This window comes from Salvia miltiorrhiza, chromosome 7 (assembly GCF_028751815.1).
Source record: "Salvia miltiorrhiza cultivar Shanhuang (shh) chromosome 7, IMPLAD_Smil_shh, whole genome shotgun sequence".
Classification (NCBI taxonomy): domain Eukaryota; kingdom Viridiplantae; phylum Streptophyta; class Magnoliopsida; order Lamiales; family Lamiaceae; genus Salvia; species Salvia miltiorrhiza.
The window spans coordinates 43,062,976-43,131,602 of NC_080393.1; the positions used below are offsets into that span (position 1 = coordinate 43,062,976).

At 39.0% G+C, this 68,627-nt stretch overlaps 4 protein-coding genes across 7 annotated transcripts; 3 read left to right on the forward strand and 1 right to left on the reverse strand.

Moving 5' to 3' along the window:
- Positions 1 to 20,488: 20,488 nt before the first annotated feature.
- Positions 20,489 to 21,895, reverse strand: LOC130994249 (uncharacterized). The gene is made up of 2 exons (XM_057919287.1): positions 21,425 to 21,895; positions 20,489 to 21,352 (listed from the first exon to the last, which is right to left on the reverse strand). Exons 1-2 carry the CDS (start codon positions 21,893 to 21,895, stop codon positions 20,489 to 20,491), a joined length of 1,335 nt encoding a protein of 444 aa, XP_057775270.1.
- Positions 21,896 to 31,129: 9,234 nt separating this feature from the next.
- Positions 31,130 to 33,905, forward strand: LOC130994562 (probable calcium-binding protein CML18). 4 transcript variants are annotated; one of them, XR_009091792.1, is made up of 3 exons: positions 31,130 to 32,140; positions 32,454 to 32,637; positions 33,597 to 33,905. XR_009091792.1 is itself a non-coding variant. In XM_057919606.1 (2 exons), exon 1 carries the CDS (start codon positions 31,625 to 31,627, stop codon positions 32,117 to 32,119), a length of 495 nt encoding a protein of 164 aa, XP_057775589.1. In that variant the 5' UTR covers positions 31,130 to 31,624; the 3' UTR covers positions 32,120 to 32,140; positions 32,454 to 33,905. The 4 variants fall into 4 exon arrangements, 2 of the variants coding, with proteins under 2 accessions (XP_057775589.1, XP_057775590.1); XR_009091793.1 differs by having other exon boundaries at positions 32,454 to 32,559; XM_057919606.1 differs by having other exon boundaries at positions 32,454 to 33,905.
- Positions 33,906 to 42,463: 8,558 nt separating this feature from the next.
- On the forward strand, positions 42,464 to 43,609 carry LOC130994250 (uncharacterized). Its single transcript, XM_057919288.1, has one exon. The coding sequence runs from the start codon at positions 42,464 to 42,466 to the stop codon at positions 43,607 to 43,609; it is 1,146 nt and encodes a 381-aa protein (XP_057775271.1).
- Positions 43,610 to 45,226: 1,617 nt separating this feature from the next.
- Positions 45,227 to 47,238, forward strand: LOC130994251 (uncharacterized). The gene is made up of 2 exons (XM_057919289.1): positions 45,227 to 46,377; positions 46,563 to 47,238. The coding sequence occupies exons 1-2, from the start codon at positions 45,227 to 45,229 to the stop codon at positions 47,236 to 47,238; spliced, it is 1,827 nt and encodes a 608-aa protein (XP_057775272.1).
- Positions 47,239 to 68,627: the final 21,389 nt, after the last annotated feature.

Genomic DNA, 68,627 nt, shown 5'->3' on the forward strand with positions numbered 1-68,627 from the left:
GTCCCGCCACGTATGAATTGACAATTGCCACATAAGAAATTTCCGATGTCAAAATTGGCCGGAAAACCCGACATGGGAAAATTAGGAAAAATTGAAAGTTGATGATTTTCTGTGGGAAGTTCAAAGATTGAGGGAAAAAATGGAAAATGACTATAGTTTAAGAATTTAGAGAGAATTAACCCTTTTAAGAAAGTGGCCACTTTTAATGGAACAAACCAAAATAGAAATGTGGCCACTTTTATTGGGACGGAGGGAGTAATATTTTATTTAGATGTTCGGAATTTTTATGTAGCTTATTCGAAAAATTTTAATGCTAAATATTTTTACGATTCTCAATCAAATAATTGTATTATTAAGAAATATAATATGAAACAAATAATCTCAATTTTTAATTGAATAGGTCATAATTTTCGACGAACATAATCTCAAATCACTCATCTTCTTCAATTTCAATTCCTTCAACACCAACAGCACCACCAATAATTCCTTCAAGAACTTATTGACGAAACAAACAAATGACTTCAAGGGACAAATACAGATTTTATATACAAACTAACACCAAGACAAGGACTTCAATATTCATACAAAAGAATAACTAGAAATTGGAACTAAAGCATTTACATACATATATATCTTTATGCAAATTGTGATAAATAAAGAAGATCTTTAGTCAGAAGACCGGCAACAGAGCGGCTCGCCATGGCAGACAGCATTAGCTCTCAGTTCCTTGACCGAGAAAGTAGCAGCGGCGGCTCGAACCCAATAATTGTGCGACTGCCGGCGCTGAGGCGAGGCGAGGCGAAAGGGCGGCAGTGGTGGTTTTTAATGAACAGAACACAATATTTTGATGAACAAACACAATTCTTTAATGAACAAAAACCATACAAAAAATAAAATATTTGAATCTTAGCATCCAAAAGTTCAACAAATTTGTAAACTGAGATCCTAGCCTTGAGCAGCGAGATGGGCAGCAGGCGTGGGCGCACACTCGAACCAGCAGCAGTGCTCAGTTAACACAGAACTATCTCACCCTAACAAGATGCAAAAGGAACATATTAAATGGCTCATTCTCAAACACGAAAAATCCTTCATCACATTTAATTCAATGTAATGAACATAGTCAATAATTCAATGAATAAGCTACAATCAATTCATTTCCTCAAAAAAAAAATCTATAATCTGTTGGATTTGTATACTGAAAGCAAGAACGTTTTATGCTTGTATACAATGATTCTTGTGTTCACTATTTAATCTCCTATCTGATTGGGTTCATGATTGCATATGTATGTTCTTTATCTCTATATAAGTAGATTATATGGTGTGTTGTAGATCACAGAAGACCGTATAATTGGAATAACCTTAAGAGATATAATATAATCACAGCCGAAATAACTCTAGGACAAGTTATTGGTTTAGGCTGCGGTATAGATGGAAGTAGTTTGTCTTTGACTACTTATCTATACTGGTACGTCATACGTATTGATAGGACCACAGTGAGATATATTCTTCTATCTGACTTAAGTGAAGAATTAAAGATCTCGGTGACTTATAAGATCTTAATACTAATAAGATGTCAGATATATATGTTGATTCGTTTATCACTTTGACTTACTATGAGCGAGAGTTATATAGTAACTTGAGTACTCTGTATCTTGGGTGATAGCGGTTAATATATGATATCTGATTATCTGTATTAGTACTCGTATCCGGTATAGGATAATGACATCCCTTAAGGAGCTCAATAATGTTTATTGCGCTAAACCCTGCAGGTTGATTAAGTTCAAGCGCAATAATAAGGTTTGAGTGGTACTGCTTAAGGATTATAAAGAGATTAATTAATTTAGGCTGTCAGAGCTCTAATTAATTAATGGATGTCGGATATTTTAAATACGAGGATTTAATAAGTCTAAATACAAGCCCCGACTCATCACCGGCAATAAAGGGGTAAGTCAATATCGGTTCTCTAGTGGAATGAACTGATATTTATAAATTAATTATGGTCTGGGCTGACCATAGATAAATTAATTTATTTGAGGCCCATCTTTATTCCTTGTATCTGGTCCCTGGACTGGCCCAATGACTCCTAGCCCTAGAAGGAGCAGGAATCGCCCCCTACCCTAAAGTGGCGCCCCCTACTGCTTATTTTATTATAAAATACAGCTGTCAGCTCTCAGGAAATACACACTGATAATTATTAGGGTTTGAGAGCTGAGAGGAGGCGCAGGAAACGTTGGGAGCTTTCTGCCTTGGGACTTTCACAGCTCGTTGTCCATCCAACGGTGAAAGCTGAGCGGGATATAGTCGAGAAGATCAGAACTGGAGTCTTTCGATACAATCATCAACAACCTGTGCATCCGTTTTACAAGTAAGTATTTCCTAACACCTATGTGCAGCTGTTAAATTCATAGGAGCATGTTAGGATTAATCGTTGTATGATAAATTAATAATAACCAAGAAATGATCATCGAGCAAAGCGGAACGTTAATTCAGTTTAGTATTCCTTCATAATCAATCCATGATGATCACTAAAATTTTCAAATAAGCACCAATTTTCATAAATCAGTACAGAACTCCAATATTTAAACCCAAAAAAAAAAAAAAAAAAACAATGAATACATAGCAATTTAATTTTAGTGCATCATGGGGCCGTTTTTTAGCTTACCATGTATGTCATCTTTCGAAACTTGAGTTTTTCGTGGGGATTATTAGAAATCTCAGCAACAGAATTCTAATAAAGTATTCATCAAACAATATGGTATACAGGTGGGTAGGGGGTCATTAGAAAGCTAAGAAAAAGCATGGATTTAATACCAAAAACTCGGGTACCATAAAAAAATAACAAAATTTTCACAAAATTCAAAACCCAAAATGAATAAAATGAATGAAAGTTCTTACCAGTTCTAAAGCTTCACCCGAATATGAAGCTTTCTTTGTTGTTCAAGAAAATCGACCTTCAAAGGACCGAGAGATGCAGCAGTTTATCCGAAAGTGCAAATCGAACTATCTGCAAAAAAATGAACAATCAACAATCTCCATTAATAAGTATGTAATTACATTAGATACCTAAGGTTTACAGTTTGAAATTTTACAGTGGCTTGATACTTGATTTTTACTGTGAATAGCAAAAGTTTCGAACTCACCTATCCAGTTGTCGTCCTCAATTCTTCAAATAGCTTTGTATTTCTTGTTGGAAACTGCAAGATTTTTGATAATGTCGTCTTTGAACCTATCGAACCGCAGCGGAAAGGAAGATGGAAGATTTGTGAGTTTGATTCGAAAACCCTATTCGATATTTTTGTAATCGTTTAGAAGGTGGAGTAAAAATCGGAACTACCCGATTCACCTTATTTGTGATTTTCCCAAAAACCCCCTCCGTAATCTGAATTGGTCAATTTGTATATTTAAAGCGTTTTTCTATTTATTTTTTGTTTTGTTCAAATTTTTGTTGACCGTCGGATGTCTTAGATCTAGCGTCTTAGAATAATTCTCTATTCTTTCGTAAGGGAGGATTCTCCATGGATATATATATATATATATAGGGGCACGCTCCAGTGACACCCCTTATTTTTCGTGTAACATGAGGACAATGAATAAGACATATGATACTAACGAACAAGATGTATATACTAATGAAAAATAAAATTTAAAAAATTGGTAATGAATAAGACATATATACTAATGAACAAGGCATAATATATTGATGAACAATACAGTATATACTGATTAATAACAAAATTTAAAATATTCTGATCCCTCCAGGATTTGAACCCTGCGAAAAAAAATCTCCCTCCAAATAAAGTATCAGCCATAGGATTGATAAAAAAACGCACCAGATCGTGCCCTAAATCTCACTAAAATTAGGGGGTCTCATTGAAGCGAAGCTAAAATAAGTACACTTCTTAAGATATAAAATAAGAATCTTTTTCAGCCCTTAGATCATCAAGATCTACGGTTGATTCATTATCATGTTGGATGAATTCATGGTCCTGAGTTCGAATTACAAAGATAGCGAAAATTTATTTTTCGCAATTTATACCTTTATACAGCGAATTCATACATGTTCTACATAAAATTCATACATTTTTCTTAGTTCTTATTTCTTATTTCTTAGGGCAAAGTTCTTTAGAAATGCAAATATAGACAGAGAAAGAAGACGGAATCTCAGCCATTGATCTTATCTAATCTAACGGTCAGCGTTTGTTCGTTCAACGTTCAACGCGGATTTGTGTTGAACATGAACAACCAATCAAACCCTACAGCCCCCAAAAGTTCAACGAATCATTTTGTACATTCAACAACATTAACTGCCATGTTCAATGTTTCTATTTTGAGTTCAACACCTCTATTTCTGTAGAATGCAACCATATATATATATATATATAGGGGTGGGCTAGAATAAAAACACTCTTAAGTGTATAAAATATAAACGCTTTTTAATGTGCGAATTTTATCCAACAGGGTTACGAATTCATCCAACATGGTTACGAATTGCGAAAAATAAATTTTTGTTACCTTTGGGATTCGAACTCAGGACCACGAATTCATCCAACAGGGTTACGAATCAACCGTAGATCTTGATGATCTAAGGGCTGAAAATCATTTATATTTTATACACTTAAGAGTGTTTTTATTCTAGCCCTCCCCTATATATATATATATATATATATATATATATATATATATATATAGGCCAAGGTTCAATGAAGAAGGCCTAAATGTAAGAAAGAAGAGAGAAATAATCTCATCCGTTGATCTTATCTAATCTAACGTACATGATTTGTTCACGCCATGTTCAACGGATTTTTTCGTTGAACATATGGGGGGTCGAAACCCATAACCCCCAAAAATATTGTATATGTTCATGAATGTTCAACGAAAAAATCCGTTGAACATGGCGTGAACAAATCATGTCCGTTAGATTAGATAAGATCAACGGATGAGATTACTTCTCTCTTCTTTCTTACATTTAGGCCTTTTTCATTGAACCTAACCCTATATATATATATATATATATATATATATATAGGTTTGCGCTCCAATGAGACTCTTATATTTGTTAATAAAACTGCCATTAGTCTATAAATTAAGAATAGTTTGTGATCGTAGATCATGATGATCTAAGGGCTGTGATTAAATATCTATGGTATTCTGTTGTTCATTATATTAGTTAATAAAATTCATACCCATTTTCGGATGAAGGGTATAAATGAGATTGACTTTTAACCTTTCATATCTCCACCTGCACAATTCCAATTTTAGAGCATTAATTATAGAATTAAAGATTTGAAATTATTAACATTCAGATTTTGCACGCTATTGAAGCCCGTGAAAAATAAATGAATTGGAAAGAAATTTGAACCCAATCATTTTGAAGACATGGACCGGAATTAAGAATATGATTTATTACTTCAATTAAAATATATTAAACCCTATGAACCAAACCCTATGAACCAAATAACTCATATGTTATTCTCCGGAAACAAAAAAATTAATGGCGCCGAAGGAATAGAAATCTAAAGATTAAAAATTAACTTGTAATTAAGTGCATGAATTTTTTGTAAGCTATTATGAGCACTACCTATCATTCTTATTGAAATGAATTATTTATTTTAGCCTCACCCTATATATGTTGCATGAATTATTTTTAGTTTTTGTAAAAATTATTTTTTATTTAAGTATGAATTATTTTTGGCTTACGTATGAATTATTTTGGTTTCCGTATAAATTATTTTGTAAACTCTGATTATATGAATTGTTTTTTATTTTCGTACGAATTATTTTTAGTATACATGTATGAATTTCTTATTGGAACCATACCCATGTTTGATACTCATATTACCTTTGTTTTGGCCAAAAAAATAGGGGTGTTCCCAAGGTCGAAAATGAAGTATACCTTTGTATTCCCAAGGTCACAAATGGAGTATACCTGAGTTCTCCATTGTACCTCAAATTTAAGGATTTTTTCTTTTTATTCGTATCCTTTAAGCATAAGTCTATTCAGGATTGATATTATGGAATTAAAATATGGGAGAAAGATATAAGTAACCAAAAGTATATAGTTTGAGATTTATATAACCACCACTTTTAAATCATGACTTTAGAGGTTACAATCAAATGAAAAGATAAGCATACCCTTACTAATTAGTGAATAAAAATAAAACAAAATTTAAATCAAATTTGACTTAAAATTTTTGTAATAAAACAAAATAAAAAACTGAAAGTTGACCTTAATAATTAAAAAACAAAATGAAAAATGGGAACTGCTGCTTATTTTTTTTCCCCAACCGTGACCTATGTCTCTCCCGAACGAACGGCGAACGACGACCTCTCTCCCGAACGGAGACTTCTTCTTCTTCCCCGTTGAACATGCGGCAGCACTCGGATGCCCGAACAGAGACTTCTTCTCCTTCCTCGTTGAGAGTACCGGAGAAGCAGCAGCAGCGTCGATCCAGAGCAACGGAGGCTCTGGTTTAGTCGGGAGATCTGACGTCGGTGGCAACTCTCGCCGATTCACGGAACAGCGGCAGACGAAGCCAAGTGGCGCGGCAATTCCGCCTGATTCAGCAGAGAGCTAGGGCTCGTTTGGCAGAGGATGAAAGGCGACTGATTTTTGCCGGGTTTTAGAGAAACCACGACAGCGCCCGCTCCCCCAATTTCAGTGTAGCAACGCCGGGCTTGAGAAGAGATGAGTAGCCGACTGGTTTTGGCGAGCGGGATAAGAGATAGAGAGGAGAGATCGAGGGATGGGAGGCCGCTGACTCGCCGACCCCTTAACAGCGGCGCCGTCAGATTCAAAGGGCGGAGATAATTAACGGAGGCGGAAATCTCGAAAGAGAAGAGAGAGATGCAAGGCTCTGATGTGGGGAAAACGAAAAATAGAAGAAGAGTTAGAGGGAGGCGCCGGGCTCAGGCGGACGATAGCGGGTTTCTCGGATCATGTTTGACACCTCTAATTTTGCACGTATTTTTTTTTAGGTCGGAAAAGGTATGCGCGAAAGGCGTGAACTCGACGACGAAGAAGCAGTGGAAGGTGGAGGCCGAGTGTGGCCGGCCTCTCGGGCTGCGATTCGACGTGAAAAGTGGGAGCTTGTATATTGCCGATGCTTATTTTGGGCTAATGGTGATGGGAGCCGAAGGTGGGCTAGCAACTCCACTAGCTACGCATGTTTATGGGCAGCCCATTCTATTTGCAAATGATCTTGAATCCTTGATATTCATGAAAATTCTGCACCTGCGACTTCCACCCTAAAAGAGAGAACGAGAAAGCATACTGTGGAACTCAGCATGAGTCCCTCAGTTTGTTTAGAGATAAGAAACTATGGTGTTTCCCATTGAGATTAATTTTTTTAGGGTTTATTTGATTTACTCCCATTTTTCGTTTCTCACGTATGGAGTAATATAATTCATTTAGCTTTACATTTCTATTGCAAATTCACACATGTTGCTTTGGAATATAGTTACTATTTTTGTTGATAAAAAACAACTCCTAATGATTGCATACTTTGATGAATGTGTACTCCTGCCATATAAATGATTATTTAGGATTCCAATCATATGATATGGTTGTAGATTGACTGGATGTTAATTTGTTAAGTCATTGACGATGGCGGCTCTCTCTCTCACGACATCCCTAGGTTCGATACCTCGCTGACTTCGCCGGTGTCTTCTCCGGCGCCATGGTCTCTCATGGCGGCTCATCTCTTCCTGCTGGTGTTATTTCGATCTCTAATGGTTTCCCGAAAGTCTCTTCTAACTTTGATAATCCCCACTCTCGCGCTGGCGGTGGGGCTTCCGCCGTGGCAGTTCATCAATCCAAGAAAGACTCCCACCCTCCTTCTGTTGGCGGCTCGTTAATTCCAGCCGCTTCACCGTCGGGGGTTAACGAGGCTTCTCCTGATTTTGAGCCGCCGCCAAATAGGGTTTCGTACCCTAACCCTAATCCTTACACTAAGGAGAAGGGTTCTCAAGCTAACCCTAAAACCCGAAGCTTCAAGACAGCGATGCTGGGCAACCGCAGCTCTAAACCTCCGGAGGTTTTCGTCCACGGGCTCAACGCGGTTCATCCCACGATGATCAACGGCCATCGCTCTGTTGAGATGCCGGAATGTCTTTATCAGGAACGTATGCAAACTTATACTTTTGCTCTTCATGCCAGACTGATTCTTCGCAAGGGAGATTTACCTCGATTTGCAGCAGACATTCATGACGAGCTCGTTAGCATTTGGCAGCCCTCTCTACCGATCCGGGTCATCCCTTTAGGTCGCAGGTTTTTCTCTCTCATTCTCTCGTCCATGGATGACTACGCTAAAGCTAAGTTACATCCTTCGTTGAAACTTCGTAATGGTTTACTTATTATCAAAGATTGGTCACCAAAATTCGATCCTTATAAGCAGAATTCTTCTCTTTTACAAGTATGGACTCGAATTTACTATCTGCCTCATGATTATTGGCACCCTGAGTTTCTCACTGGAATCGCTCGGGCGATCGGCACACCTATCAAAATTGACGGTCCTACCTACAACGGCGATGTGGGTCATTTTGCTCGAATCTTGATTGAGATTGATATCTCGAAGGAGCTCATTTACACCATACCGGTCAGCCGAGGCTCGGATTGTTTTGATATCGAATTTAGTTATGAGAATCTTCCTCACTTCTGTGGTTTTTGTCATATGATTGGTCATTCGGTCACGCACTGCCGGCGGCGGCCAAAATCTGCTCCAACAGAGGATGCTCCTCCTGACTCGGATAAAGGAGGAGATAGAGATGGACGGAAAAATGATGGTTTCACTATGGTTAATCACAAGAAAAATCACAAGCAGCCACAGTGGCGAAACTCTGGAAAGAGCAGCAATCCTATTGCAATGGATAGAGATGATGAAAAGGACACTTCGCAGGCTATTCATGAAATGGGGCGAGTTTCTGGGAGCAAGGAGGGAGCTGAACCACAGGCTCAGGGAAGTGAGGCTGATGGGAAATCTGCCCCGACTCCTTCCAATCAAGCAACTGGCGATCAGCAATCTCCTCATCAGGCTCGCCCAGCTTCAGACTCGTCGGTTCATTCCCGACCCAGGTCTCCCTCTTCTGCGGTGAATCAGGCCCTCATTGAGTCTTCTGCGGTAACTTTTGGTCCGAATCAGTATGAATCCTCGGATGGGACGACTCTTCCGGCGGTTGATCATTCTGACTCGGTGAATCTAGCTTTGATGGGGACGCCAGGAAAGGCGATGATGGAGGATTCTCTCATACCTCGCAGCCGTGGGCGTCCAAAGGGTACTACCAAGAAGGGGAGGGTTTCCGACTCCTCTATAAAGCACCGGCTCCGGCGCATAATCAAGAATGGTATGGAGATGAGTAAGAATCGTGCGGATGGTGCCGTTTTGCAGGGCGCAGGCATTGTCTCTTCGTCACCGGTGGAGTTCTTGAATAAAGTACAACATGCTCAGGATGGAGGTGCGACTCTGCAAAATTTTGTGATTCATTCTTCTTCCGACGCTGCTCGAGCTATGTCGGCGGTGGCTTCTAAAAGATGGGGAGATATGTTGGACGACGATGATTCTTTGGATGAGGATGAATCTCTAAATATTTTCTCATAGTTTGGTTTGTTTGTTCTTCGCTTACCCGTGGTTTCTCGCGGGTGTTTACGACTGCTTTTGTTTTGAACCTTGTCTTTCTTTCCTTTTAATAAAATTTCTATTTCAGCAGTAGATTGACTGGATTTTTTTATTAAGATTGATAATCTAGCAATTGTGATTTATTTTTCTTAGTAATAAAAGTATAAAATTGCATATACACATAATTTTATTTGTTTAGCAATTATGATTTATTTATTGAATACTTTGAGACTCGTGAACATAATCGAGCTTATACGAACTTTCTTAATTTAAAAATAATAAATAATATGTAATTTAACTAATTAAAAATAACTAATATACTTAATTAGAAATTTAATTAACTAGCTAATTTATAAAAAATAAATATTTTATTAAATTTTAGTAATTAACTAGCTAATTTGGGTTATTTTAAACTATGACTTGGGTTGTTTTGGATTTGGATCAGTTGTGTATGAATTTATCTATCTATTGTGGACTTATTTTAATTAACTGTGTACATGTGGCTGTTTTGGTTGATTTCGATTTGGTAAATTGAAATGAATTTATGAGGTTTAATTTCTTAATTTTCATTTTCAAACACCCTCAAATCGGTCAAAATGAATTGTTCTACGGTGCACAATGACAGTACACAGTTGAACGCATACACATTTGTGGGCTAACTACCCTTTAAACAGAACATATTTTAGTAATTGAGATGCAATTAAGTGAAATTAATTATTCAAATGTGTTAGTAAATATTATATTCAATAAAATAAGTTAATCGTGTTCATATCCATCACTCGCTCAAACATATTGAACATATGTAACATGTAACTTAAGTGTAGTAAGTGTATATATTAGTGTACATATAATAGCATCTTAGTAATTTACACGTGTTTCATTAAAAATAAGTATCCAATTTGATTTATTAACCATTGAAATGAACTTAGGAGGTTCAATTTCTTAATTTCCATTGCCCAAACACCCTCAAATCGGCCAAAAGGAATTGTTCTACGGTGCACAATGACAGTACACAGTTGAACGCATACATAGTTGTGGGCTAACTACCCTTTAAACGGAGCATATTTTAGTAATTGAGATGCAATTAAGTGAAATTAAGTATTCAAATGTGTTAGTAAACATTATTCAATAAAATAAGTTAATCGTGTTCATATCCATCACTCGCTCAAAAATATTGAACATATATCACATATAATTTAAGTGTAGTAAATGTATATATTAGTGTACATATAATAGCATCTTAGTAATTTACACGTGTTTCATTAAAAATAAGTATCCAATTTGATTTATTAACCATTGAAATGAACTTAGGAGGTTCAATTTCTTAATTTTCATTGCCCAAACACCTTCAAATCGGCCAAAAGGAATTGTTCTACGATGCACAATGACAGTGCACAATAGCAGTACACAATTGAACGCATACACTGTTGTGGGCTAACTACCCTTTAAACAGCGCATATTTTAAAAATTGAGATGCAATTGAGTGAAATTAAATATTCAAATGTGTTAATAAACATTATATTCAATAAAATAAGTTAATCGTGTTTATATACATTACTCGCTCAAATGTATTGAACATATATCACATGTAACTTAAGTGTAGTAAGTGTATATATTAGTGTACATATAATAGCATCTTAGTAATTTACACGTGTTTCATTAAAAATAAGTATCCAATTTGATATATTAACCGTTGAAATGTACTTAGGAGGTTCAATTTCTTAATTTCCATTTCCCAAACACCCTCAAATCGGCCAAAAGGAATTGTTCTACGGTGCACAATGACAGTACACAGTTAAACGCATACACAGTTGTGGGCTAACTACCCATTAAACAGGGTATATTTTAGAAATTGAGATGCAATTAAGTGAAATTAAATATTCAAATGTGTTAATAAACAGTATATTCAATATAATAAGTTAATCGTGTTCATATCCATCACTCGCTCAAATATATTGAACATATATCACATGTAACTTAAGTGTAGTAAGTGTATATATTAGTGAACATATAATAGCATTTTAGTAATTTACACGTGTTTTATTAAAAACAAGTATCCAATTTGATTTATTAACCATTGAAATGAACTTAGGAGGTTTAATTTCTTAATTTTCATTGCCCAAACACCCTCAAATCAGCCAAAATGAATAGTTCTACGTTGCACAATGACAGTGCACAGTTTAATGCATACATAGTTATCCGGTTGATTTTGATCAAACGTGTACAAATTGAATCAACTGTGTACGCATTATAGTCAACTGTGCGCAAAATAAATATTATAATAATAATAAATAAATATGTAACTTAATTAATAAAAATTAAATAATATGATAATATGATTAATTAGTAATTTAATTAACTAGCTAAATTAACAAAATTAATATTAATTAATTTTTAATAAGAAATAATTAAACTAATTCATAAATAATATGTCAACTGTGTATATTAGTCAACTGTGCATACATTACACTGTTGATTTTGATCAAATGTATACAAATAGAATCAACTGTGTACATATTATAGTCAACTATGCGCAAAATAAAAATTTTAATAATAATAAATAAATATGTAACTTATTTAATAAAAAATTAAATAGTATGATTAATTAGTAAATTAATTAACTAGATAAATTAATAAAATTAAATATTAATTAATTTTTAATAAGAAACGTGAACAAATTGAATCAATTATTGTGCACGTATTAATTTAATTAACTAGCTAAATTAAATAAATTAAATAGTATTAATTAATGAATTTGATTATTATACAACTGTGTACGTATTATAGTCAACTGTGTATATTGTTCAACTGTGCATATTATTTACACGTTTGATTGACTTTGTACATAGTTGATGTTTTACAACTGTGTCGTTGTGGATGCAACTGTATTTCTAACTACACAGTTGAGCTCAATTGTGCAAGGGTGTGTATGTTGACTGTGTCATTGTAAAACACAACTGTGTAGCTAAGAACACCTTCATATCTCTCAACTGTGTCCTCAAAATCAAGCATTTATTTTATATTTTTCACACTCAATGTGGTATTAGACGTGAAAAAACTAAATTTTATCATTACAAAACAATAAATCATGATTTTGATATCAATATATTCTTAACAATGTCATTTACAAATACAACACAGTCAACATAAACACTCTGCACAATTGAGCTCAACTGTGTAGCTAAGAACACCTTTATATCTCTCAGCTGTGTCCTCAAAATCAAGTATTTATTTTATATTTTCCACACTCAATGTGGTCTTAAACGTGAAAAAACTAAATTTTATCATTACAAAACAACAAATCTCGATTTTGATTCCAATATAATCTTAACTGTGTCATTTACGCAAAGGCTACTGTGTACTGAAATTTTCTCACCAAAATCAGAAAATAACACATACAATTGATTCATTTGCTATGAATTTAACATACATACCTAAATACAATCAGAATGCCCAAAGAGTTTCGTCCGACCCAAGCTTTTTCATATAAAAAATCGCTAATTTTTTTCAGAGTTTTCATGGGTTTTCGTCGAAAGAAAAAAAAAAAAGATTTGAAGAATGAACAAGCACCCAAATATTCATGCATATCTTCACCAACCTACCTTACATTTGTATTTACTATCACATTAATTACTTGTACAGTGAATTTGCAGGTAAATCCTTAACATTCGACGAAATTCTCATGGTTGAGGAAGATAGCTTCATTTATGAGGAAGAAGCTCAAATTCGTAGAGAGATAGAGAGAGAGAGTCAATTAGAGAAGAGAGAGAAAGAATTGTTGGGTTGAAATGTTGAATTCCTTGGATGAATTCGAAGAGAGAGAAAGAGAGTCAATTAGAGAATAGAGAGAAAGAGTTGTTGGGTTGAAAGTGTTGAATTTCATTTTTCTTTTATTTTTATTCTCTAATTAGTAAGGGTGTGTTTATCATTTCAATGCCTTTTGACCCCCAAAGTCATGGTTTAAAAGTTGTGGCTATATAAGTCCTAAACTGTCTCATTTTAGCTAAGGAAGGGAATTCTAACTTAAAATATTGTATCAGACATATTCCCTTAATTAAGGAAAGGGTTGTTATTAAAATGTTGAAATTACTTATCTAGCCTAATACAAGATTAGGCATTAATTTTATGAAAAATAGATCATTGGGATCAGACCCTTCATTCTAAAAAATCTAATGATCTATAATGGTTCTTATTTTATAGATTAAAATTGGTTCTTATTTTAGTCTCTCCATATATATATATATATATATATATATATATATATATATATATAGGGGAGGGCTAAAACAAAAAACACTTCTTAAAATATAAAATATAAACAATTTTCAGCCCTTAGATCATCAAGATCTACGGTTGATTCGTAACCCTTTTGGATGAATTCGTGGTCGTGGGTTCGAATCCCAAAGGTAGCAAAAATTTATTTTTCACAATTCATAAACATATTGGATGAATTCGTAACCCTGTTGGATAAAATTCGTACATTAAAAAATATTTAGATTTATATTTTAAGAAGTGTTTTCACTGTAGCCTTCCCCTATATATATATATATATATATATGTGTGTGTGTGTGTGTGTGTGTGTGTGTGTGTGTGTGTGTGTGTGTGTGTGTAGGGAAGGGCTAAAATAAGAGCATTTCTTAAGATATAAAATAAGAATCATTTTCAGCCCTTAGATCATCAAGATCTACGGTTGATTCGTAATCATGTTGGATAGATTTATGGTCCTGAGTTCGAATCCCAAAGGTAGCAAAAATTTATTTTTCACAATTCATACCTTTATACAGCAAATTTATATGTGTTCTATATAAAATTCATACATTAAAAATTGCTCTTATTTCTTATTTTAAGATGTGCTCTCACAGTAGCCCACCCCTATATATATATATATATATATGGAAGGGCTACCGTGAAAACACTTCTTAAAATAAAAATAAAAATATTTTTCAATGTAAAAATTTTATGTAAAACACGTATGAATTCATCCAAATGGGTTACGAATCAACTGTAGATCTTGATGATCTAAGGGCTGAAAATTGCAAATGCAACACCAAGTGAGGAAGAAGCTACAAATCAATGGCCAAGATTGTGGTTGAAAGCCATCCCGTTGAAGATTTCGGCTTTTGTTTGGAAAGCAATGCTAGACAGATTGCCAATGAACACAGAGCGACAAACAAAAACAAGACTGACAACCTCTCAACAAAGCAACGACTCTAACCAAAGCAAACAAGACTCAAAACAACTAACACAAACTAAAAAGAAGCAAAGTAAAAAGATAGAGTGCCCACACAGCCACATCCCCCCAAACTTATTCTCCACAAGGAAGAATAAGTTTGAAAATGAAGTGTAGGGCACGGAGTTGAACTCACCGGGGCTCAAGGGGCCGGCGGGTCCTGAGGATCCTGCGGCGGTCCTGGGAAGGCTCGCTGCCAATCATTCATCGATCTCATATATGCCGCATGTTGGCGCATGTACTCCTCATGTTGTCGTAGGCGGGCAGCGCGCTCAGCTTCAAATTGGGCATCAAAGTAGCCCTGTTGCTGCCTCTGAAATGCAGCGAATTGATTGTCCACGTGGCCGTACATGTTGGTTTGCAGGTTTTGGAAACCGGCATCCATGTGGCCGTACATGTGTTGCTGCATCGTGGCAAAGCCGGCATCCATGTGGCCGTAGAGCCGTTGCTCCATGGCATTGAAATCGTATCCAACGGGCGGCGGAGGAGGTGCATGGTGGTGGGGAAAGTAGGATGAAGTCCCCGCCTCAGACTCTTGGGGCACGTCGCCCCCTGCTTCATAAGCTGCTTCCTCCTCTGCAGCCTCGTCTCTTGCAGCTGCCCGTCCTGCCTGTGCTGCCGGTGGGCGATGGACTATGAGGTTGAGGTGCTCCGGGGTGTTCATCAGCCAGTTTGAGTGATCTGCCACATCCAGCACAGTCGTCAAGTGCGGGTTGGGCAATGGGAAGTACAGCTTAGGCTTCAGGACCCAATATACGTTCCGGCCAGCCGCAATGTGTCCCGCTGCTTTTAACACCTTTATATCCACCAAGATATCTTCAGAAACCGCGGTCTCCGTGATCTCAAGTTCCAAGTCGTGAGCAAGTGCGGTGATAAATCCTCCAATGCCAATGGAGGCGGTCGGGGAGGTGAGCTGACTGTAAAATTGATCTAGCAACTGAGGGGCTAAGTCAATCTTGTCACCTGTGAGCATACAGTTCAAATGTAGCAATTCGTCAGAACGTAGGTTGCCCACATTTTCCCGAGCAAAGTAGTTGTATGCCATCACCCGCTGTAGGTATCTGAATACCGGGTTTCTCAATGTTTTGGCCTTTGCACGGCCAGTGACAAAGTGCTTGGAGTCCTCAAGATTCAAGTCAGCCATGGCAGCCCAGAGCGTCTGCGGTTGAAAACCGGTGACACCATACACCCCGCTTCGCGGACTTTCAAGAATGTCATTGAAATTGTTACAAGTCAGCTCGTAGTCCGTGTTGAGCAAGCGGAAGTGGCACTCCGTGGGAATGGTTCGATCATATTTGATCTTCAAAGTCGACAGGAACTCGATCGTGAGAATCCGATAAGTGCGCCAATTCCCTGTGAAAACCTGTCGAAGTCCTGCGCGATCGACCATGGCCCAAACATCATCCTGGATGCCCAACTTCTCCACAGTATTTGGACAGATGTACTTTGTGGGCTTGACCGGGATGTGAATGAGCTTCTCCCAGTTCTTCAGTGAGGCATCATCTGGGAGTTCCACACCGAAGTGAGCCGGTGAGAACTTCAAAACCGGCGGCGCCGCACGAGTGGTTCTGGATGATGACCCAGTAACCTTGCCCTTTCCTTTGGCGGCCCGGGTTGCTTTCCCTTTTGGTGGCATGTTGGGAATACTGCAAAACCCAAGCACGCTGCATTAGAAACTATCCCCCAAACTTAAATTACACACACAAGAAGAATAAAATCAAGGCACATCAAGCCACCACCCAACACACCAAAACAATTCAAAGGTCAAACTCATGTGTTGCTTATGCATAAAAATATGTAGCATGTGATTAAGAACATAAGCTAGAACAATATAGAGCATAGGAATAAGGCCAAAGAACATCATAGCATAGGAACCAAATCCACACCAAGAGCTCAAATTGACCAACAATTAAGTTTACCCATGATAAATAAGACTATTCCTAAGCATGAATTCGTTCAAATATAAGCATAGAATCAAGAGAAATCAAGAGAAATCGAGAAATCCCCAATTAAAGCCCTAGTTTGGAACTAAGAAAATAAATCATGGAAGAAAACAAAACAATCGGTCAAAAGCTAGTAAATCATGCCAAGAATTGAAAAACATAAGTAATTGGGGCAAGAAAAACATACCTTGGATGGATTGGATGGAAAAAACTTAGAGAAAAATGTGAATTGGGGCAAGAAAAACATACCTTGGATGGATTGGATGGAAAAAACTTAGAGAAAAATGTGAATTGGGGTGTTAGTGTGTGAAAAGTGGGTGTTGTGTGTGTAAAAATCGTGAAAAGAGGAAGAAATAGGGCTAAAAACCGAGCTGGGCGGGTCGAGGCGCGGGTCGCAGCCGGGTCCGGGTCGCGCGGGCGCGTCGCGCGGCCGCATAGCTGGACCGCGCGAGCTCGCGCGGCCTCCTTGCGCGGCCGCGCCCCTGGACCGCGTGAGCTCCCCAGATCTGCTGTCTTCCTCGCGCGGGCGCACGCCTGGGCCGCGCGGTCTGGGCGTCCAACTCCAAAAAAACATGTTTATTTTTTTTGGTTTATACCTGCAAAAACGCAGCAAACAACAAAAACGAACAAAAGCAAAACGTAACTAAATAAGTACTAAAACTAAAGAAAAACTCACAAACTTTGGGTTGCCTCCCAATAAGCGTTATTTTAACGTCGATAGCTCGACGCTTCATGACTCAACAATCATGAAGATCAATGACATCCACCGTGTGGACTTGATCCGGGCTATAGTAAGCCTTCACTCGCTGCCCATTCACTCGAAACGGCTCACCTCCTTCTTTGCTCAACTCAATCGTTCCATTAGGAAAAACTTGGGAGATGGTGAACGGTCCCGACCACTTCGACTTCAATTTTCCCGGAAACAGACGAAGACGGGAATTGAATAATAAGACTTGATCTCCCGCGGCAAACTCTCGCTTGAGGATCATCTTGTCATGAAACCTCTTCGTCCTCTCCTTATAAATGCTAGAGTTTTCAAAGGCTTGATCACGAAACTCTTCTAAAGCACTCAAGTGAAGCATCCTCTCTTTTCCAGCCGAATGAAAGTCCAAATTCAACTTCTTCACCGCCCAAAAAGCTTTGTGGGCAAACTCCACCGGCAAGTGACACGACTTTCCAAACACCAATTGATATGGAGACATACCTAAAGGAGTTTTGTATGCCGTGCGATACGCCCACAGAGCGTCATCTAGCAATATCGCCCAATCCTTGCGACCTCCATTCACAGTCTTTTCCAGAACTTGCTTAATCTCACGGTTGGCTAGCTCGGTTTGTCCATTCGCTTGAGGATGGTACGCCGTAGTGACACGATGCTTTACTCCGTTCCTCTTCAACAAGTTATCCAACCATCGATTGCAGAAATGTGATCCCCCATCACTTACTAAGGCTCACGGCGCTCCATATCTTGACAAGATGTATTTTTGCAGAAATTTCATCACCACCTTTGAATCATTCTTGGCGGTGGGAATGGCCTCGACCCATCTCGACACATACTCTACGGCCAAAATGATGTATTGGTTCCCATAGGATGAAGGGAACAAACCCATAAAATCGATTCCCCATACGTCGAATAGCTCAACCTCCACCACGCTAGTCAAAGGCATCTCATGCCTTTTAGAAATACCACCCATACGTTGGCAGCGATCACAACGAGACACGAAAGCGTGGGCATCCTTAAAGATGGAGGGCCAATAAAAACCACTTTGTAGGACTTTGAAGGCGGTTCTATTGGCTCCAAAATGGCCTCCACTCGGTGATGAATGACATTGAGTGAGGATCGGTCCCCACTCCTCTTCTGGCACACAACGACGAATCACCATGTATGCGCATCGTCGGTAAAGAAACGGTTTCTCCCACATGTAGAACTTCACATCATGATAGAATTTCTTCTTCTTATAAGTACTCAAATCCTTGGGTGGAGGATATTTGGCGGCCAGGAAATTCACATAGTCGGCATACCATGGTATAGGCGAGCTCACTTGCAAAATCTGCTCATCCGGGAATGTCTCCTTGATTGGAACTTGAAGTTCCTCTCCTTCCACCGGATTCTCTAGGCGAGAGAGATGATCGGCGACCACATTCTCACAACCACGACGATCCTGAATCTCTATATCGAACTCTTGCAGCAACAGGATCCACTGAATGAGTCGTGGCTTGGCATCCTTTTTATCAAAGAGAAAGCGGATGGCTGCGTGATCGGTGTATACAATTGATTTCGTCCCGATCAAGTATGCACGGAACTTATCAAAAGCATACACAACTGCAAGCATCTCCTTCTCGGTCACCGTGTAGTTCGCCTGAGCTTTATCCAAAGTCCGGCTGGCATAATAAATGACACGAAAAATCTTGTCCCTCTTCTGACCCAACGCAGCTCCAATGGCTATATCACTGGCATCACACATCAACTCGAATGGCTGCGTCCAATCCGGAACAATCAAAACAGGAGCTGTGACCAAGGCTTTCTTCAAAGTCTCAAACGTAGCTGTGCAAGCATCATCAAAATAGAACTTGACATCTTTCTCCAACAGCTGACTTAACGGCTTAGCAACCTTTGAGAAGTCCTTGATGAAGCGGCGGTAGAATCCGACATGACCCAAAAAACATCGCACAGCTCTATCATTGGTTAGTGGCGGGAGCTTCTCTATGGCAACAATCTTGGCTCGATCAACCTCCAAACCTGCAGCTGAAACTTTGTGGCCAAGAACAATGCCTTCTCGCACCATGAAATGGCACTTTTCCCAATTAAGTACCAAGTTAGTTTCCTCACAACGAGCAAGCACAACAGATAAATTCTCTAGACAATGATCAAAGGAACTACCAAACACAGAGAAATCATCCATGAAAACTTCCATCACACTCTCAATCAGATCATGGAAAATAGCCATCATGCATCTTTGGAACGTAGCAGGAGCATTACACAAACCAAAAGACATGTGACGATAAGCAAAAATCCCATATGGGCAAGTAAAAGCAGTCTTGTCTTGGTCTTCCGAGGCAATCATAATTTGATTGTACCCAGAATAACCATCAAGAAAACAGTAAAACTCATACCCAGCCAATCTATCAAGCATCTGATCAATAAAGGGGAGGGGAAAGTGGTCTTTCCTAGTAGCAGCATTCAACATGCGATAATCAATGCAGACTCTCCAACCAGTAACCACACGTGTAGCAATCATCTCATCAGACTCACCCTTCACAACAGTCATCCCCCCTTTCTTAGACACCACTTGGGTAGGACTTACCCACTTACTATCAGATATAGCATATATAATCCCAGCATCAAGCAATTTCAACACTTCTTTCCTAACGACTTCTTGCATAATAGGATTTAAGCGCCTTTGAGGTTGCGCTCTAGGCCTAGCATCATCATCAAGCAAAATCCTATGCATGCAGACACTTGGGCTAATCCCTTTCAAATCAGAGATCGACCAACCAATAGCAGACTTATGCTTTCTCAACACACGCAACAAAGACTCCAATTCACAAGAAGTAAGATGAGCTGATACAATTATCGAATACGTCTCACCATTACCTAGGAAGGCGTATCTCAAGTGATCCGGCAACGGCTTCAACTCAAGCTTTGGGGCGGTCCCATTTTCCTCCTCCATCTTTTTCTTCTCCTCCTCGGTGCGCAGCTCTAGAAATCATCCTCTCCTATGTGCAATTTCTGCTACACTCTCCAATGCACTACAACACTCAAATAACTCATCAGAAAACAAATGCATATCAAAAGGAAAATCAAAATCAGTAGAGAAAAAGGAATGAGAGATGCAAGCCTCAAGAGGGTCGCCGAGACCCTTCCATGAAGATGGTGTGTCACAGGAATCAACTAGGCTCAATAACTTGCACTCCTCCATGTCAATATCTTCCTTCTCATCATAAAACTTCAAAGCTCGATATATGGAGAAGGTGTGGCTCTCATCATTCACTCTCAAAGTGAGCTCCCCATTAGCCACATCTATCAAGGCTCTTCCTGTGGCCAAGAACGGTCTCCCTAGGATCAACGGGATGGTCTTGTCCTCCTCAAAATCCAACACCACAAAGTCAGCTGGGAATATGAACTCATTGACCTTTACCAACACGTCTTCCACTATCCCCCGTGGATACGTCACCGACCTATCTGCCATCCGCAACGCGATCGACGTCGGCTTCATCTCTCCAATAGCCAACCGCTGGAAAATAGATAAGGGCATGAGATTAATGCTTGCCCCCAAATCGCAAAGCGCCTTCCCAAACTGCTGGCCTCCAATGATGCAGGAAATAGTGAAGCTGCCAGGATCTTTAAGCTTGGCTAGGAGCTTCTTCTGCAAGATCGCACTGCACTCCTCATTGAGATTCACCGTCTCAAACTCTCCCAGCCGCTTCTTTCTCGAGATGATGTCCTTCAAGAATTTTGCATATTGTGGCATCTCCTGCAACGCCTCCACCAATGGAAGATTGATGTGCAACTTCTTGAAGATCTCCAAAAACTTGGAGAACTGCTGTTTCACCTTCTCTTTCTGATGTCGCTGAGGGAACGGCAAAGTCACTGTTGCTGGCGAAGTAGTCTTCTGCTTTTCATTCTTCTTTTTGCCAGAAACCTCAACGGTGACCTCCTCAGCTTCTTTCTCATCAACCGACGACACGATCTCGTCCTCAGGCATCTTGGGTCCCTCATAAGTAGTCCCACTCCTCAAATTGGTCAGTTGACCCAATTGGGTCTCGAACATCTTCATCTGGGTCCCCACAGCTGCAGCATTGGACTCCAACTTTTCCATCCTCTCGTCGGACTTGGCCACGAACTTCATTAGCAACTCCTCAAGATTCGGCTTCTTCTCTTTATTTATCACTCCGTTGGTAACCGAGAAGCCTGGTGGAGGTTGAATTGCATTATTGGGATTCCCATATGACAAATTCGGGTGTGAGCGACCTCCTTGCTGATATTGTTGTCCTCTATTGTAGCCACTCTGCTGCCCACGCTGGAAATTCCCAAAGTTCCTCCCATGAATGAAGTTGGCGTCTTCTACGCCTGTCGGATCCTCCACAGCTGGTTCAGGATTTCCCATAGACATTGCTAAAAATTTTTAGTTCAGCTCTGCCAGCTGAGTCGAGATCACTGCCAAAGGATCTGAGCTAGATGCTGCAACAACTTTCTTCAGCTGCACCCTCTCGGACGGCCATTGGTAGCTGGTAGCTGCCATACTTTCTATGATCTCCACGCTTCTGCGCTTTCATTCTTGAGTAGGGAGCCTCCAGCTGCTGTGTCCATGAACATCCTCGTGCGTTCTCCGCAAGCATTGTAGAACATGACGACTAGAGTCCCTTCATCAAAGCCGTGGGACGGGCACTTCCTCAATTTCTCTTGATATCGTTCCCATGTTTCTGCTAATGATTCACCTTCAAATTGCTGAAACTGAACGATGTCCATCTTCAACTTCAAAGTGAGACCAGGAGGGTGAAACTTTCGCAGAAACAGGTGTGCCAACTCTTCCCATGCTGGATTGGCACCCAATTGCAGAGTGTGGTACCATGACTTGGCCTTGTCCCGCAATGAAAAGGGAAATAGACGAAGGCGAATGATGTCATCTGCTACGCCGTTCATCTTTATGGTACTGCATAACTCCAGAAACTGTCTCAAATGCACATTCGGATCCTCTATGGCACTACCTCCATATTGGTTCTGTTGTACCATGGTAATCAGCCCAGTCCTTAGCTCGAAATTATTTGCATTGACTCTGGGCGGCTCTTGGTACTGGTACAGTGGAGTAAATGCCTCATCAATAGGCGGCTGTTTCTGCTCAGCAGCATTTTTCTGAGCATCCAACACCGCCTGCAACTGCTCTCTCAACGCACGGACTTCTTCCGCAGTGGCCATCGTCTTGAGTGTGGCTTTAGTTTTCTGGCGGAGTGAAGCTTCAAGTTCCGGATCAAAAACTACTAGAGGTAAATTTTTAGATCTTGTGTTCATAAACCACCTAAACAATCCACCAGTTTCAAATTAGAACCACAAGAAAGAAGTAAAGAACTTAAATAAATAACAGAAATAAAAATCCAGAGTAGTATCAAACAATTAACAAAATAGTACTGATAAAAATCAGTCCCCGGCAACAGCGCCAAAAACTTGTTCGCTATTTTCTTTACACGCCGCAAGTGTACGGGTGCAATTGTTTATAGTGGCAAACAAGGTCGAATCCACAGGCACTAATGGTTATCAATGCCTATTCTTAATTACTTTACTCTATCTGGAAAAACGAATTTTAAAGGTTTGATTTTGGAAAACAAATTTAAATTAAAATAAAGAAACACTAAAAAGAAATCCAGCTGTGAAAATGCGAAGTAACAGAAGAAAGAGAGTTTCCCAAGGCAAAGGTTTCAACAGATTCTCCTAACTAACATGTTTGATTCAATTAATGAGATAATTCCTAAGGCAATCTCAAAGTTAATTCATACCCACTCCCGTGGCATACAAATCGTTGATTACATGCAAGGTTACCATCCCTGGATCACACTTCTAACATGTAACTCCTAAAAGTTCCTAGGATTAAAGCCTTCACAATTATTAATTCCCTTTAGAATTAGAATAAATGTGTTCTATGTTCTTAGTTCAGGTTATAATTATCATCTCCCGATCTCAAATTAAAACCTATGATAATGCTAAATTGGTGATCAAGCAATAAAGCAAACAATTATAACAAGAACATAGAAAGGAATAGAAATCTCAATTAATTAAATCAACAGTCAGAAATTTGAATCATGTTTACTCCCTAAACCCTGGGAAAAGGGATTCTAGCCACACATAGACATATGAACTAGAATACAATCTTCAATAAAACAAATGAACATTAAACAATAAAAAACTGTAATGAAGTCGAGATTCTTCAGTCTTGCTCTTGCTCCGTGTCTCACAGCTCTCAGGAAAAGTCAGAATATGATAAAAGGTCTTTGGAATAAGCTAAAGGATGGTATTTATATGCCCTAGGTCGTCCAAGCTCTAAAATACTCCAAAAACGCGCTTTTAGTGAAAAATTGGAAAAACTGGGCAGACTCGGCGCCTCGCGCAGCCGCATGGCTGGCCCGCGCGAGCTCGCGTGGCCGCACGCCTGGACCGCGCGGTCCTCCAGCGGGTTCTGCAACGTCGCGCGGCCGTGGCATGCGGCCGCATGCCCGGACCGCGCGACCTCCCGGCGCCGTCCTCGCGCACGGCCGCGTGTCCTCCGACACACGGACTTCCCGGCGCCCGTTCTTGCTCATCTGATGCCCGATTTTAGCCCCGTTTGTGCCTATGGACTCGTCACTTCGCGTACTCCACTACGCTTCATCCAAAACTTCACAAATCGAGTCCAATAACCTGTAAAAACAACACGAGCACGGATGAGTAGTCTATTCCACACAAACTTAACAATTCAAACCAAAGACACTCAAGAACTCGATGAAAACACCCAAAAACTATGAATAAACGCGACAAAGAAGATGAAAAATGCATGTATAACAGTAGCCTTCCCCTATATATATATATATGTGTGTATATATATATATATGTGTGTAGGGAAGGGCTAAAATAAGAGCATTTCTTAAGATATAAAATAAGAATCATTTTCAGCCCTTAGATCATCAAGATCTACGGTTGATTCGTAATCATGTTGGATGGATTTATGGTCCTGAGTTCAAATCCCAAAGGTAGCAAAAATTTATTTTTCACAATTCATACCTTTATACAGCAAATTTATACGTGTTCTATATAAAATTCATACATTAAAAATTGCTCTTATTTCTTATTTTAAGATATGCTCTCACAGTAGCCCACCCCTATATATATATATATATATATATATATATATATATATATATATATATATGGAAGGGCTACCGTGAAAACACTTCTTAAAATAAAAATAAAAATATTTTTCAATGTAAAAATTTTATGTAAAACACGTATGAATTCATCCAACTGGGTTACGAATCAACCGTAGATCTTGATGATCTAAGGGCTGAAAATTGCAAATGCAACACCAAGTGAGGAAGAAGCTACAGATCAATGGCCAAGATTGTGGTTGAAAGCCATCCCGTTGAAGATTTCGGCTTTTGTTTGGAAAGCAATGCTAGACAGATTGCCAATGAAGGATAACTTGATTAAAAGAGGAATTTTACACTCACGAGAATACAGTGTATGTGCTATGTGTTGGGCTCAAAATGAATCTCCGTGCCATGTTCTTCTTACCTGTTACGAGGAACTCTTTGTGTGGTCTAAGGTATGTGATTGGTTTGATTGTCCTTTGCTTTATGCGGCTGTTTTGAAAGAGCATCTTGAGGATTTTGTGAGTTTTGGTTTTGCAAAAGTGAAGAAGAAAATTCTTGACCATATCTGGCAATGTGTTGTGTGGAGAATTTGAAAGGTGAGAAATAAGAAGATTTTCAAAAACTCAATACCGATCACTGAGAACATCGTGGAGAGCATTAAATTCTGCTCATGAAAATGGTTGAAGTCGCACTATCCATCATCTTTTTGTGCCTCTTTGCATGAGTGGAGTTCACATCCTATCGACTGTATGTCGATGTCGACAGATCTTTAGTTTCTTCTTTCTCTTATTTGGTATCAAGACTGTTTGAAATGTCATTATTTTGAGTACTTCTAGTACTCTCTATGCTTGAATGAGAATTTCGTATTTACTTTAACAAAAAAAAAAAACAATTAAAATTTGTAAAAAAAAGAGTAGGTGGTGGGTCTGGATCCATTAGTTAATTAGTCTCTTAAGTAATTATAAAAAAAATGAGATATTTGTAATAGTGCATCTCATTATGGAAACTGAGACATTAGTAATTGAACTAGGAGAGTACAATATTTTTATTAGAAAAAGTTTTTATGTATTACAATGATATTTAAAATTTTTTATAAATGTTAATATTACTAAAATCAGCGATCAAAATTAGTTTCTAATTCCTACACTAAAATTTATTTTTGTATGAACCATATATTAGACTCATGATCCATTGGAATTTGCAACCTACCACTCAATGTTCATCTTGTCGCGCATTACGATGTATGTACCAGCGTATAATGAGTGCCTATGTTTCTGGCAAAATTTTGAGTTTTGGGATGTGTGTGTTTACGAAGAGTGGGTCGGAGTGCTAATTTGCGGTGTGTCGAATTTTCTAATATTCTCTCCGTCCACGAAATAAACTCCTACTTGCCCTTAAATATTTGTCCATGAAATAAACTCTTACTTTACTTTTTGGACAGTTATACCCTCTTTTATTTCCTAAACTTACTATCCTTCACCATTCATGGGCCCTCCTCACAACATCTTGATCACTTTTATATTCTATATTTACTTCTCTTTTATCACTCATGGATCCACCCCATAATACTTTATCACTTTTATATTCTATATTTACTACTCTTTATCACTCATGGCCCACCTCACAATACCTTTATCACTTTTGGTCAATTACTCTTTTATTTCAATCACAACACCTTTACAATTTTCTTAGTCTCCGTGCCGAGCATCAAATGAGAGTTTATTTCGTGGACGGAGGGAGTATTAAATTTCAAAGTATGTCCAGAACCATAAAAATTACGCACAAATCACATTAAAAAAATTACACACAGATATAGTTTCTGTTTAAGGTCACATATATGCCTCACTTTTTCAATCCTAAATTATTGATTTTGATCAATTTTAGTAATCAAGCTATAGTACTATGACCTTGACTTTTCTATTACTGAAAAGTGAAAACAGAGTGGAATCGTCGCAAATTTTACATCTGTAAGAGTGAATTTAATTTATTTAATATTACGAAACCTCAGTTTTTCATTTTTTTTAAAAAAACATCACCTCCAAAAAGTTTTATTTTATACATGTATTTTCATGTCGAGTCACGTGAATTTTGCGACTTAATTACTCGACTTTTAGGAATTAACAAATCACATATTCTCCGGTTAGACCGAATGTACGAGTGAGACGGATCGAGTCAGGACTAGGGCGTGAGTTTGGGGGCGGGCCGGGCATTTCAGGCGCGGATTGCGGGTGAGTCGGATGATTCAAAGTAACTATTATTGTAATGAAAAGTAATAATATCCACATAAATAAAAGTAATGTTTCTGAAATATTACATTTATTTATATCAATATTTACTTTGTGTTATACTAATAATTACTCCATTCGTCCACCAAAAGTATAGTACTTTTGATGGGTACAGGTTTTAAGAAAACTGGTGGTAACTTTTATGTAGTGGAGAAAGGGTCCCACCAAAATTTGAAATGAGTGGTTGAGATTGAATTAATGATGATTTTTTTTGTAAATAAGGGGTGTTTGTAAGTATAAAAGATAAGAAAAAATGGTGGGGTCATGTCTTAAAATGAAAAGTGTCATACTTTTCGTGGACGGAGGGAGTACTTGACAAAAATAAGCACACCGCCACCGTGCTCTTTGTTGCGCGCCTGCCCCCTCCACTGATCTGCCAGTGTTGCTTGAAAAACATGAATTATTCAAAGTAATTATTATTGTGATGAAAAGTAATAATCGACGTGATGAAAAGTAATAATCGACATGAAAAAAAATAATGCTTTTGAAATATTACATTTCTTTATATCAATAATTATTTTTTTTCTTATAACAATTATTACTTGAACAAAATAAGTACACCGCACCCTTAGCTCCGCGCTCGCACCCTGTGTCCCCCCGCTGCTCTGCCCAGGCCCACCCCGCACCCTCTGCCCCCGCGCCCTCCCCTTACAGCCTCGCGTCACGTCCCGCTCCTTCCCCTGCGCCCGCGCCCTCCGATTGGGTGGGTCAATCCTGTCTCACCTATATACTTGGTCTCACAAGAGACCAACTCATAACAAATTTTTATGATGATAGATTTGCATGGTATAATTTTGTTTAGTATAATGAAAAAAATAGTTATATTTTATGATATACTCCCTCTGTCCACGAAAGAACTTCTTAGAAATGAGTGACATGGGTTTTAAGAAAAACGTTGTTGATCGTATATTGAGAGTGGAGAAAAGGTTGTTAAATGTATTGGAAATAGTGAAAAAGTATTTTAATTAGTATTAAGAAAATAGTGAGATAAATATGATATTTATAAGCGATGATTATAGTCTAAAAATATATATGAAGTTCTTTTGTGAATGTCCAAAGAAAAAGTATGAAATCCGAAAGCATGTAATAAGTTTTGAGCGCATTTTTATCAATGTAGGTAAAGAAAGGGCCGATGACTTCTTATAATTTGGGAAGTGAAGAGTTTTGGTGGTTAATTAAAATAAGAATCAAGATTCAAGATTCATTATTCGGGATAAGCAAATTCAAGTATATTTGGATGCAAAATTTGATCTTCGATTTATTTATTTATTTATTAATTTTTGAAAAACCAAAATTTATTTTGAAGAGTGATATAAATGGTACATGAAAGGGGACGGAGCATCCCTTTTCTTTAATATGTTCCATTACTTTTCTTAGCAATGTACAGTTAGGAGTTTGGACCATATGTTGTTTATGGAGGGAGGTTTCAAATTTTGAATTCTTCAGTGTTGCATGAAAATTTTTGATATAGATCCCCGAAGAGAAAGATACATGAGCTGGGGGGGGGGGGGGGGAATTGAAAGTTCTACTCATTTAATGTCTCCCCCCACACATTTATAGGTGTCTTTGATAAATTTACTAGTTAGTGGCCCGTCGAAATTCCACGGGAATTCATTATTATATGAATTTATTGTGTAATTATTTAATATAATTTTTTATTTATGAATTTTATTTCACTAAAATAAATTATTAAATTAAATAACTTTAAAATATAAAATCTGTAACTTTTATTTGAAATTGACCTAAATTAAATGTCTTATGAAATGTATTAGTATTAAACAGAGCACTCACCCACAAAATTTTAATACAGACATTGCAATATTTCTTTAAATTTTACCTAAAGTAGATGTATGTAGCTAGGGACGGTCCAGAATTTCCTTGTTATGGAGGCACAAAATAACTATATATATATAATATGTTCCATAAATTATTACATAATAATCTAAGCTCCCGTTTAGGGTTTGGATTGACAACAATGAAATACATGGTTTGAAGTATAAAATATACATATATAATTAATTAAAAAAAAATTAAAGTGTGAATCTGTCTCTAACGTAGCTGCAACCAGTCATTGAAAAAAAAATGAATTAAATAATATCAGTGACGACTTCAATTTACAAAGTCTGAATAAATTATTAAATCTATAATTACCTCATATATAATCTTTCGAAAATTTCATCATACACCGTGTTACTTGTTATGTCATGTGTATGACCATTTTCATCACATACTAAAATCTTTAGACCTATTAGAAGTGCCTTCTTTAGAACCGAATACGATATTTAGTAAATTTCGGTTGACTCATAATTATTCTGGATAATAGGAAATTTCTTGCCCGTATTTTTTCTTAAAATGAGTTTCCCTTCAATTACATATTCCCTAAGATGAGTTACAATTAGCCCAGTGTCATTGCAAAGCTCATTAGATGAATCAATATTTCTAAGAAGCATAATTATGCATCTCTAATTAAGTTATTAAGAAAATCCTAATTTAACCTACTTAAATCTATTTTCCCATCATTTGCACCTAACCTAGCCGCCACTCTCTAAGCTCTCCTTCTTTCTTCTTCTCCGGCGACGACACCGCCGCCGGCCGTCGGCTCCCGCCCCGCCCCCGACCTCTCTCGCCTATGCTCTCCCTCTCTCTCTCTCGTTGTGTGCGCGCGCGCTCTCTGCTCTCCCTCTCTCTCCTCTGCGCCCCGACCTCTCTCGCATCTGCTCTCCCGCTCTCTCTCTCCGTCGGATGCTTCTCTCCTCTCTCTCGTCTAACCGCTGGCTTCCCCATCTGAATCTGTCGTCGTCTCCGGTGAGCAAGGCAGCAATCGCTTACCTTAGGGTTCCGATTCACGCGATTTAGGGGTGGTTCGCCCAGATCTGAGGTGGCGCGACCCTATGGCTGTCGTCTGTCTGTCTGCGCCGCGACCCCATGGACCGCCGCCTCTCTGATCTGCGCCACGACCACCGCCGAACCTTTCCCCTCTCTGAGGGTGGCGCGATTTGGGGGTGATTTGCCTAGATCGAGGTGAGGCCGATGAGAGGCGAAGTTGTGGAACTGGTGAATGGCGGTGGTGGCTCTGCCATCGCCGATAAGTTCGAGAGGGTGGCGCGATTTGGGGGCTAGGGTTTTCAGGCGGCTGGTTTGAGGGTGGTGGTTGTTGGCTACGGTGGTGGTGGTTGTTCTCAGATTTGAGGGTGGTGCTCTTGAATCTGAGGGTGGTCGGAGGGGGTGGTGCTCCGGTCGCCGGCGGCGGCGAGTTGGCAGATTTGTGGTGGTTGTTGGCAGATTTTAATTAACTCAATAATTTTGATGGGTCCCATTCAATTAAAACATAACACTCAATTTCTTAATCTCCGTGCCGAAACGAATGTTGCCAACTTTAGCGGGACGGAGGGAGTATTACCTTATCACCCTATCACATGTTGTTTTAGAATATGTGAGCGGATTTTATTGTGCCGACATCCGCATATTAGATATTCTCAATAATCAAACTACCTTGACAATGAAGCGCAGTCTATTGGTAAGACGCTTCTCCTCCAATTATCAATAGGTCGGGGGTTCGAGTCACTAGAGAGCTAGAGCTAGGGTGTATTTTTCATTTCTTTGGGTAATACCCCCTCTGTTCTTATAAAATATATCTAATTTGTCATTTTCGTCCGTCCTTATAAAATGTATCCAGTCTATTTTTGGTAAGTTTTCAACTCATAATAAATTGGGATCTTTACTTCACTCACAACACATTCAACTACTCCCTCCGTCCACAATTTAATGTCCTACTTGCCTTTAAACATCTGTCCACAATTTAATGCACTATTCTGCTTTTTGTACTCTTGTACTCTTCTTCTTTTCCTATATTTACTACCTTTGTCACTAATGAACCCACTTTAAAACACATTTATCATTTTTATATTCTATATTACTACACTTTATCACTAGTGGATCCACTCACAACACCTTTATCACTTTAGTCAACTATCTTTATCACTTTAGTCAACTATCATTATATTTCATCCACATCACCTTTTTCAACTTTCTTAATCTCCGTGCTCACATCCAAATAGGGCATTAAATCATGGACGAAGGGAGTATTTTATTAAAATTCGTGTCATTTAAAAAAATATACTTTTAATAAAATATTAAACTATCTTTGTTGGTCAATCTTGGTGTCTCATTTGACTTTTTCAAAATCTTAATAATAATACAACATCAAAATGAAATTAATACGTCACTATAAAAAAAAGAATTAAATCTATCTACTACGTGTTGTCAAACAACAAACAAAATAAAACGGCATTTCTCGATTTTCATTTCCATAACCCCCGACAAAAAAAATGTTGAATTTAGATCCGATTCATCAGCTTCGTTGATAATTTCTTCTACAAGCAATTCGGCCTTACCCCTCGAAAGTGGTGGATCATTAACAGAAACCAAAAAAAAATAGAGGAAGAAACATCAGCTGTGAAAGAAGATAATAGAGTGTTGGCAATTTGTTGGATCAGCTGCTGCATCAAAAAATATTCAAATACATCCAATGTGCATCAACAGTGGAGATCAACAATAGACGCAGCAGCTATCTCCGATTCTTTTCCAACCCTAATCCGTCTCTTCAACCAACCAAACAAACATACGACAATTTCATAGAGTTTTCCCCCTTTTTTTTTATTGATTGTTTAATTTTGGAGGGAAAATTATAGTTAATTGCAGTTTGTATCAAGGAAGGAGATGAACAGTAAAGAACCGGCCGTGAAATTGGATGACGAGCAGTTGACGGAGCTGCGGGAGATATTCCGGTCGTTCGACCGGAACAACGACGGCAGCCTGACGGAGCTGGAGCTCGGCTCGCTGCTTCGGTCGCTCGGGTTGAAGCCGAGCCCCGACCAGATCGACGCGCTCATCCAGAAGGCCGACACCAACAGCAATGGCTTGGTGGAGTTCTCGGAGTTCGTGGCGCTGGTGGCGCCGGAGCTCCTACCGGCGAAGTCGCCCTACACGGAGGAGCAGCTCAGGCACCTCTTCAAGATGTTTGATCGGGACGGCAACGGCTACATCACGGCAGCCGAGCTGGCGCACTCCATGGCCAAGCTCGGCCACGCCCTCACGGCCGAGGAGCTCACCGGGATGATCAGGGAGGCCGACACCGACGGCGACGGCAGGATCAGTTTTCAGGAGTTCTCGCAGGCGATCACCTCAGCCGCCTTTGATAATTCTTGGGCTTAATTCCATTTTTCTCTTGTTCAGGTATGAACACAACAAGCCTCTGTTTTTAAGAAATCTTGCTTTGAGGCACCATCAATTTCTTGTCTATTGCTTTAGGGTTTGAAGATAGTGAGGTAGAAATACCCTAGTAGAAATTCAAGTTTTATGCGTGGAGATTCTGTGCTTGTAAATGGTAGTATTTCACTATGCAGCATCTGATATTCTACATCTTGATTATGTTGGAAAACAAGGTTCAAATTGTTGAAAATGATACAACAGTTTAATCATGCATAATTTGGCTCTACAAAATGAATGCAGCTTTAGTTGCTGGAGTACCTTATGATTTCTGTTGCAGGAATTCTAACTGGAGAACCCTTGGTAGATTCTTGTTGGTGTTCGTCGTTTTATTTCATTTTGGGTGGCGAGATGGGGAAAGGGGCAACAGATTGCAGACAGTAATAGTGAGTAGAATTGGTTTCCTATAAAATTTTGTAGCAAGTATATAAGTATCTGCAGCCCTTGCACAACAATGGACAAAGGTAGCCTTGTCTCATTCTTTTATGCATGTGCTAATAATTATTTGTATGATTAGTATGTCGTAGAGGAAAGTGGTAAAATCACTGTTATTGCTTCCATTATATTATGAAAGAGTTGAATGTGGTTATATAATTGCTGATGAATTAAGCCAAAATAAGAAAAGAAAATGAATAGCCTGGTTTCTGGACTGTACAGGACATAATGAAGGTCAACCAATTCTAGTATAGTCCTTTGAGTTCATGTATAGCTGAATCTAGCATTAGCTTTGCTAAAACTGATATGTTCGTGCATTCTAGAATCAATAGAATATAATCATATAAATCTTACACTTCACTCTCATAAGATTGTTTGGCTTTAGAATATGATATATTTTACCACTGAATGTCTAAAAAATCTGTAGGTCTGATCTATGTCAGTGGAAATACTATGATTCTGTGGAAAGATGTCAAAATATTTCTATACAAAGGATGCTGAGAGTACATGATAGCACAGTTGTGACATGTAAAACATTTCTATCCAAAGGCATCTGCTGAGAGAGTACCTTAGTTTTGCTGTGGAGGACTTCTTACCATAGTTCCTGTCTGAGATTCTTGTTAGTGTCTGTGTAAGGGGATGGGGACGGGGGCAATGTTTCAGATGGTAACCCTAAGTATGAATACTACACCCAAGCTCAGAATATTGGAAAAAGATAGTTCGTCTGCATCTGATCTCGCCTATGCTTGTAATAACCTTGTGCAACTGATATAGAGTAAGAGAAGCTGGTAAACAGATTCATGCAGTTGAACTGCGACTACATAAAAGCTAACTAGTAAAGCCATAAGCTATGGATTAGTGCTAGTTTTGTAGTAACTAAGGAAATTATGGTTTCGTGTTTGGTGTTAATCTGTTAAGCTTTGAGCAATGCTGCAGTAAATTTGATTTTGGTTATGTTGAATTTGGGGTGATTTTTGTTGTGCAACAGGTTTGGAGGAATTTGTGGTAGAAGAGTAGGTAGCCCGCGTAATTTATCCTGAATGTGTGTTGGATATGTGATTAGGTAGATGAGCCAATGGTATCGCGTCGGCAAACTACAACGTGCGGGCAGCTCTCATCGTTGGTCTCATGTATTGTGCTGCACTAATATGTGGTGTTTTTAGCTCAAACCAGGACACGGGACCCACCCCCACCATTACTCGTCTTTCCATACTTTGATTTTCCTTTACTAGAAATGACAAATGTGATTGCTTGCTACACCTTCCTTATATACAATTATCAATAATTTTTTGCGACATTCAACTAGTCTCCCCTAACAATAAAAATAATAAAACAATTGTATCATCGTCCGTGCGGCATTCATAAACAAGCACTTCATGGTTGCTAATTTCATCAAATAAAATTAAGAGTACCATATTGAGATAGTCATTTTAAACTGCAAAGTACAATATTTGGCCATTCATTTTAAAAATATAAATTTTGATCATTTTTTATGTTTTAAGACTATTTTGCCCTTAATTAGGATGAATCGGATTCGAATTTGCGCACGGGTTAGGCACTAATGGCACTAATATGACCATAAGTATTATTCATGCAGCACTATATAAGAGAGAGATCTAATATGACCATAAGTATCATTTGTGCAATACCTTAAATGGAAAATCTAAACCCTAAGTGGGGAATTTAAACCCTAAATGATAATTTAAACCCTAAATGGATAATCTAAATCATACGGGGAAGTTTTCAAAATGGCTGTAATACCCCGTTTCCTCGAGCTAAGTTTAGAATGATTTTGAACTTATATTTAAGATGATTCACGCCGGATTGAGAAAAAGATTTTTTTTTTAATTCCAACAAAAATAATTTACGAAAGCATTTGTAAATTTTCAAGTTATTTAAATTTTATTTTGTGCATTGCATATTAATTTAAATACGAGTGTGTTTCCTCTGACGAGTGTGATTCCTCTGACGAGTGTGATTCCTCTGACGAGTATGATTCCTCTGACGAGTGTGATTCCTCTGGCAAGTATGATTTCTCTGGCGAGTCGCTGCTCCCTGTGATTCCCCTGTTAAAGTCATTCCTCTGTTCCGTATATATTACTCCTCATCAATGTCCAAGCCCATTAAGCCCAAATCAATTCACTAATCCTTGAGCCCAAATCAACCCACTAAACATCAAGATATTTTGTTAATCTCGATTAAGCAAGTGAGATATTTTGTTAATTTTGATTAAGCAAGTGTGGAGAGGGTGACTCCACGTTTCATTTACTATTTTCATTATCCCTTCTTAAGGAAGACAACCTATTTCCTCTAAATTTACTTCACCCTTCTCGGCACATTCACTATCCCTTCTTTAAGAAGTTAAACCATCAACTCCTCATTCAAGCAACAACAAGAACGAATCTCAACCGAAACCTCTTAAGGTTTCCTCTTAAACCCCTTATCTCGTTTGCTTCGATTGCATAATCCAAGCATTTTATATGTGCTATTCTACTGAACCAACATACCATACAAGCTTTTGCAAATTGAGAAAGATGCAAACTTTATATATATACATATATCTTTGTATATCTACAATACATATGTGTGTAAAAGCAATTACAAAATGTCTTTTCTTTTGAATTGAAATAAAAGGGGTGAAGAAGCTTATGGTTTTGTGAGTGTGTGCTTGCTTGCTGTGAGAGTAGAAATCAGGGGAGGGCAGGCGGCGGCCGGCGGTGGCTCCGCGCCACTGTTGACCGGAGTGCGCAGAGAGAGAGAGAGGGTGAGAAGGGCGGCGGTGGTTAGCTCCTGCTGCTGCGGCCGCCGGATCCGTGAACAGGGGAGGGTTGAGAGAGCCGAGGGAGGTGGAGGCCGCGGCGGCAGTCCACTTCTTCTGCTGTTGTCGGCCGATTCGAGCGAAGAGAGAGAGGGAGTTCACGTGGCGGCCATGGTGGTGGCTGTCGCCGGGTTTTTGAGGGAGGCGGCGGTGGCCTTTCAGTTCGTGTGGGTGTGTGAGTTGTCGTGAGAGAGAGAGACAGAGGGAGATGGAGCTCAGGGGGCGGCGGTGGCGGTCGTAGGCCGGCTGCAGTCGTCTGCCGGAAGGGGAGAAAGAGGGGAACTGGGAGACTGAGTGTGTGTGCGTGTGTTAGTGTGTGTTTAAAGAGATGGAGAAATAATTTGGGCCCTTGCCCTAATTAGTTTGGGCCCAATTTTTGGGCTGCAAACTTATTTAATTAAGCTGGACCTTTTATTTTAAAGAGTATGGATTGTCCTTATTTAATTATTGGGCTTGGCTTTTATTTTAAGAATAATTTGCATAATATTATTATATTATTATATACATATTTTAAGTAATTACTTATTATATGTTTAAGTATGGAATGAGCTATGCATTGCATCATGGTTTAAATTAGTTTTCATAAATCCAATTAATAAAGAAAAACGAGTAAGAATCTTGTTGGTGTTCTTAACTTAAGAGAAATGTTTTCAATTATTTATTCATTAAATTTTAAAAACCCGGCTAAGTGAATCATAGAATATTAAGCACTACACCATGACTTAAGATTAGATTCAAGGAGACCTATTGAGAATAGATTTCTTGTAGGCTTTGAGATTCAGGAGGATTAGCACTGCTATTCCGATTCAGAGATAAGAATAAACGACGGGCTTTGCCTAATCAGGTGGGCTTACTTTCCAAATGTATAAAGTATGATTGAGTTATTAAGCTCTAAACGTTTCAATGAAATGCAAATTATTTATTCAATGAAATGCAAACTGTTTATCCAATAAAATGTTTATGTGCACTCTGCTCTGTTTAAGGCTCGCCACAACGAATCAATTGAGGTTCTCTTATAGCCTAACATGTTATTTGAGAATTGTGTACACCGTTAGCTGACTCGGTGGGTTGATCTCCATTCGGGCACTAACTAAGAGGCGTTATAAGGGTGATTGCTGGATGTGTTCCGAAGCATGTAATGTAAGGGCCTGCCTGGGTAGCGTCTCGAGGTCAAAGTAAACTTGTCTGGGTTACGCCCTCAGTTCAAGTAAATGGGAGAAACGGATCCGTCGGTGGCTAAAAGGTCCGGGATCACAGCGAGTAACAGAAAGGAAGTGTGACATGTGCGCACAAATGAAAGAAATTATTTTAACATGCTTAGAAGTTCTTTCAATTTAAAACCTTCTAAGTCATGTCAACTATGATTGGATAAACTGCTCTTACGAAAATATGAAATGTTCATGAAAATGCTTGCCCACTGAGTACATTAGTACTTAGCCCAAAAATACTTTCAAATGTTTTCAGGTTAGCTGGCCGGTGTTGACGGGACTGAGCTGAGGCTAAGGTTCAATTTCTATATAGACTTCCGCTGTTGTAATAACCCTTAGAGTAAATATCATGAAAACCCCTTAAGTTTACCCGCTTAATTAAAAATACCCCGAAACTTTCAAAATATTCTCTAAACCCTCAAACTATAAGATTTTTATCAAATATATCCTGCATCTATTTTTCGATCACCAAAAATGTGATTTGGCTCACCGGATGCCACAATGTAATTTATATTCTGTTTTTTAAAAAAATACAATGGCAAAAACGAAGTCGTTTCGTATCATATCATTTAAAAAAATCCACTCTGAAATTTAAAATTCACTTCTACCGTGTTTGAAATTCACGCTAATAACCTAGAATTATGGATAAACACGATAGAATATGGTACGAAACGAAGTCGTTTTTGCCATGTCATTTAAAAAAAATACAATATAAATTACATTTTGGAATTCGGCGAGCCAAATCACATTTCTGGTGACCGGAAAATAGATGCAGGATATATTTGATAAAAACTTGATAGTTTGAGGGTTTAAATAACATTTTGAAAGTTTTAGGGTATTTTTGATAAAATGAGTATAGTTCAGGGGTTTTTATGATATTTACCCTAACCCTTATACATCTTTTGTTTTCTCAACTTAAGATGACTTCATGTCGAACTGCAAATTTAAAATTTCTAGTTTTAAGTCAATGAACGTCGGTTGTCAGAAACATGAAACAAAACTTGTGATCCAAAGGGGCCTAGCCTGACTCGTTATCTTATTCGGGTTTTAACAATGTTGTTCCTTGTTTATTTCTATGAATTATTCACACCTCGATCATATTTATTCCTTCAAGAATTGGGGTGTGACAATGGCCATATAACTGCACTAATCTATATAAGACAAGACAGTGTATCAACACAAGTATATGACACTATTGGCACTAATACGGTCACTAGTAACATTTGTGCATGACACTATTGACACTAATAGTGCCAAGTGGTCAATAGTACCATTTGTGCATGACACTATTGTCGATACTAATAGTGCCAAGTGTACCAATTTACTTGAATTTTTTTTTTCTATTGGTACTTTTGGCACTAATAGTGTCATGTGTACTTAACCCGGGCGCAAACCTGAATCTGGTCCGCCATAATTAAGGGCAAAACAGTCATAAAACGTAAAAAATGGTCAGATTTTGTGTTTTTCAAATCAATGGTTAAAAATTGTGTTTCCTTCTTCAAAATGGCCACACAGATGTATTGTTTCTAAAATTAATTTATTTATCAAACTTATAATTTATGAATTTATATATATATATATATATATATATATATATATATATATATATATATATATTGGGAGAGGGGAGCACTGCAGTAGGATTAGAATATTAGATCTCGTGTTTACAATCACACTGCTTGGATGCTGTAGCAACTTTAATTTATACGCAAATTTATGGACGTTATATATACTACTTCTTTAGAAATTTATACACAAAATTACCAACGTTACCTATACTTTTTTAGAAATAATTAATCATCCTCATATATGTACATCATTTATTAGAAATATATTTAAATCAATGTATCAAAATATCCATTTTTATATAGTAAAAATACAAAATCTCCACTAAAATAAATTTTTTTTAAAATTAACCATTTTTTATGAAAAAATACATATATACCCCTGCCATGAGATTGAATACCCCAGCTTGAAGTTCTTCTTTAAGAATTTTGATCAGGTTTTGTTTTTGTTTTTTTTGGTGAAAATCTGATCTCTCTCTACTCTCTTCTCTCCCTCTTTCTTCATGAATTATTCGGTTCTCTCTCTCTCCTCGTGAATTTCTCGAATCTGATGCTCTACTCTCTTCTCTCTCTCTTTTCATTCTTTCTCTTCTCTCCCTTTGTCTTCGTGAATCCCTCGGATCTGTGTTGTCGAGCGCTTTCCCAAGCGTTTGGGATGAAGTCGAAAACCAGTAGCTTCTTTTCTTGCGATAGAATCTTTATCTCTACATATATAAAAAACAAAGTAAATGTAATTTAATTCAATTACAAGGGTGTAATTGAAATTTATGGGAAAAAATTATAAATCAAAGGTATAACTGCCGATTACTCCTAGTCTACAAAACCGCAACTTTGTTTTCTTAATCTAATAATTGTGCTTTTTTTTCCCTAAAAAATTTAAAAAAAATCTAATTGTGCTTTTATGGTTGTTTTCGAAAGAATGATATTAATTATTACTTATATCTCTAAACAAACTGAGCAAATATAATATTAACAATATTAATATAATTGACTCTTTTAAAAAAATATTGTTAAATGTATAACTAAATGTCTTTTTATCTTTATTTATAACTATTTTTTCTAAAGATTGGACGCGTTTAAACATTTCTATTAACTTTTTTTTTGTCTTCTTCTGATATTTTGATTATTATATTATGCATTAATATTTATTTTAATGTATAAAATTATTAATAGAAAAAATAATATTATTATCAAGAGATATCAAATTATATATTTATAGTTTATGTTACACAGGAAATTAGAAAACAACCACATTATAAGGATGTTGTAAACAATTATGTTGTCTATTAGTATTATTTTAAATTCATAAATATTAAAAGGTAAATTTTAATATTATTATATTTTAAATCCATAATTCATGTGCATCGCACATGTGGTATACTATGTAGAAGATGTGTAAATATATTTATTTTTTTAAGAAAAAAAAAATCAACTAGAAGGACATAATTGAAAGTTTACAATTAAATGTATAATTAGAAGTTTATAAATAAATTATTTAATCCACAAATGACCAACAACTCTATATAATCACACACGCAATACAAATATTTCAACTATCTTGATGAGGAGTAAGGATCTCATCAGCCACCCTATTACAGAAATGTCGAATCAGCGGCGCAGACCCAAGTCTGCGCAGACTGAGAAAGGAACTGATCCAGACTCTAGGCACACTTGGCCTGGAGGAGCGGAGTCGCGTCATACAATTGTCAAAGCAAGATAGCGGCGCAGACAAAAGTCGGCGCGGACTAGAAGAGACAACACGACGTTAAGGCAACATCCGGAGAGGACTCAAAGAAAGAAACAGCTCCGATGGGAATAAGGACTAAAAGAGCTGCGCGGATAAGACAAAGAGACAACACACATGAAGGGCCCAAGTACACCCTATATAAAGAGCAGCGCAGACGAAGTTCCATCCCGATTAAAGTCAGCGCGGACAAAAGCTCGTCCCGATAAAGTCAGCGCAGACAAAAGAATGGAAGCAACTAACGTCGAAAGCTCGGAAAGACCACATGTTCAACGTAAAGCTGCAAAGTAGTTAGGAAAGTTTGTTAGAAGATAGAGAATCATTCACGTACACCGCCTGTGGAGCACGTGAATGACTTGTAAAGTCCCTTTTACCCCTCGCCCTAATGTAACTCTATAAATACTCCTTGTAACTTATTATAATGGACACACGCAAAATTACTTTAAGGAATTCATCTGCAAGTTTCAAGCAAGTTTTCTCTCATACCGCTACACAGGTTGATCCGATCTCCTTTTCTGACTTGTTTAGATCTAGGTTTGAATGTTGAGCTTCACCAACTGGCGCCGTCTGTGGGAAATCTGGGCTAAGGCGTGAGTTTTTGGGAGTATATCCGGGTGTTCTCATGCATGCTTTGATTGAATCTGCTTGTTTAAGTCTGAATCTAGAGGGAAAATGAGGTTCTAATTGCCAGATCTGCGTTTGTGTCCATAACTGACCATATTTGACTATTGTGTAAAAAGGGAACGGATTAATTATATGGTTTGTGTATGAATGATTAACATGATTCAGTTCTCGTTTTCAATTGATGTAATGTGCGTCTGCTTGTGCGCGTTTGCGATCTATGCGGTTTTTGGGATCTGAATGGAAAACAGAGGAATGAAAAAATTTCGAAATATTTCTGGGGAATTGTGCCATTTTCTGAGTTCTCAAAAACTTTATGCATATATCGTTCGTTAATTTTTGCTTGTTTGATTTTGACGTATGCCCGTCGTGAGCTGGTCGAGGTAACTTTCTCTCCTTGCACTTGTTATTTTGCTGTTATTTTTGGCTAACCTTTGTGTTTTTCCGGGAACATATCCTGCCGGAGTTCTCTATTATGGGAACATCTCTTATCTAAACATGAGCGACGGGAACTTCGCTTACCTTTTCCTGGGTTTATTTCCCAGAAAAGGGGGAAATATCTATGATCTTCAAAGAGGACTTCTATAAATTTCTTTCTATCTATGGATTTCCGTACATTTGATCGAGAATCGTTCTATGGGCCGGAGTTCGTGGGTTTTTTCTAGGGCTTATCTTTATTATGGGAACGCTTATGGGCCCACCTATCATGAAAAAGAAATTACATGCAAAGCGATATCAGCGCAGCCCGCCTGCGCCGATATATTTCTTCCAATCTTAACTCATTATTTCTCATTTTATCGCTACACAGTGAACATGTACTTCGCAATGGCAACTCATGAACACTGCAAGGATCTAAGCAAGGATTTTGAAGCTGCCGGGGGGAACACAGGCACCAAGCCAACTGACGACACATCGACTAAGGGAATTGATTTGACTGGACTACCTCCACCAGGTTTCACTGCGATCAACAACATGATTCCAGGTTCTGTGCAGTCTAATATGGAAACAGTCATGCCCGCCACTGCCACTATTGCTCCGGCATCAGGACCAGCCAATGTCCCTATTACTGAACAAATGCTAGCCATGCTCAACTACGCAACTATGCGCTCTTTAATGGGCATTACTCAGCCAGTGGCCGCACCAGAGGGAATTATAACTACTCAAAAAGCAGTAACTGCGCCCGCGCAGGCTGGGGGAGGAGAGACAGCGATGGCCGCGCAGACAGGAGTGAACAGGGGAGAAGAGGGGGGAAGAAATAAGTGAAAGTTCATCACGAATAGTGTTCAGATCGAAGATGTGACTGATTCAACCAGCGGGACTACTCCGCAGCGCAGCTTGGGAATGCACAAAGACAATGATAAGCTGAAGGAGAAAGTATCTTTCCTCCGAGACCAGTTGAAGAGTTCGGAGACAGAACTCAAGGAGCATGATCATAACACGGAGGTGAACAAATCCCCTGACCAGTATGAGCCGAGGTTTGACGAGTCCCGAGGAGAGCTTCACAAAAGAAGTCGGCGCAGACCGACTCAGACCATACATACAAGAGAGAGGGAAGGATGCAATTCTGATACTCACATAATGGCGCCGGCCCACAAGAGCCCATTTTCAGAGGAAATACTGTTGGAGCCCTTACCAGCAAATTATCGCCCTATCTCAATGGACTATGACGGCACTACCGACCCGGAGGTGCACATGGCTCGCTTTGAGGGTTTAGCCGCGCTGCACCAGTATGGGGAGGGAATCAAATGCAGGATCTTCGCCACGACTCTGTCAGGAATGGCTCAGTGATGGTTCCACAACCTGAGAAGCAACTCCATACAATCTTATGGTGATCTTCACCTCATTTTCATGAGACAGTTCGCTAGCGCAAAAAGGGTAGAGAAAACGCCCATTTCTTTGATGGACATCAGACAGGAGCCGCAGGAAACGCTTCGCGAATACGTAGCCCGGTTCAATACAATCGCGTTAGACATACCAGAGGCAGAATCTCAAATTAAGTGGTACGCCTTCGCTAGAGGGTTAAAGCAAGGCCCACTCTTCGAGGCACTCCAGATCAAACCGCCTACCAGCTTCGAGGACATCATGACAATAATACCAGGGTATCTTCAGCTGGAAGATGCGAAAATGGCAAGAAAAGCAGATGCCGACAAACTCAAACCTAAAAAACAAGACAGCGCAGACACCGGGGAAAAATACATCACGAGGAACCCATACCGAGGATTACCTCCAAGAATTCCAACAATGGTCGTTGAGGCCGGAACCGATCCATTGATCACGGCGCAGACAGAGAGGAGAGAGGAGCGCGGTGGTTACCGAGATGATCTACAAAATCAGACTCAATGGAATCGTCACATAGATGAGATTTTCCACCAAATCAAGGGAGAGAATTATTTCAGAGCCCCAAAAGATTACCACCCAGGAGCTCCAACACCAGGCAGGAATAATCTATTGTGTGAATATCACAACCGTTATGGCCATCTCACCCGCGAATGTGGACACTTGAAACATCAGCTAGAAATCTTAGTAAGGAAGAGGTTCCTGGACCAATACATAGAAAGGCCACGGGGCACATACAGAGTGCGTCGCTATGATGAACATAGGCGAGACAGAGACGATGAACGGTGCAGACATGACGAAGCCCGCCGCGGTTACGATGACAGGGATAGGAGGGACAGGCATGAGGAGATAAGGGAAAGAAGAGATCATAGACGAGACAGTCAGGATAGACATAACCCCGCAAATCATGTTCACTATGACAGAGAAGTGCATATGATCACAGGAGAAAACAATATACCAACATCTAACAGGGCCAAAAAGCAATTAGCTCGCACAGTCAGATCCGGATACTACGACCAATCTGTCATGGCAGTCAACACCGCGCCCGATGAACCGACAATATCTTTTGGACCAAAGGATGTTAGGCCTCTATTCTATCCTCATGACGACGCCTTGATATTTTCGGCCAATGTGGCTAACGTGCTGGTACATCGCATCTTTGTCGATTCAGGCAGCGCTGTCAACATCTTATACCTGGAATGCTGGTAGGCAATGGGTTTAGAAGCTAAGTTAGAGCCCGCTGTGGCTCCTCTTTATGGGTTTTCAGGGGAATCAGTCCTACCGGTAGGTGACGATAGGGCAACCAGGGGGAAAAAGACTCGAATGGTCAAGTTCTTAGTCATCGACGCACCAAAGCCCTCTTACAACATGATCTTTGGGAGACCATCGCTGAACTCTTTCAAAGCAATAATTTCTACTCTCTACCTAAAGATGAAGTTCCCTTTGGAAGGAGGCAAAATTGGAAAGGTTTGGCGAGATCAATCCGTGTCTAAGAAATGTCACGTACAAGTGTTAACTCAATACTCGGGACAAAAAAGGGAAAGGTCAGTACACCAAACAGAGACAAGCAAGAAGGGAAAAACTGGAACGATTACGGCTTCAGAGCCCGAACGGAAAGAAATCGCAGAGCTACAGGGGGGAAATGATAAGATCCCCCTCGTCACCACCAATGATACGTGCATGGTTATTGAGCTTTTCACGGATAAGGAGGGATTCACTACCAAAATCGGAGCACATATGGAACCAGAGTTGCAAAGAAAGGTAATCGCTTGTCTGCGCAGAAACGCTGATGTATTCGCGTTCAGCACGGCGGACCTAAAGGGAATTGACAGAGAGCTAGCTGAACATCGATTGAACGTAGACCTCACAATTAAGCCAGTGAGACAAAAGACGAGGCACTTCGGTGCTGAAAAAGATGCCGCTATTCGGGAGCAGGTACAAGCGTTACTAGAGGCTGGACATATTGTGGAAGTTCAATATCCGGAATGGGTGTCCAATGCTGTTATGGTGGAAAAGAAGGCTAAGACCTGGAGGATGTGCGTGGACTACCGGGACCTCAATGCGGCCTGTCCGAAGGATTGTTACCCATTGCCACGGATCGATCAACTAGTGGATGCTACATCAGGATGTGAACTTTTGTCGATGATGGACGCTTATCAAGGGTACCATCAAGTTAAGATGTATAGGAACGATCTTATCAAAACGGCATTCACAGTCTGCGCAGGGATCTTCGCATATGTGAGTATGCCATTTGGACTCAAAAACGCGGGGGCTACGTACCAAAGGATGATGGACAGAATTTTCAAAGATCAATTAAAAGAGAATATGTCGGTCTATGTAGACGACATGTTAGTGTGCAGTGCTGAAGCGCGTACACATGCAGATGACTTGGAGGAAATCTTCTCGGTAGTGCGAAGACACAAGCTCATGCTCAATCCAGCCAAATGCACTTTCGGGGTTCAGTCGGGAAAATTTCTGGGATACAAGGTTACACCTGAGGGGATAGAGGCGAATGCAGACAAAGTTCGAGCTATTCTTGACATGACAGCGCCGCGGAACATTAAAGAAATACAAACACTAAACGGAAGAATAACTGCACTAAGCCGGTTCATATCAAGGTCGGCAGAAAGAAGTCTGTCTTTCTTCAAAATTCTAAGAAAATGAAGTCGGTTTGAGTGGAGTAATGAGTGCCAGCAAGCCTTTGAGGACCTCAAGGACTATCTCAAAGATCTACCCATCTTGACCAAGCCGGTACCGGGAGAACCATTATATCTATACACTTCGGTGGGGGTAGAGTCGCTGAGCGCTGTGCTAGTTCGAGAGGAAATGGGTATGCAGAAGCCAGTTTACTTTGTGAGCAAAATCATCCAGGGAGCAGAGATTAGATACACCGCAGCGGAAAAAACAGCTTACGCTATTATGATCACGGCAAGAAAATTGCGCCCTTACTTTTTATCACATAAAATTATCGTCAGAACAGCGCTACCTTTTCAGCAAATTTTGGGGAGGCCAGACCTTGCAGGAAGAATGGTAAAGTGGGCCATTGAATTGGGCGAATATGATGTGACGTTCGAACCTTGTACAACCATCAAAGCGCAGGCCTTGGCTGATTTCATCCAAGAAACCACAAGATGGCCGTTGCGGGGACCATGGACGGCGCAAGTCGACGGCTCCGTCACCAAGGAAGGGTGTGGAGTCGGAATATATATCGAATCACCGGAAGATGGAGCCTACCAGTTTGCGATCAAGTTCGAGGACAAGCTGTCGACTAATGACACAGAATATGAGGCAGTGATAAGGGCCGCCCACATCTTGAGGGAGCTTAGAGCAGACACAGCTATAATCAAGATCGATTCACAACTAGTAGCCCAACAGTTGAGGGGTGAATGCGAGGTCCACGACGACAGAATGAAAGCTTATTATGATCAGATGCAGCAAATCAAGAAAAAATTTGAAGAACTGGAAATAGTACAAGTACCCCGAGAGAAAAATCGAAAAGTTGATCTTCTGGCGAGGATGGCCAGTGCCGTCGAGCAATCATGGAACGATGAAGTCACACTCCTGTTTGAGCCAAAGAAGAGTTCAGAGGTCCAGGTCTGCGCAGTCGAAGTTGGGAACGATTGGCGAGCTCCAATTATTCATTTTTTACGAACATGGGAAAGAATGGAGGGAGACACCGCAAAGTACGCTAAATATGAGAATTTTTGCTTGATCAACAACCAGCTTTATAAAATATCTTTCACACATCCGTTCCTTAAATGTTTATCACCGGAAGAGGCAGAGTTTGCTCTAAGAGAAATTCATCAGGGTTACTGTGGGAACCACGCTGGATACAAGGACTTGACCAGGAAAATCATCAGAGCAGGATTCTATTGGCCCGGCATCGACAGAGACACCAAGGCATATGTAAAGAAATGTAGATCTTGCCAGAGACACGCGCCAAGAATCAACACCCCAGGGGAGGAAATGGGGATAATGTACTCGACATCCCTTCGACAAATGGGGAATTGATATCGTGGGCAAACTGCCAACGGCACCAGGAGGAAAGTGTTTCTTGGTAGTCGCTGGTGGATTATTTCTCAAAATGGGTAGAGGCAGAGGCTGTAACAATGTTGGACTAGGCCACCATCGAAAAGTTCATCTGGAAAAACATCTGTTGCAGATACGGAGTTCCCAGAGTTTTAATATCAGACAACGGAGCCCAGTTCACCAGCCAAAAAATCGAAGATTTCTGTTCAAGGATGGACATCAAGCAAAGATTCGTCTCAGTGGCTCATCCACAAGCCAATGGTCAAGTAGAGCTGGCCAATCGCACTATTTGTGAGGGCATCAAGAAAAGGTTAGAAAGGAGCAGAGGACGGTGGGCTGAAGAACTAGATACGGTTTTGTGGGCATCGCACACCAGCCCAAAGACGGCAACAGGTGAAGCCTCGTTCACTTTGGTCTATGGTTCAAACGCGGTCATACCTGCAGAAGTAAGGTTAAAGTCGCATCGAATCTGTACATATGATCCAGCGCAGAATGAAGAGCTGCGCCGACTTGAATTGGACCTGATAGACTTTAAAAGAGAAGAAGCCCAGGTCAAGGCAACCAAGTACAAGAGTATTGTTAAAGCAGGATACGACAGGAAAGTTAAACAGCGTCGACTCCAGAAAGGGGACCAAGTACTCAAGCGCGCGGACGCTCTAAAGGCCACCGGGAAATTTGAAGCTACTTGGGAAGGACCTTATATTATCACTGAAGTCTTAGGAGGCGGAGCCTATCACTTGTCTGATCAAGAAGGGAGATCTCTCACAAGGCCGTGGAACATCAATCATCTCAAGAAATTTTATGTGTGAACTTCAAAGGTGCTTTGTCATTAATGTAGACCAGATACTCTTTTTCCCCACAGGGGTTTTAATGAGGTCTGGGGCCATGGTCATCATCAATAAAGATCTATGGTTTTAGGGAGAACTTGCCTCTTATATTTTTCTTCAGCATAATTTGCAACACAGGTCATGGAGATGGCGCAGACAAGTTCAAGGCATTAATTGCACAATTCAAGGCATAAATTGCACAACGAGGGCATTAATTGCACAAGTTCAAGGCATCAATTGCACAATTCAAGGCATAAATTGCACGACGAGGGCATTAATTGCACAAGTTCAAGGCATCAATTGCACAATTCATGGCATAAATTGCACGACGAGGGCATTAATTGCACAATTCAAGGCATAAATTGCACGACGAGGGCATTAATTGCACAATTCAATGCATAAATTGCACGACGAGGGCATTAATTGCACAAGTTCAAGGCATAAATTGCACGACGAGGGCATTAATTGCACAAGTTCAAGGAATCAATTGCACAATTCAAGGCATTAATTGCACGACGAGGGCATTAATTGCACAATTCAAGGCATAAATTGCACGACGAGGGCATTAATTGCACAATTCAAGGCATAAATTGCACGACGAGGGCATTAATTGCACAATTCAAGGCATAAATTGCACGACGAGGGCATTAATTGCATAATTCAAGGCATAAATTGCACGACGAGGGCATTAATTGCACAATTCAAGGCATAAATTGCACGACGAGGGCATTAATTGCACAATTCAAGGCATACATCGCATGACGAGGGCATTAATTGCATAATCCAAGGCATAAATTGCATGGCGAGGGCATTAACTGCACGATACAAAGCGTGAATTGCAAAGTCTAAGGCATTAACTGCATTATGAAGGTACCAATAGTAGCGACTGAGGCATTAACTGCAAAGCTTAAAAGGCGATGATCCGAGTCCCCAGGCTGCGCAGACCGATATCCCAAGTCTGCGCAGATAAACACTTTGCTCAAGTAATCAGCCGAAATTTCCATGGTTGAACCACGGGTTCAAATATTCTAACGTACACAGGGGTGCAGGACATCAATCAAGGCTACGGCCCTAGCTATCATTTGAAGTGTAATCTGATTCGAGGAATGTCATTTCACAACAGCAACAGAGAGCTTATAAGTAACAAACAATGTTTACGAAAACACAGTGCGAAATAATGAACAGCTATCAAAAGAGGTAAGATATCAAAAGGGGAAAGATTCATACGAGAGCTAAACAAGTTACACCAATTTTCGTTATGAAAATCTCAGTACGAATACACAAAGTTTTCACAAATCAAAAATAGAAACGTTTCAGAGTCTAAGGATTGGGGGTCGGAGTCGGGGGATTTTCCATCTGCATCTCCTCATCCGTATCACCGCTGCCATCCCTACTGGAGGGTTCACGCTGCGCAGACTCATGTGCTGGAGATATCGGCGCTGCTTCGACTACGGGAGCTGGCTCATAGAACACCCCACCACCCGGGTAGTTACCCCGAACTGATCGGATATGAGAACGAATACCGTCCAGATAAGGCGTCCTAACAAAAGGCTCAGTAGGAAGGGGATCAGCGCCGCGGCCTGTCACGAACAAGCTAATAGCCTTGTCTATAACAGGGAACCACCATTCGGGAGTTGGATGTGAGTCAACATTGATACCCAGAATTCCCCCAAGACCACCCGAGTCGATGGCGTTCAACACCGCCTCATTCTGACACATAGCCCTTTGCTCAGGGGAAGCTTGGATCGAGTTAAGGGTGACCTGGGTTGATTCTTTAACGAGCCATTGCAGCGCTGGAGCTGCCGCATTCAGCAGTTCGGGGGTGTGGAGGAACGCATTGATGGTATTCATCAACATGATACGCAGGAAAGCATGACCCTCCGAAGAAAGAAAGTAACGTAGCCGATATTGCTCGGTCCCGCGTCGGAAGGCCTCATTCTCCTTGGACACAATCTGCTGCTGGAAAGCAGACAATTTCTTCGAACATTCCTGAGTAATCGCTGCGAGTTCTTCTTTCTTCTCATGGTTGGCACGCGCCAGCTCCTCTCGAACCCGGGCCAACTCCGCATCAACGGACAGTCGGTCAGCTTTCAATCTTTTGTTTTCCTCACGCAAACGGCGAGATTCCTCCTCAGCATGAGTACACCTGGCCAGCGCAGCCAGGAACTCTTTGTCCTTGGCCTGAACCTCGCCCTCGGCACGGAGAAGGCTTCGAGAGAGAGCCAAACACTCAACCTTGGCTTGCGTAGACAGCGTAGAAAAGAAACTGAGGGAACATCCATTAAAAACACCACAAAGAGAATAAATAACAACATTTCACCGTCTCAATCGTCAGCACAAGGTCATCTGCCATTTGATGGCGGCTCATGGACTCTCGAGCTTGGAGGTCAGACGGGGCGATCTGGGCGATCATTTGAGACCGACACTCTTCGCCGGTCAGATCTGCAAGGGCACGAGGGGCGATGCCCACTCCAGAAGACGTCCCAACGTCGAGAGGATGGGGAGGAGAAATAGGCATCTGAGCAGAGGAGGCGGCATCCTCCGAGATCAATTCAAGGGTCTCTGGCTGCGCCGTTGGCGTTGCTGTTTTCTTCTTCTTCTTTTGTTGAGGTTGCTTCTTAGTCGGAGCACCTCTTCGCTTTCTCTGAATCAGAGGATTGCTCTCTTCTGTATTTTCTGTATCCTCATCGCGAAGCTGGAATGGACTGACTGGGGGGCGACGGGAACCCGAAGATCCCGCAGCAATGGCTTGAGCGGCGCTGCCCACAGTCTATGCAGCTGGGGCCGGTGCAATAGCACCTCCCTGGGTAAAGCTAAAGCTGGCAATCACGCCATGCGAGGGCGTCTTCCACGAATCCATACCTAACACAGATTAACCAACATGAAAAACATGTCAGAAACATATTCCAAGAAACAATGCGAACATCAACAAATTAAAAGGAGCGGATACGAATGCAGAACAGAACAAATACTAATATTAAACAGCAACAACACATTCAATACCCGCGCGGGACAAGGGATAGTGGGAGAATAAGCCCGCGCCGGCCAGGACAGATGGCCTAGTCACTAGCTCCTTCACCTTCAAAACATTTTTATCCCGGGACACAACCAATTGCTTTAGAAGGTTGTCTTCAAGATCAGTGACACGCTCAGAGCTTGAGGCGGAAAGATGCTTAGTACGATGCCACTGAATCTGAGTGTCAGCGCCGATGATGTCTAGCCAAGTGCCATGTCGGGTTTGGACAAAAAAGTATTTGTCATGAAAATCTTTGTCTAGGGAGGTCAATTTGTTCATAAAGGCCATATAACCCCCAGCCTTGGAAGTGAAATTATAATGAGACCCGGTCAATTTTAAAACGTGGGTCTTATGGAATAGGACGGCGCTGTAAGGATAATTATTAACGGCGCAGACTATGTGCAACAAATGGGCTCGACGAATAGAGGAAGGAGAAAGTTGGAAAAAGGGAATACCATACAGATTACATAACTCGATCAAAAAGGGGGAGGGAGGGATTCGCAATCCTGCATCGACTTGATGCAACCAGACCAGAACGACATCGAGATTAATGCCCCGGCGAGTATCAGGCATATCAGAAGCGGGGTCAACCGGATTTTGGATCCGGATTTTATAGTCCGGATTGGCGATATCGATACGAAGAGTATCCCTTATCGCCTTCAGGGATCGGGCAGGCAAAGTGGATTGGTGAAGTTCAGACTCTACGGCGGCCATGGACGATGCAAAGCTCTGAACGGAGAGATAGTACGAAGCGGGAAAGGGGAGGACGACGAAGAAACTGCTAAAAGAAAAAGTAAAGTATTACAAATCAGAGGAAGGAGAGAGGGGATACCTGGTTAGACCTAGCGACGGGGAAGGCGAGGAGAAGAGGGGGAACGATCGGCAGGGAAGAAGAAGAAACTGAAACAGGGATAGAGCACAGAGGAGTGAGAGGAAAAAAGAAGAAAATAAGAAAGAATGATATGACAGATATTTATAGTGGAAGTGAATTCGAAAAGACGGGGAAGGAGGGAAATCATTAGGGCTAAAACCTAAACACAAAAAGAAGGGTCCAGATTGAATCGTAAAATGGCGGTTGAAAATGGAGGGTATAGATTGAATCAGGGGCTGTGAAAAGACGTGTACGGGGAATAGTAAAAGTGTCAGTCATTAAATGAGGAGACGTCATAGAGAGAGAGAAAATCCTGCGTAGACAAGAAAGCATCAAGGGCTCAGTGCAATTACGAAAAATTCAAAACTTCTTTTCGTAAACCAGGGGGAGTAGCTGATGAGGAGTAAGGATCTCATCAGCCACCCCATTCCAGAAATGTCGAATCAGCGGCGCAGACCCAAGTCTGCGCAGACTGAGAAAGGAACTGATCCAGACTTTAGGCACACTTGACCTGGAGGAGCGGAGTCGCGTCATACAATTGTCAAAGCAAGATAGCGGCGCAGACAAAAGTCGGCGCGGACTAGAAGAGACAGCACGACGTTAAGGCAACATCCGGAGAGGACTCAAAGAAAGAAACAGCTCCGATGGGAATAAGGAATAAAAGAGCTGCGCGGATAAGACAAAGAGACAACACACATGAAGGGCCCAAGTACACCCTATATAAAGAGCAGCGCAGACGAAGTTCCATCCCGATTAAAGTCAGCGCGGACAAAAGCTCGTCCCGATAAAGTCAGCGCAGACAAAAGAATGGAAGCAACCAACGTCGAAAGCTCGGAAATACCACATGTTCAATGTAAAGCTGCAAAGTAGTTAGGAAAGTTTGTTAGAAGATAGAGAATCATTCACGTACACCGCCTGTGGAGCACGTGAATGACTTGTAAAGTCCCTTTTACCCCTCGCCCTAATGTAACTCTATAAATACTCCTTGTAACTCATTATAATGGACACACGCAAAATTACTTTAAGGAATTCATCTGCAAGTTTCAAGCAAGTTTTCTCTCATACCGCTACACAGGTTGATCCGATCTCCTTTTCCGACTTGTTTAGATCTAGGTTTGAATGTTGAGCTTCACCATATCTAATGCTCAAACAATTATTTCAAATAAAAAAAGGAAAAAGATTCACTCATCCAATTAAAAATTAAGGCACTTTAACATTTTCTTCTTCTTTTTATTTGCATAGACCATTTTATTCTTTGTGTGTAAATGATTTCAAAATAAAATATGCAATATGCAATATGTCTATTAAATGAAATGTTCATGAAAGTAAACGATACACTAATTATTTTTATTAAAATTTGTATCGTCTCTTTTTAGGACTATTTTTTATGGACAAAGAAAATATAAAATATATACATAATTTATACGAGTCTAAAAATCACAATCATGAATCACCGCGCATAGCGCGGGAGATATACTAGTCTTTATATATATAAAAAGCAAAGTAAATGTAAATAAGTTCAATTGCAAGGATATAATTGGAATTGGAAAAAAAAACACCCACTCTGTAATTATCACTAACTGCCGAAAAAAAAAAAACTGACAATAAACTACCATTTTTTTCGTTGTTATTTAAAAACTAACTCATAGTGAAAATCTAAGACATAACTAAAATCAAAGCAATTTAAAATTTGGAACTACATTTTAGATGCTCTGTTCCATTCATGAATGAAATAAAGTAGGACAATTTTGTGCTTTTTAAATTTTATTTTTTCTTAATTATAATATTTTAATTTTTTTTTTCAATTTTAAAGTAGGACATTTTCTTATTTATTTCAAAATCGAAAAAGAACAAATGAATTCACTTATCAAATCAAGAGTTAGGATGTGATAAATTATGATTATTTTTTTTTGCATAGTTATTTTCTTTTTTTGCATGAAATGTGTTTTGAATGAAATATCAAAATGTATATTAAATAGTAACAGTTTATTATAATAGGTTTAATTAGATATACGATATTTATGAATTGAATTCGTTATGATAATTTAAATTTTCAACATATTATTTGAATGAAATAACTTATATATATATATATATATATATTATGTGATTTGACTATTAATTATAATTTTAAATCTGAAAGTAGTTGTTAATCCGGTTTATATCATTAGAAACTTATTATATAAGTGATACTATATCTATATACAAACAAATGTTATATATTTGCATAAGTTACATTGGTTATATTAAAATATTAGGTCAATTTGCAAATAATATATTTGATATTAATTTTTTTTAGGTTATACTGATAATTACTCACTACGCCCACAAAAACAGTCTATTTTTGTGATTTAAGGACGTCCACAAAAATTAGTCTTATTATAGTTTTGGAAAGTTTGCATCACATGATGGATCTGATGGATCTTTTTCTTCACTCATAAGTATAATTAATTATTATTATTACATTACTTTTGAAGTGTGATCCTTTATTCATTCACAATACACTAATCATTTTTATTAAAATTTGTATCATCTTTTTCTAGAACTGTATTTTGTGGACGAAGAAAATATAAAATATATACATAATTTATGCGAGTCTAAAATCATCGCGCATAGCGCGGGAGATACACTAGTCTTTATATATATAAAGAGCAAAGTAAATGTAATTTTATTTAATTGCAAGGATATAATTGAAATTGAAAAAAAAATTACATAATCCATGCCACTTAAAACTACCGAAAAATGATTCTAAAAAAAAACTACGAAAAATGTCAATTCAAAAAAGAACCAAAAAAGCTACCAACTTTTTTTTGGAGAAAAAAAACTGCCACGTTTAATTGTAATATTGTCATGAAGTTTAAATTTGTCATTTCTTCTCTTTTTTCTCATTTTAATGATAAAGCATATTTTTCTCATTTTCATGAAATTATATTTTGAATAAAATATGTTATATATATCTTGAACTAAAGGTCGTGAAATAACCTTTAATTTGATATATAATACTACATGTAAAAATAAATTTAAAATTAGCAAGTTGTGATAATTTAAAATTTTAACATATTAAAAATTTATATTTTAGGAAGTGATCTTTTCCTTAAAATGAGGACCCATATTTCAACTTTTTTAATTTTCCTTTTTCTTAATTATAATATTTTAAACTTTCAAATTATATATTTATATTAAAAATAAATTATTAATATTATTTTCTGTAATTATTATATAATATCATATTATATATTACTGTTTATTTTAAGAAACACTAACTCAATAATCTTATCTAGCTAATTGAAAATTAAGTTATTTCTAAAATTATAAATTACAATCAATGTGCACATACTTTCTCAAACTCTCATCCAATTAATTAATTATATAATACTTCTTATTGTATACAAAAAAACATATATATGCACATAAAACTTTGCAATACTCTCATCTAAAATAATTAATTATTTAATCATATTCTATATAAAAATAGAAAAATGATTTTTCTTAAAAGTGGAAAATATAATAAAAATGACGAGAAGTGTGTAATATTTTAATTTCTATTTTATTTATTCATGACACAACAAAATTTTTTATTTTGTTTTGGTTTCATCTTGGATAATATATGAATCTTAAATGAAAGATCATGGAAAGCCATTTAATTTGATATATGTCACGACCGGCCCTAATTAAGGATAATTAAGCCGGGGAAACCGTGACTAATGGAGGGAGATTAGGAGCGGGGTAGAAAGGGGGATAATCAAACAAGGAAGGATCGCATTTCATCATTTTTTTTATAAAAGGGATATTTATAATATAACGGAGGTTTAGTCGTATAGACTCAAATAACTAGTAAGTTCGGATAACTCCGACTTAGCCAAAATAACATAAAACTTCTGAGTACGCAGCGGAATAAGGTTCTGATTACATGTATGAAGACATGTATCCCTAGAGTTCATTAATACATAATAAGACAAAAGAGTCCCGCTCGTCACTTCATCACCATCGGCAGCTACTCAACCTGCACATTTAGAAATATATGCAGGGCTGAGTACAAAAGTACTCAGTGGGCACGTATGCCTAAGTATAAAAATACATGCTTCAAAACTGTAAATTGTCATGCCATCATAAACAGTACAGCAAGGGAGTTTTAGCTAAAAGGCCCAAGCTTACTAAATTCATTTGTGATTCTTAAAGTTCGACTGATCAGTCTAAGTTCTCTTGTAATCTATCATATCTGAAACTGTGTGCCGGAGAGGTGGCCACCTCTCACGGTCACTTGACCGGCCAACCCGCTAGATGACTCACGGTCACTGGTGTACACTAGCCCTGGCAGGATAGCTATCAACTGCTCAGGACCCGAATTCGATTGCATGATAACTGGCAAAGCCACATCAGATAGATATCATACCAAACATTGAAACATTTATGGCAAGACAACAGTTGAAATAATTTTCAGTTTAAAGATTTTATAACGAAATAACTTGTTCAATTGTAACATGAAACTCATTTGATATATATGAAAGTAATGCCCACCTGATAGTAAAGCTTTGCTACAAATTAGTGACTCCTTGACGAGCTTTTATTCTTGCGCTCGACCTTTATTGCGATGATATAAAGTAAGATATTTGCTCGAATAAAATCCTCAATTAATGAGAATGCGTAATTTAACTATGCATGACTCGTATTCCGATAATTATTATTCTGAGATAATAATTTGGAAGATTCTATTATAAATCATACTTGTCGGATTAAATAAATAAATTAACTAATTGAGGATCGTCTCATGAGGATGGATAAATAATTAATCTGCTCATCTTAGAGTATTTTAACTCACTTACTAATTAATAGCCTCATTCTAAATTAATCAATAATTAAAATTAGCTCAATTTAATTAATAGATTAATCTAGACTACCCTTAAATCGGGCTAAATAGATAAAATCTACCCAACATAAATGGGAAATCTGGGCCCAGTCAGATAATTATGGCAGCCCAATCTACATAAGATAAAAGCCCAAAAGCTCAACCTCCTTATATAAAATAATTCAGCCCAACTGAAATAGACATCAAGCCCACATAAGAATAAAATCGACCCAACTGCAATATGAAACAACAGCCCAACTTAAAAAAAAAACAAAAGGCCCAAACCTCTACTTCTCCTCCCCCTCACTCGGTTATCTCTCTCTCTCTCGCTGAAAAACTCACTCTCACGCTCAATCGACGCCTCTCTCGACCTCGGCTCCGACGAGGTTGCCGGCGTCGCCGCCGCCTAAGCCCGGCAAGGTCGTGCCTCCCTTCCTCCTCGTACATTTCTCCCTCTCGCTAATCATCTCTCCAATTCTCCCAAATCCGGAAATCGTGCAAGCCCTAATTTTTCTCCCAAATCTGAAATCGCCACTGCCGTGGTTCTCTGGCCGTCAATCGGCGAGGCCGACGTCGCCTCGCTCTCTCTTTCGAGCCATTCAAGTGTCCCAACTCAGACGTCAAGGTGGGCAGAGAGTCGAGCCCTGGTTCTCCTCTACTTTCGCCTCTGTTTTCGATCCTCCGCCGCCGCCTAGGAGCGGCGTCGTTTATCTCCTGAAAACTGGCGTCCCTCCTCTCACTTCACAGATGCGAGGTAGAAAGGAGGTGAGCCCTAATTTCCTGGATCAGAAATCGCCTCCACCGCCGTCACCGGAAAACCAGCGAGCGAGGTTGCTTCTGTCGCCATTCTGAGGTCCGACGAGGTCGGCTCCCTCCGTAGCTGTCGGTGCTGGGTGAAGGCACCGCGAACCGCTGTCGTTGCTCTTCCGGGCGATGGTGAGGCAGACGCAATTTCAGGATACACAACTCAAAAGAATTGAGCCCTAGCTTCTCTTTCCACAAGGCGTCGCCGCTCTGTGATTCGGCGAGAGCCTCACCGTCGTCGTCGCCGGGTTCTCCCCTGATCTCGCCCGACAAGCAGCATAGCTCTGCCTCCGCCGATGCTCCTCGGTTCGGCGAAACAGGGCAGCCTCCCTTCCTTAATGAAAGCTAAGTTCATTCTTAATACTCTATTGTGAACGAAACTCAAAGTTTGTTGTAAACCCAGTTCATATTTCTATTGAGTTCTAGCATTTCTATAATTCGATTATGCAGTGGGTAAAACTAGCCATAGTAGTTTGTTTATCATGCTTAAGTGTAGAGTATGTATGATGGGAAAGTAGTATATGGAGCTCAATGAATACCTTGAATGCTTTGCGAATGTTTGGTGCATGGTTGGCTGCTGCTGTTGTTGAATCCAGAGGATAGGAACTGAAATAAACTGTGGATTGCTTTCATTCTGAATGCAGGTTGAAAATTCAAGAAGGAAGTTTGCAGCTGAATTGTTACAGGCGTGAATTTGGTAGTTATACTTGAGTATCTAGTCATCTATGCCATGTGAAAGCCTTGAGAGAGAATAGGTAGAGTTGCGGCTGATTGACAGCTTCTCTCATTTTTCTCTCCCGCATGCTTGTAGGTATGTAGCTGTAGTGTTTGTGATAGTGATAGGTTTTGATTGTAAGTAGGGAATAGTGGTGATGTAAATAATTCTCTTAAGTCATTGTGTAAAGCTATATCTGCAAATCTAATTTTTTGTATCATTGCATATCTATAAAATCGATTCTAGGTTTTGCTGAATAACTATGCTTCGATATAACATCTCTACGAATTAAATAACTAATTTAACTCGTTCTCATTAGTCTGAATCAAATCACGACTTTCAAGTAACTAATAGAAATAAAATCTCTATCGCATATAAAATAACAACTTTAAGTTGACTTTGCTAAGTCAGTTATAGATTTGAAAATATAAATTATTAACTGGCTCAATAATTTATATCCCGATTCTCTCACGCGAAGCTAACAAGCATAACTAAAATAATAATAGGCAAAGAATACATATAATTTATAATCCTAGTTGAATTCTAAATATAAATAATTATTGGACTTTTCAATTACTGAAAGATGCAATAATAATTATCGATTTACTGGTCTTAATCATAAATAAAAGAGCGGGCTACTACATACTACCCCTCTTAACAAAAATTTCGTCCCGAAATTTGCATATCATCGTAAAAGTTTTGGGTAAGTTCTCTCATCTTGCTTTCGAGTTCTCACGTTGTTTTTTTTTTATCCATGGTGTCTCCATTGGACTTTTACTAAAGTGATAGACTTGCTCCTGGGTTGTTTCACTTTTTGATCCCAGATGGCTTTTGTCCTTTCTTTATAGCTCAATCTGGGCTAAGGATCATCTTCTTTTGGTAGATCACGTGCTTTGGATTGAAAACATACTTCCTAAGTTGGGATGTGTGGAAACATTGGGCATTCCCATAAATTGGCGGTAACGCCAATCCTAAGCCACTAGGCTTATTTTATCTAGAATCTCCTAAGGTTCCAGAAATCGTGACATAAGCTTACCTTTGACACCAAACCTAATTATTCATTTGGAGGGAGATGGCTTTTAGGAAGACCTTGTCTCCTACTAAAGATGTAACTCAGGTCGGCGCGTATCAAAGTAAAAATTTTGTCTATCGCCTCTTTTATTCTTTCTCTGACAATCGAACTATCTCGATCATCTCGCTGAGCATTTTTGGTCCTAAGATTCTCCTTCACCTACTTTGCCCAGTAAAGTAACGATCTGTATTTTCTTTCATATACTGCCTCATAAGGCGTCATATCGATGGTTGCCTGATAATTATTATCATATGCAAACTAAATCAATGACAGCACTGATTCCTCACTTCAACCTCTGTCTAGTACTATTACTCTTAACACTTCTTCGAGAGTTTGAATCGTTCTCTCAAACTATCCATCCGTTTGTAAGTGGAAGACAACACTAAAATTTGACCTCGTGCCTGATTCCTTCTACAAGTTCATCCAAAACCTGGATGTAAACTTCGAATCTCCGATAGCCTGAATTTTTCTCTTAAACATCCATAAGTGATTGTCACGGGCACACCGTGTAACGCACAATTTCTCGGGTATACAACTAGGCTAGCTTGTTCGATTAGTATCTAATTGGTATTGTTATACAATGAGCGCATTTCGTGAGTTACTACACTATTACGCAAATGGCGGTGTTCCCTCCTTTCGACTTTGTAAACTAGCCACGAAATCCATTGTAATGTGCTCCCACTTCCAATCTGGAAATTCCAATGGGTGTAACTTATCATATGGTCTTTGGTGTTAAGCCTTCACTCGTTAACATGTTAGGCATCTCTCAACAAATGAAGCTATATCTTTCTTTATATCTATTCACTAAAATTTTCCTTCCTAGTCCTAGTACTTTTTGTGCTTCCTTGGTGGGCAGTATATAACGTGGAATGAGCCTCGCTCATTACCTCATTTTTGAGTTTCTCATCATGTGGGATACACAATCTTTTCTCAAACATTAACGTTATCCGATGTCTCGTGATAACGTCTCGACTTGCTTGATCGTATTACTAAATGTATTTTCTCCAAGGTCTCATCCTTCCCTCGTGCATCTAACACTTTTCCTCTCAAATTAGGTGTTACTATCATTGGGGCAATAATACCTTCCACTGATTCCGTTAGTTGAACCACTTCTAAACTCATTCTACAAAATCTTTTATGTGTCCCTGCTCGAGAGCGAGGAGAATCCCCACTTAGATTCAGTTTTGCGACTCAATGCATCGGCTACTATGTTAGCCCTGTCTGGGTGGTAGTTAATACCACAATCATAATCCTTTACTAGTTCAAGTCATCTTTTCTATCTTATACTAAGATCCCTTATAATGAGACAATGTCCCAACAATGTGACTCCACAGAGTCAAAATTTGCACTTGCTGAACTTGGCATAAGGACACTCTATTCTCAACGTTTTTAAGACTGTCCTCAGGTGTTCCTTGTGATCTTTCTTGTTCTTCGAGTAGATCAAGACATAATCTATGGAAATAAGACATACTTGTCTAAGTATGGATGGAACACTCGGTTCATGAGGTCCTTGAACACAGCTGGTGCGTTGGTCAATCCGATTGACACCTCCATGAAATCATAATGGATATATCTAGTCGGGCTGCTCTTATCTCATAGCATGACGATGTCTTCCATATTGTTTATCATGTCGATGATGTTGACGTGGTTGTTGCTGATGTGGTTGCTGCCCTTGGTGTGGTTGGGGCAGAGCTTGGATTGCTCGCAGATGCGGTGCTCGAGCAGACGGGTTCGATTTTGGACCCGTCCCTTCTGGCTTCTGTGTAACAGTTATCATTGACAGTCTTGCAGAATCTCCTATGGTTCTTGTTACACTTTGGGCAGGCCAGGACCCTCTGTTGGTCATCCCCTATTTGTTTAGGAGTACCCTGGTTTTCTTAGCCCTGTTGTTGGGATGATTGCCACTGCCATAGCTTCCTTTTCGCTTGGCAATTTCTACTGTTGTCCCATTTGTTTTCTTTACGAGCATCTTAAGGTAGTCTATACCTTGACTGTGCGTGGGTTTTCCTTTACCAATGGATAGTAGTGACTAAATATGTGAGTCTCACTCATTTCTTACTCCTGCGTAAAATCTGTTTGGCTTGTTAGGGAAATTCAATATCTCATGACACAATTCATTTCCAAATTTCTTTACGCGTTTCTTATTGTGTCCACCATCATGGAGCATGCCTTGACATTCGATTAAAAAGTTCATCATACTTGGTAATTGTTCCAGCTCTCCGCTCGAGATTCCAGAAGTAGCTTTATTACTACCGATTTGAAGATCAAGAGACAGTTTGATGCTTAATGCATCCTTCTAATTGTGAAAACACCACTTTCTAGTGGTTAAAAGCTAATGACAAACTAAGTCATTATAATCGTCACTATGCTCATCGTGATAAGACAAGATCTTATGGTGCGAGTCTATCTATTGGGATACCGCTCTTCTTCAAGATTACAAATCTCGATTGGCAACCACTAGGATCTTAGTCATGTGGAGATGTTGGCATAGGCATTGTTACTGGTCTTTCTCTCGGCCTTGTTGCCTCAATGTCCATCGCTCTGCTATGCGATTTCGTGTAAGATAATCCCCAATGGCTTGCCAAAGCCATCTGGATCTCGTGCCTTTGATCGGCACAAAAAAAAAATTTCAGCCATCTTTTATTCCGTGTCTACTTGTTCTGGCGCATATCTCGACATATCACAGAACATCGTGTTGTATTGAGTACTTGTCATTCTTCCTGCTTCAGATTATAAAATTCAATTTCTTTCTTTTTGTGATAACTCTTAGATATATATACTTGTCATATATTTCGGTCTTAAGCTGATCCCCCGTTAAATTCCCTAACTGCTTAGTTGTCATCGTCTTCCTCCTTGCTTCCAACCAGAACTCAGGTGACCCAGGCAACTGAGAGGATACGCAAGTAAGACGTTCCTGATATGTGCAACGCAAGAAATTTAAATGCGCTCAATAGCTCGTACCCAAGTCTCAACTTCCGATGGATTTCTTATCCTACTGAAGACAAGTGGTTTTGTCGTAGAGATAGTTCCTCTATTCTACGTTCTGGTTGTATGGGTGTTGGGGCTATTTTTTTTTTTTCTAGCCCTAGTACCTTCATTGCCTTAGGGAATTCTTCTCCCTCTTCTTGGATGCCATTGTTTCGGTGGCATACTAATGAGTCGACATACAATCATCAAAACATACAGTTGTATATCATCACTTCTGTAAACCATTTCTTGATTCTCAAATCTTGCTCACACTCTTTCTCATGAAAGTATATAAATAACATAGCGGAAGTGACTTGCCGCAAAAGACTGATAGGGTCGCTACATAGACATGGGAAAATTAGTATCAATGAGGACTATTTCATCAACATTTGAATATAGATATGGTGATCTATCCAAGCATTATACATGATGAACTGGCTATCTTGCAAGGTCATCATGAAAGGGCTCAGTTCCAAAATGCCCTATGAACCAGCGTTTCCGTACTAATACTAGTCAAAATAACTAAGCATACATAGGGGCATACAAAAGCATCGAAATGATCGTCGTTTTCGAAATACACAAATAACGTCCTACTAATTGCACAAGAGATTGTCTGTATGCATTACGTGCTTGACCCTTGGGTTGAAGCATACGTGTTTGACTGATTTAATCTGATGAGTATCTGTTTATCCTTGGGTCACAGAAAATCTACCAACAGTTAGTAGATCGCAATGATTCAAATCACAAATGGCAATTAGGCAAAGTGTTTCAATAATTTGCCAAACAATTGAAAATGAATAACCATAGGGTAGAAATGAATTGACTGAAAGGTCGAAGCAAAATGACCTAATAGTCTGACCCCGTTTGGCTTTTCAGATGAAGGTTTAAAATATATAGGTTTAAAGACCCATATATGACGACTACTGGGATTTTGGCCATGTGGACTGGCCAGGTCCGACACAACTACTTCTCAGTCACTCGGAAATACTTTTCCGAACTTGGTAACTCTTGTTCATTTGCTGCAAAAGGTATACTTGGTCTAAAATCACCACTTTCTTCTTAACATCTTGAACATGTCCTTGACAATATTCTAGAGCTTCTCAAACTTAGAGTCTGCCTCCTAATTTAATGCAATCCCTAAACATCTTCTATAGGCGAAATGAGGTAGGCTCAACCTTACTCATCAATCTTCCACTACATGATCTTAAATGTAGTACTTCTAGTACTTAGTGTTCCTTCACATAGCGCTTGAAATGCAACCATATAATTTGAAGCATTCTTCCGTGTCATTGCAAAAAAAAACTTCTGAATCATCACGCCTTCAATAAGGAAATAGATTTTGCTCCTCTGAGCATCTTTACAGGGTATGCGTCACCATACGTAATCCTAAGTCATGGAATGACCTTAGTCAATGCTCTCACTCCGGCTACTAAACTAAATGCCTAATCCAAGACGTTCTAACTGAGGCGATGTCCTTGATAGGTTAAGGTATGTATATTTATCTTGAGTATATCCTTAGGGTCTCATTAGAATCTTAATTCATTTGTTTCAGTATTGATCCACTGTCGGCGCTTCTAGCTATTATTAAACTCTAAACTATCTTCGAGAACTTCTCTCGTCTTACACACTTGCGTAAACTTTTATGATCAATCATAATGGTTGGTAATTGCTAGTACCCATATCACATCTCGTCTTTCAAATTCGTAGTAGGTGATCGTAGTCAATAGGGATTCTCGGTCATGTCCTCATCTATTGCGATAGGTACTGTAAGTAGAATGGTTCCGAATATCTGAAACTATAAGCTGATAGCTTTAATCGTAATATTATAACATTATATACAAAGCATTTTGACCCCTCGTAAGTCTAACTCTGAAGTTTATACATGAATCATGAAGGTTATCCTCAAGCCATAGCTAGTGATAATCGAGGCTAGAAGCGAGTCTCAGCTTATTAGGGATTAGCTAACTGATTACATAAGTCGCACTCATCGCTATAAGCAATATCATACTTAAACTATCATCGAATAAGGCAATAGTCGATTAGGTGCTCCGTCTCGCGTGAACAACCTGAATGAAGAACTATGTCAGCGTCAGTGATTCGTGCGTGGCACTCCGCTTGCACTGCTTTCATTGGATTCTCTTCCTCTTTCTTAGCTCTTCACTATGGCTATAGTGAAATATAACTGAGTTTCTAGTTTCTATTGTTCTTCTCGTAACAGTGATCATGCATTCTTAACGCATCTAAGTTCATTGAGATATCTAATCAATCAATAAAGCATAAAACTTGAATGTAAGCATCAGTACATTCATATAGAACATGAACTTCTCAATGTTTTAAAATCATTACCATCTTCTTTCTTGCTGAGCATGACGATGTGATGAAGTGATGAGCTTTGGTTGACTGACTCATATAAACTAGTGATCATACTAGAAAAATTGGTTAACTCTAGGGTTCAGAGCAAATAAACCTGCTCTGATACCATTCTGTCACGACCGGCCCTAATTAAGGATAATTAAGCCGGGGAAACCGTGACTAATGGAGGGAGATTAGGAGCGGGGTAGAAAGGGGGATAATCAAACAAGGAAGGATCGCATTTCATCATTTTTTTTATAAAAGGGATATTTATAATATAACGGAGGTTTAGTCGTATAGACTCAAATAACTAGTAAGTTCGGATAACTCCGACTTAGCCAAAATAACATAAAACTTCTGAGTACGCAGCGGAATAAGGTTCTAATTACATGTATGAAGACATGTATCCCTAGAGTTCATTAATACATAATAAGACAAAAGAGTCCCGCTCGTCACTTCATCACCATCGGCAGCTACTCAACCTGCACATTTAGAAATATATGCAGGGCTGAGTACAAAAGTACTCAGTGGGCACGTATGCCTAAGTATAAAAATACATGCTTCAAAACTGTAAATTGTCATGCCATCATAAACAGTACAGCAAGGGAGTTTTAGCTAAAAGGCCCAAGCTTACTAAATTCATTTGTGATTCTTAAAGTTCGACTGATCAGTCTAAGTTCTCTTGTAATCTATCATATCTGAAACTGTGTGCCGGAGAGGTGGCCACCTCTCACGGTCACTTGACCGGCCAACCCGCTAGATGACTCACGGTCACTGGTGTACACTAGCCCTGGCAGGATAGCTATCAACTGCTCAGGACCCGAATTCGATTGCATGATAACTGGCAAAGCCACATCAGATAGATATCATACCAAACATTGAAACATTTATGGCAAGACAACAGTTGAAATAATTTTCAGTTTAAAGATTTTATAACGAAATAACTTGTTCAATTGTAACATGAAACTCATTTGATATATATGAAAGTAATGCCCACCTGATAGTAAAGCTTTGCTACAAATTAGTGACTCCTTGACGAGCTTTTATTCTTGCGCTCGACCTTTATTGCGATGATATAAAGTAAGATATTTGCTCGAATAAAATCCTCAATTAATGAGAATGCGTAATTTAACTATGCATGACTCGTATTCCGATAATTATTATTCTGAGATAATAATTTGGAAGATTCTATTATAAATCATACTTGTCGGATTAAATAAATAAATTAACTAATTGAGGATCGTCTCATGAGGATGGATAAATAATTAATCTGCTCATCTTAGAGTATTTTAACTCACTTACTAATTAATAGCCTCATTCTAAATTAATCAATAATTAAAATTAGCTCAATTTAATTAATAGATTAATCGAGACTACCCTTAAATCGGGCTAAATAGATAAAATCTACCCAACATAAATGGGAAATCTGGGCCCAGTCAGATAATTATGGCAGCCCAATCTACATAAGATAAAAGCCCAAAAGCTCAACCTCCTTATATAAAATAATTCAGCCCAACTGAAATAGACATCAAGCCCACATAAGAATAAAATCGACCCAACTGCAATATGAAACAACAGCCAAACTTAAAAAAAAACAAAAGGCCCAAACCTCTACTTCTCCTCCCCCTCGCTCGGTTATCTCTCTCTCTCTCTCGCTGAAAAACTCACTCTCACGCTCAATCGACGCCTCTCTCGACCTCGGCTCCGACGAGGTTGCCGGCGTCGCCGCCGCCTAAGCCCGGCAAGGTCGTGCCTCCCTTCCTCCTCGTACATTTCTCCCTCTCGCTAATCATCTCTCCAATTCTCCCAAATCCGGAAATCGTGCAAGCCCTAATTTTTCTCCCAAATCTGAAATCGCCACTGCCGTGGTTCTCTGGCCGTCAATCGGCGAGGCCGACGTCGCCTCGCTCTCTCTTCCGAGCCATTCAAGTGTCCCAACTCAGACGTCAAGGTGGGCAGAGAGTCGAGCCCTGGTTCTCCTCTACTTTCGCCTCTGTTTTCGATCCTCCGCCGCCGCCTGGGAGCGGCGTCGTTTATCTCCTGAAAACTGGCGTCCCTCCTCTCACTTCACAGATGCGAGGTAGAAAGGAGGTGAGCCCTAATTTCCTGGATCAGAAATCGCCTCCACCGCCGTCACCGGAAAACCAGCGAGCGAGGTTGCTTCTGTCGCCATTCTGAGGTCCGACGAGGTCGGCTCCCTCCGTAGCTGTCGGTGCTGGGTGAAGGCACCGCGAACCGCTGTCGTTGCTCTTCCGGGCGATGGTGAGGCAGACGCAATTTCAGGATACACAACTCAAAAGAATTGAGCCCTAGCTTCTCTTTCCACAAGGCGTCGCCGCTCTGTGATTCGGCGAGAGCCTCACCGTCGTCGTCGCCGGGTTCTCCCCTGATCTCGCCCGACAAGCAGCATAGCTCTGCCTCCGCCGATGCTCCTTGGTTCGGCGAAACAGGGCAGCCTCCCCTCCTTAATGAAAGCTAAGTTCATTCTTAATACTCTATTGTGAACGAAACTCAAAGTTTGTTGTAAACCCAGTTCATATTTCTATTGAGTTCTAGCATTTCTATAATTCGATTATGCAGTGGGTAAAACTAGCCATAGTAGTTTGTTTATCATGCTTAAGTGTAGAGTATGTATGATGGGAAAGTAGTATATGGAGCTCAATGAATACCTTGAATGCTTTGCGAATGTTTGGTGCATGGTTGGCTGCTGCTGTTGTTGAATCCAGAGGATAGGAACTGAAATAAACTGTGGATTGCTTTCATTCTGAATGCAGGTTGAAAATTCAAGAAGGAAGTTTGCAGCTGAATTGTTACAGGCGTGAATTTGGTAGTTATACTTGAGTATCTAGTCATCTATGCCATGTGAAAGCCTTGAGAGAGAATAGGTAGAGTTGCGGCTGATTGACAGCTTCTCTCATTTTTCTCTCCCGCATGCTTGTAGGTATGTAGCTGTAGTGTTTTGTGATAGTGATAGGTTTTGATTGTAAGTAGGGAATAGTGGTGATGTAAATAATTCTCTTAAGTCATTGTGTAAAGCTATATCTGCAAATCTAATTTTTTGTATCATTGCATATCTATAAAATCGATTCTAGGTTTTGCTGAATAACTATGCTTCGATATAACATCTCTACGAATTAAATAACTAATTTAACTCGTTCTCATTAGTCTGAATCAAATCACGACTTTCAAGTAACTAATAGAAATAAAATCTCTATCGCATATAAAATAACAACTTTAAGTTGACTTTGCTAAGTCAGTTATAGATTTGAAAATATAAATTATTAACTGGCTCAATAATTTATATCCCGATTCTCTCACGCGAAGCTAACAAGCATAACTAAAATAATAATAGGCAAAGAATACATATAATTTATAATCCTAGTTGAATTCTAAATATAAATAATTATTGGACTTTTCAATTACTGAAAGATGCAATAATAATTATCGATTTACTGGTCTTAATCATAAATAAAAGAGCGGGCTACTACAATATATAATGAATTTGAAATGAATAAACGAACAATAATTATGTCAATCAATTAATTAATTTTTTATTTTTTATTTATGTATATTTTTTCTAAGAATCGGATATCTTTAAACTTTTGTTTATTTTTTTTCTTATTTTATATTTTTCTTTTTTATTTATGACATTTAATTTATTATATTATGCATTTCTACCTATTTTATGTATACAAATTGTTAATAGAACAAATAACATTACTATCTAAAAATATGTTAAAAGATATTAATTTTCTTAGTTTTTATTTCAATTTTCAATATTTATTTCATCATCAAATAAATGAAAATTAAATTCAAGATTAAATAATTTAAGAGATAAAAAGAAAATACATGTTTTAATTAATTTTTTCAAAATTAGTGTTGCTTTCTAAATATGACAGCTTCTTTATTTTTTATTAATGTATATATATATATATATATTTTGTATCCATACAATTATCTTTGCTAGGTATTAAATTAAGTTTAGATATCTTTACGTGTTTACTAATATCTTAAAAATATGTGGTGAGATATAGTCTATCAATGACCAATATGCTTAACAACAACTACTTTCATCCCTTAAATTACGAAGATCTTTGGTGAAATTATAACTTCAATTGCTGAATGAATTTTTGGTCCATAGTTTGAATTTCATAGGTTGATTTTTTTTTTTTTAATTCATCATTTTCACACCAAAATTATAATGTTACATAACAAATTCATACACAACTTATTTTACACGATAACTCTGGTTTAATTTGTATAATTATAGAAACTCCCTATATAAGTGATACAATATCTATATATAGACACATCTTATATATTTATATAAACTACATTTGGTTATATTGAAATATATCGCTTAGCAAAAAATAATTTTGGTATTAAATTTTAATTTTATTAATTTATATTAATAGTATAAAATATATATATGCACATTTTACGCGAGTCTTAATTCACATTCAATCGCGCATTGCGCGGGAGTTACACTAGTCTTTATCTTTATATATATAAAAAGCAAAGTAAATGTAATTAAATTCAATTTCAAGGATATAATTGGAAATTAAGGGAAAAATTATAAATGGAAAAAAACCGTCAACCATGTATTCTACAAACCAACTGCATCAATTAGTTTTGTTTTTTGTTCTTAGACGACAGATAATTAATTGATTTTTTAAGAAAATTACTCCAAACACTTTTATTTTACCTTTTTTCTATCAATACATTCTA

What these genes read in the sequence shown, in the direction of transcription:
- LOC130994251 (XM_057919289.1), top strand. Translation starts at nt 45,227, where the DNA reads ATGGGTATGCAGAAGCCAGTTTACTTTGTGAGCAAAATCATCCAGGGA. An exon ending in GGGGAGGAAATGGGGATAAT is followed by an intron (nt 46,378 to 46,562) that starts GTACTCGACATC and finishes CATCTGTTGCAG; the next exon opens with ATACGGAGTTCCCAGAGTTT.
- LOC130994562 (XM_057919606.1), top strand. Translation starts at nt 31,625, where the DNA reads ATGAACAGTAAAGAACCGGCCGTGAAATTGGATGACGAGCAGTTGACG.
- LOC130994250 (XM_057919288.1), top strand. Translation starts at nt 42,464, where the DNA reads ATGGACATCAGACAGGAGCCGCAGGAAACGCTTCGCGAATACGTAGCC.
- LOC130994249 (XM_057919287.1), bottom strand. Translation starts at nt 21,895, where the DNA reads ATGTCTATGGGAAATCCTGAACCAGCTGTGGAGGATCCGACAGGCGTA. An exon ending in CTGAGGAGGTCACCGTTGAG is followed by an intron (nt 21,353 to 21,424) that starts GTTTCTGGCAAA and finishes CCGTTCCCTCAG; the next exon opens with CGACATCAGAAAGAGAAGGT.